Genomic DNA, 71234 nt, shown 5'->3' on the forward strand with positions numbered 1-71234 from the left:
GTGATGACCCGATAAGTCATTTTGAGCACTAGCTCCTATTTCTATGTTCCAAGACCTCTCGTAGCATTATTCGATGATTTATGACTTGCCTGCATGGTCCGTGTTATTTTCCAGAAAGTTTATACGTGAAATTTTAAAGAAAATGCTATTTTTGATTTAAAATGAGGTTTGAGTTTACCACAGTCAACGTTTTTGGTAAACAGCCTCGGATCGGTGTTTTGACGATTTCGGTAGGTTGGTATGACATTTTTTGACTTGTACGCATATTTGGTTGGGGTCCCAAGTGACCCGAGGGCGTTTCGGCGCATTATGTGAAAGATTGGAAAATGTTGTTTTAAAACTTGAAATCCTTGAGTTTTGATGATCGATTCTCGATATTTGATATATTTTTGATGATGTAAGTGAGCGAGCGAGTTTATAGGATGTGATTACACTTGTGTACATATTCGGATTGGAGCACGAGGGGGTCGGGTGAGTTTCAAATGCATTTTGGCTTATTTTGGAACTGCTGGTGTGAGTTGCAGGTCTCACATTTGCGACGAGTTGATCGCAATTGTGAGCCTCGCATTTGCTATGTCAGGCTCGCAAACGAAAAGAGAGATATAGGGGATGGTCTTCACTTTTGCAAAGAATTCATCGCATTTGCGATCTGGGAAAGTTTGGATTTGTGACCATTTTGTCGCTTTTGCGATGACTGGGATTTTTGGATAGCTTCGCAAATGCGAAGCTTGCACCATATTTGCGATGGCTGGGGACTTCGCAAATGCGAGGTATATGTCGCATTTGTAACTTCTGAGGGACTATGGCACTATTCACATTTGCGGACAGTTGTTCTCATTTGCGGACATCGTAATTGTGAACAAGAGTTTGCCATTGCGATACCTACAGCTGGGTAAAAGTTGGAAAAATCAGGACTTAGCCCATTTTATACCATTTTTCAATCTTAAATCTTTAGAGGCAATTTTTGAAAAGGATTTTCTTCCCAAATTTATTGGTAAGCAACTTTAACTAGTTTCAAATAATTTCAACTACTTTTCCATGAATTTTGACATAAAATCTATGAATTTCAAAGTAGAAATTAGTGGTTTTGGGTAAAATTTAGCAATTTTGTAAAATTGAGATTTAGACTTCGAATTGAGGTCGGATTTTAAAACAAATCACATATCGAGGCTCGAGGGTAAATGGGTAATCGGGATTTGGTCTGAATCTCGGATTTCGACTACGTGAGTCCGGGGTTGACTTTTGATGACTTTTTCAATTTGGTTAAAGATTGAACCGTTTTCATTCGTGGGTAGTTTCTAAAGCTTGTTTTTGATTATTTGAACGATGTTTGGCTAGATTCGGTTGGTTTGGAGGCTTGTTCTAAAGGAAAATCCATGGTTAATTGTTGATTTGATTCTGGAAAGAGGTAAGTGTCGTGGTTAACTTTGACTTGAGGGAACTAGAAATTGTTTAGTCTATTTGCTACGTGAATTATGTGTGGGGACGACGTATATGCAAGGTAACAGGTGCATATGCGTTGTCATGGAGCAAATCATGTGAGGTGGGCTATTTATCTTTATGTCATCATTTATTCTATGTTGTATCTCGTCACATGCTTTGATTGCTACATGTCATTACTTGTTATTTATGCTTTACTTATTATCAGTCACTCATTTGTTACCTGTTTCTGCTTAGTCATTCCTTGATCATTATCTGCTTACCTGTTACATGCTCTCACCTGTGCAGATCCCGGTGTTGGTCCTTGTAACGACCTGATCGCTCGTTTTGAGAATTAGCGTCCCGTTCGGTGGCTTAAGGTATCAAGCAGCTTCGTACTATGTATTATGACTTGCGTGTGTGGTAAAGTTCGGATTTTGGATGATTCGGGATTGATTTGGAATAAGGATTCTTGTTTTAGAAGCTTAAGCGGTAAGAGTTGACCGGAGTTTGACTTTTGTGTAGACGACTCCGAAAGGGCTTTTTAATGATTCCAATAGCTTCGTATGGTGATTTCGATCTTAGGTGTGCATCTGGATTTGGATTTGGAGGTCGTAGGATAACTTGAAGCATTTTGGCAAAAATCGGAAAGTTGAAGTTTTGAAACATTCATAAGTTTGATCAGGAGTTGACTTGGTTGATATCGGGCTCGGATTTTGATTTCAGAAATTTGAATAGCTTTGTTATGTCATTTATGACTTGTGTGCAAAATTTGAGGTTATTCCGGATTGAATTGATATGTTTCGCCACAAGTTATAGAATTTAGAAATTTCATAAACTCATAAGTTCGATTCAAGGTGCAATTCGTAATTTCGACGTTATTTGATGTGATTTGAGGCCTCGACTAAGTGTATTGATATATTTGGTTGAGGTCCCGGAGGCCTCAGGTGGATTTCGGATGGTTAACGGATCGGATTTTTGGACTTAAGAAATGCTGAGGAGTTCTGGACTGGTGCCATCGCACTTGCGATGGATTTGGTCACATGTGCGAGACCTCATAGGCGAGGCAGTGATTGCAGAAGTGAAAATGGGAAGGACTAGGCAGTGGTCGTAGGTGCGAAGTATTTTCCGCACCTGCTGATCGCGGATGCGGAGATGAAGACGCAGAAGCGGAAGCTGGCAGCTAGGCGTGAGGTCGCAGAAGCAAAATTTATTGCGCACCTGCGACATCGCAGGTGCGGTGCCTGGGATCGCAGAAACGAAGGCAGTGCAGAAGCAAAAATGGGCCTCTAGTGATCATCCACAGAAGTGGCATTCATTTTAGTCGCAAAAGCGAGCTCGCAGGCGCGCGTTATTGTCCGAAAATACGAAGAAGCCTGGACATAAAGGTTATATTCGAAGGTTTCCATTTTTACTCATTTTTGGGTTTTGAAGCTCGGGTTTTGGGCGATTCTGGAGGAGTTCTTCACGAGTTTGATTTGGTTAAGTGTTCTAATTTCGAAAGTGATCATATTTCATGATTCAATGGTTATATGCATCATTTATTTGTGAATTTAATGGAATAAATTGAGAAAAATTTCAAATATTTAAAAAAATATAAAATGAAGATTTGAAGGGCGATCTGATATCGAAAATTGATAAATTTGGTATGGTTGGACTCGTATCGGAATGAGTGTTCGGATTTCATTATGTTTTGTCGGGTTTCAAGGTGCGGGCCTGGGGTTGACTTTCGGATTGACTTATTAGTGTAAAATTAAAAGTCAAAGTTTTATTATCCATAATTGGTTCCTATGAGTTTTAATTATGTTATGAAATAAGTTTCGCTAGATTTGAGCCGTCCGGAGGTTGTTTCATGAGAGAAGGCCATTTTAGAGTATCAGTCTAGCTTCGTTGAGGTAAGTATCTTGCCTAACTTTGTGGGGGGGGGAACTACCCCTTAGAAATTGAGTCGTTTGTGCTAATTGTGCAATGTGAAAGCCCTGTACGCGAGGTGACGAGTACTTACTCGGGCTTATATGTGTAAATTCTATCGGTTTAAATTCTAAGACACTTTATGTATTAAATTGGAAGTTGTCGGCACTGGTTATATCCTTTATTCTCCATGTCCACTATTACATGCTTTGTTTGAAGTTGTAGTTACATGTCACATTCTTTACTTGCCGAGTTGCTCCTATATGCTTATTTGGAATTATTACTACTTTAACCATTTCGTGAATTCTTTAATTGTCGGGTTGCCGTTTTGTGGAGATACTTGCACTATTGAGTTCATTCTTAAACAATAAATTGAAATTTAAGTTATCAAGAGGCATTAATCTATTTTTCTTGAAGTTGTGATTAAAGAAGATGTTGTTCCTTGCTGAGTTACTTTTTCATTCATGTTGTTGTCATTGAGATACAATACACGTTATGTTAAGCTGTGGGCTATTTGTTGTGAAATTATTGATATCGTTGAATCTTTGGGAAGGTTGTGGCATACAGGCACTTGTGATAGGAATTGATCATGTTGTGTTATTGTGATGATAGTACATGTAAATTGATATGTGAATTGGGTCGTTGTTATACGAAGTATAAGGGTGGCACTTCACCGTTTTGTTGTTGTGCGGGGCATAAGGGTGGCATCTCATTGTTGTTGAATATATAGAGTGATAAGGGTGGATATTTTACGGAGCGATAAGGGTGGCTATAGGAGAGATAAGGGTGGCTATTGATATAGTCAGGGCGGAGTGATACGGGTGGCTATAGGAGAGATAAGGGTGGCAATGTCAGGGATGATGTGTGATGAACGCAATGTGTTGGTGATTTTTGTGTGATGTTGTGATTTTCCTTGTGTTCGTCATATGTTGTGCGTGACCTATCTGTTATTTCGGTGAACTATTTGATATCCTTGATATTTCTAGTTGATTTGGGCTGTAGTAGTACACTTGCACAAGCATACACCATAGTATGCTAATTATACTAGCTCATGAGTACGAAACTTGACATTTATTTGATCATATCCCTGTATTTTGGTATTATCCGTTTCATGTTGCTATTAAGCCTATGATTATGCCGAGCAGATTGAGATTTGTGAGCCTCTGACCATGCCGGGCGTATTATGATTTAGGCACATGAGTTGTCCGTGTGGGTTGTGATATGAGATGTGGGCACGAGGTGCCGTGAGCAGAAGATAATTATGTTATTGGCACTTGAGTTGTCCGTGCAACACATGATTTGTCCGTGCAGCACGTGAGTTGTCCGTGCGAATCCTTATATTGATATTGTTGGCACGTAAGTTATCCGTGCGGGTGTGATTGAGATATGGGCACGAGGTGCCGTGAGAATATGATAGTGGGTTGAGACCCGTAATTTGTGACTATGAGATGAGATACCACTGAGAGACTTTGTTGTGAAAAACTTGTGTTAGACAGCTTGATTAATTGGTTATCCTTTGTGTTCTTTATCTAGTTTAAGTGATATTTTTCCGGTATTATCATTGCTTTACTTCCTATATGCACTTGTTGGATTTGTTGCTATTTACTAATTCCTGCTTTCCATTATTAGTCATATACTGTTATATTGCACAGGTTATTTGACTAGTGAGTGTCTTGACTGTACTTCGTCACTACTCCACTGAGATTAGTCTTGATACTTACTGGCTATCGACTGTGGTGTACTCATACTACACTTCTGCATATTGTTTTGGAGAGCCAGGTATTGGAGATATCGGACTCAGGCAGAGTTAGATTTGTTGATCGCAAGGATTCGAGATAGAGCTGCCTGGTCGTCGCAGTCCCTTGGAGTCTTTTTCTTTCTTGTATTGTCATTTATATATGAACAATATCGTATTTTAATTTCTGAGATCTTTCTATATTTTCAGTTAGAATTTGTGACTCTGAATTACCCGTCTTGGGAGGTTGTTATGATTATTATCGCGTAGGCTTATTTTCGCTTTTGTCGATACTTGTATTAAACACCATTGCAAATTATCTTTGTATAAAAAAGGCTTAAGTTGTTATTGTAATCGGCTTACCTAGTCTTAGAGACTAAGTGCCATCACGACGCCTGTGGTGAAATTTTGGGTCATGACAGTCCTAGCGGCGCATAGAGGAGATTGCTCAGATCAGATCTATCCAGGAAACACGAGGTACAGATGCACGACGTTTGCAATCCCTAAAGTCCCCTTCTTATCTTGTTTTACTGTTTATCTTGTTTCAAACATATGTATTTTATTTCAGACTATTTCTGTAGTATTCTAGTCGCTCATGTACTTGTGACTCTGGATATTTGGGATTAGCATAGACAGTGTTACTTATGGATTTGTTATATGTATTCAGAGTATTTGAGTCTTTAACTCTTAATACCTTGATTTTAAATTGTCAAACTGGTTAATTCTTTGGCTAATGTTGGCTTGCCTAACAAGTGGATGTTAGGCGCCATTACAGTCCCGTGGTTGAGATTTCGGATCGTGACATTATTTTTGTTGTTGTGGCTAGAGCAAGCATTATCCATGTATCACATGTTCTTGCTTTCTTACCTTAGCTTGCAAAATAATTCAGGAGTTAGTTTTAGGAACCCAGACTAGCTTGGGTCTCTTTCTTTAGGTAAAAGGATAAATCAATTTTTTAGCCCATCCTGATATTTTTTAATTTTTCAAAGAAGAACTAGATTTTTCAACTTTCCTTTTCTCAACATGTTCATAATTCTTTTAAATTGCTTTAAATTTAGTAGTGCATGAGTCTTTGAAGTGCCCATTGTTATCACAATATGTGCACCAAATGATTTTCAATAATAAAAATATAATTGCTTTTGGGATTATACGGGGTCTTGACTTTTTATGTCCTGGTCCTTTTCTATTGCTACTGTGATTTTCATACAAAGTGGTTAACATTTCTGAGGACCTATTCCACTACAAAGTTCTTTTTAGTTCATACTTAGTCATATTTGAATTTTCTTAAATTATCCCATTTTTTCACATTCAACTGAGAGATTACATTTAACTCTTTTCAATTTGTTCTTTAGGTTTTCCTGAATTTCACTAGCATGACTCTATTTCTTAGCATGTGCATCAAGAAGCAATTTATTTTCAATCATCAAAATTGATTTTTAATTACCTAGAGTGAGAACCCGGTCCTTTATTTATTCAACAGTGCTTTTCAGGTTTTTCTTACTTATTTTTAGGTCCTTGTTGTCAAACTTAAGAGAGGCATATTATTTTTATAAATTGTTCCTTTTCAGCACAGAGACTATGATATGCATCAATCAAGACCTTAGACAACGAAAATAGTTTCTTTTAGAATAAGTATGAATATTTACTTTAATATCATGAAAATTTATCCCAGTTTGTGTATTTTTCGCATCTGAATCCGAGTTGGCCATTGAGGCAAGAGTGTATTTGTTGTCTGAGTCATATTCATCATTGGCTATCAAAGAAAGAATGTTTTCATTGAGTCAGATTCATTCTTCGCCATCAAGGACTGATCTTCATCATTACTATCATCAAAGTCATCACTGGTGATGTTTCTCGTAACAGCCATAGTCCTTTTAACAATCTTATCTGCTCTCTTCTTTGTTATCATTTTTCAGGAACCCGGTCCTTTTTTCTACTCTTTTATTTTATTAGGATTATTTTTCTTTTACTCAATTACCCACATTGGATAACTCCTACTAATGTTATCGTCACTTCCACACTTGTAGCACTCATTAATATTGCTCTTTTCCGGAGCCTTAGTTTTTGATTTGCTACCCTTCCTATTGAATCCACCTTTTCTGATCATCTTTTGGAACTTACATATCAGCAGTGTCATCTCATCATCATCGGTTTTTGGTTTTTCAGTAGCCTTGAAAATTAGGTTCTTTCCAAGTGGGCTCTGCTATCTGGCTATCTTGAAACTTAGTCAATTCATAAATTTTTAATTTCCAATAAGATCATCAATGGTCATTGTGCCAAGATGCCTAACTTCTGATATAGCATTAACCTTGTTTTCCTAAGAGGCGGTCAATCTACTTAGAATCTTTCTTATGATTTTATTTATAAGGATAATTTCTCCAAGAGAGATTAACTTATTAGTAATATGTATGAACCTGGTATGCATATCTTTGATAGTTTCCCTTCATCTTAAATAGTTCATACTGCCTTGTGAGAATATCAATCTTTGAGTGTTTGACCTAGTTCTTACCATCATGTGCAGTCTATAATGTATCCCAAATCTACTTAGTATTAGTGCATGTAGAAATTCGCTCATACTCTCAGGTCTGATGCCACAAATTAAAATGTTCTTAGCTTTGGAATTCTTCTGAATAGCCTTGATATCTTCTCATTATAATGCTCTCTGATTTTAGGGCCAGTACCTATTCCATTATCATCTTTTGCCATGGGAAATTTTGGACCTCTCTGAACTATGTCATAGAGTTCTAAATCTTCTCTTTTCAGAAAATTATGCATTCTTTCTTTTCACCATCCATAGTATTTTTCGTTGAACAATATAGACCTGTTGTGATTGATCTTTTTGAGCGCCAGGAGGTGCAACCATCTTGGATCCTTTTAGGTATTAATCTTTCTTAAAAAAACTTGCTCTGATACTAATTGTTATTTTAAGACGCACCTAGACATAAGAGGGATGGGGTGAATTATGTCTTGCCCGATTTTTACTTGGTTCTTTGACTTGACTATTCTGACAAAAAACTAAAATTGAAGTGCAAAAAAAAAAGTAAACAAGTAATTTTACGTGGAAAACCTCCTTACTCTAGGGAGTAAAAACCACGACCTACCCTCGTAGGATTTGTCTTAATACTTTGCTAATTTCAAAGAGCGGTTTAAGGTTATAACTCAATAATCAAATGGACTAATTGAACGGTTCTCTCTCTCTCTCTCTCTATCTCTCTAACAGTTAAAGCCCTAATTTAACTCCACCAGTGCCTCACCTCCATCGTCGTCGCATTCGCCGTCGCCTTCGAGTCGCCGGCGTACACAGGTAAGTCCTCTTGCTCCTTCTCTTTCTTTCCTTCTTCTTCCCTTTTCTTTATCTCTCTACCTGTCTCCTCTATCTTCCCTCCCCCCATTTTTCTGGTAGCAATTGATGTCGGTGAGCCTCCGACCAGGCGGCATCTACCCTTCTCGATCCCTTTCTTATGCTCTTCCTTCTCTCACGCTTCTCTGGCTGGATTCCGGCAAGTTTGCTTGCCGCTACCATCCAGTGCCCCCATTCTTTACTTTTTTCTTTCTTTTAGTTTCTCTTTCATTCTCCGCTTCTTTCTCTCTCTTTTTTTCTTCTTTTCTTTCTCTTTTACCTCTTCATGCGGGCGTGGGTTAAGCAGTAGCCCGACAGTCTCTCTGGTGTGTACTACCGGTGGTTTTATTAGCTTTGGCAGCATAGGTCTTCACCTCTATTCGGCAGCTTCTTGGCATCCTCGGCACTAATCCAGGCTCTGTCGTTCTTGCCTTTGGTAATTCATATTTGTTCTTGCTAGTTTTTTCCTACCACTCCATTATTTTTCCTTAGACTTTTGCTTCTAATTTAACTTGCCATTCTTTAGTTGTGTTTGTTTACATTTAGACTTTCTTTGATTTCCTTTTCTGTAACTAGGGTCTTGTATAGTAGACTTTATCTCTTACGTAGTTTATCTTGCCGCGGGTTGTAGTGGTGCTAGCATAGTATCCGTTAGATAAGAGTGACTGGTGTGAGTGATGGCAGAGTGAGGTTATGTCCTCGAGTGGGGTAGGGGCCGGGGGCAAAGGTTGTAAGAGGGGTAAGGGCTCCGCTAGACTGCGTGTTGGGTCCTGGAATATAGGGACATTGACAGGGAAGTCTATAGAACTAGGGAAGATTCTCCAAAAGAGGAGGATCAATATAGCATGTGTCCAGGAGACTAGATAGGTGGGTACTAGGACACATGAGGTTGATGGGTATAAACTGTGGTACTCAAGGGGTGCTGGGGGTACTAGGGGTAAGAACGAGGTAGGTATCATAGTAGACAGGGATCTTAGGGAGCTGGTGGTTGATGTTAAGAGGGTGAATGATAAATTGATGGATATTAAGCTAGTGGTAGGTGGTCTCACTTTAAGCATAGTTAGTGCATACGCACCGCAAGTGGGCTTGGGAGAGGAGGTCAAGAGGCAACACTGGGAGGATTTAGATGAGGTGGTGAGTGGTATTCTGCACACCGACAAGATTTTCATAGGAGGTGATTTTAATGTCCATATTGGGGAGACGTCTAGGGGCTATGATGATGTGCATGGCGGGTTCAATTTTTGGGGTTAGGAATGAAGGTGGCTCTTCGGTGCTAGATTTTGCTAGAGCCTTTGATTTGGTGCTAGCTAACTCGTGTTTTCAGAAGAGGGAGGATCACTTGGTCACATTCCGGAGCGTGGTGGCCAGGATTTAGATTGATTACTACTCTGCAGGAAGAGGGATAGAGGCCTATGCACTAATTGCAAGGTTATTCCGAGTGAGTGTCTTTCAACACAACATAAGATCTTGGTTATGGACTTGGAGATTAAGAGGGAAAAGAAGAAGAAGAAGAAGAAGAGAGCGGTATTTGGTCAACCTAAGATCAAGTGGGGTGCCTTGATTGAGGACAAAGCTCAGGCATTGGGGGAGAAGTAGTTAGATATGGGGGTTTGGAGGAGTTGCGGGGACGCGAGTAGTATGTGGACCTCGACAACGAACTGCATTAGGGAAGCTTCTAGAGCGGTGTTAAGGGTCACGAAGTGTTTTTCCAGGGGCCACAAAGGTGAATGGTGGTGGATTGGAGAGGTACAAGGTAAAGTAGAAGCCAATAAAGTGGCATATATGAAGCTAGTGGAGAATGCCGACGAAGAGGAAAAGAGGACGCTTAGGGAGTGTTATAAGAAGGCTAAGAAAGAGGCAAAGTTAGCGGTCACGGCGTCTAAGACCGCAACATTTGAACGCATGTATGCGGAACTTGGGGGTAGAGGCGATGATAAGAGACTGTTCAGTTTAGCCAAGGTTCGAGAGAGGAAGGCTCGGGACCTGGACCAAGTGAGGTGCATCAACGACGAGGATGGCAAGGTATTGGTGGAAGAGGCGTGCATTAGGCGCAGGTGGCAGTCATACTTCCACAAAATCTTGAACGAGGATGGGGACAGGAACATTGTGCTTGGCGAGTTGGAGATATCAAAGAACCAACGTTATTTTAGGTTTCGTAGGCATATTAAGATTGAGCAGGTTGAGGAGGTAATACGGAAGATAAGTAGAGGTAGGGCGACTAGACCAAACGAGATCCTGGTAGAATTATGGAAGGTTGTGGGCCGGGTAGGCTTGGAGTGGCTTACTGGACAGTTTAACGTCATTTTTATGACTAAGAAGATGCCCGAAGAATGGAGATGGACTTTGATGGTCCCGTTATACAAGAACAAGGGTAATATCCAAATTTGTAACTATAGGGGTATTAAGTTACTGAATCACACTATGAAAGTGTGGGAGAGGGTGGTTGAGAGGAGGGTGGGGAGGAGTGTGTCTATTTTAGAGAATCGGTTCGGATGTTGAGGCGTTCGACCACAGAAGCTATTCATCTTGTGAGGAGGTTGATGGAGCAGTATCGAGAGAGGAAGAGGGACCTGCATATGGTGTTCATCAATTTAGAAAAAGCTTACGATAAAGTCCCAAGGGAGGTTCTATGGAGATGCCTGGAGGTTAGTGATGTTCCGGTAGCATACATTAGGGTGATTAAGGATATGTACGATGGAGTGAAGACTCGGGTGAGGACTGTGGGAGGAGACTCAGACTACTTTCCTGTGATGATGGGATTACATCAGGGTTCTTCTCTTACCCATTTTTATTTTCCCCTGGCGATGGACATGCTGACGCTCCATATTCAGGGGGAGGTGCCATGGTGTATGTTATTAACAGATGACATAGTGGTAATCGATGAGATGCGCTGCAGGGTTAACAATCGGCTGTAGCTATGGAGGCAAACCCTGGAGTCTAAAGGTTTCAAATTTAGTAGAACAAAAACTGAATACTAGGAGTGCAAGTTCAGTATGGGGATGCAAAAAACAGAAGTGTAGGTGAAGCTTGATACACAAGTAATCCCCAAGAGAGATAGTTTCAAATATCTCGGGTATGTTATTCAGGGGAACGAGGAGATTGATGAGTATGTTACGCATCGTGTTGGAGCGAGGTGGATGAAATGGTATTTTGTGTGATAGGAATGTGCCACCAAGAATTAAGGGTAAGTTTTACAATGTGGTAGTTAGGCCGACTATATTGTATGGAGCCGAGTGTTGGCCAGTCAAGAAATCTCATGTCCAGAAGATGAAAGTAGCGGAGATGGGGATGTTAAGATAGATGTGTGGGCATACCAGGAAGGACCGAATTCGGAATGAAGTTATTAGGGACAAGGTGGGTGTGGCCCATGTGGAAGACAAGTTGCGGGAATCGAGGCTGAGATGGTTCGGGCATGTGAAGAGGAGAGACACTGATGTCCCGATGAGGAGATGCGAGAGGTTGACCATAGTGGGTCAGATGAGAGGTAAAGGGAGGCCTAAGAAGTATTGGGGAGAGGTGATTAGGCAGGACATGGCACTAATTCAGCTTACCGAGGACATGACCTTTGCTAGGGAGGTGTGGAGGTCGAGGATTAGGGTTGTAGGTTGACAGGTAGTCGGGAGTCTCTTCTAGTCGTACTAGTAGTAGTAGTACTAGTCTTTTATTCTCCTATTCCGAGTTCCTTGTTGTTAGACGATGTGGCATTATTGCCGGTAGTTTTCGCACTTCTCTTATAGCTTCGTATTCCTAGTTTCTTTGCTATTATATGCTGTTGACGACCAATTTTGACCCTCTCTTTTAAAAATAATTTATTTATACTTAATGATTTGCAATAAATGTGTTGAAAATATTTTCTAGTCAATAATGCCTATTTTTCATAAAATGAGTAATTAATAGTGTTGAAATTAATAATTTAGTATTATATAATTAAAAAATATATCATACTTACAATTTTAAGATTATTAAAATAACCTTTATATACATTACATAAGCAATCTGAGTCGTCGATCACTCACACAACAAACACAAGCAATCTGAGTCGTCGATCCAAGCCATCAACGATCCACGTTTATCCCTATTTTCTCTTTTAATTTTAATCTCCCACTGGATATTACCACCATCGTTGGATCCCAACAGTTCCTGTATTTTATCATAAAAATATTATTTAACCTTTTAATTCCTGATTTATCAGGACCGTTGATCTAATGATCCAATGGCCCAGATCCCTTCCCTCGTTCTTAATCCCATAGACCGACCCCAATTACCCTCAACCCTAAATCATATCCCCCTTTGATCACCGCCCTCATTTCCCTTTCCTCTCTCTATTCTCTCAACTCACCAGATCAAAACTAGTCACAGACCTTGCACAAATTTGTGCAAGGTCACAAATCGAGCTTGAAACCATCCTTTTACCTTCTGAAATCAGCGAATCCAAACGATTATTTTCTATCTCATAAGGTAAGGGTAAGGTTTGCGTACACATTACCCTCCCCAGATCCCACGTGTAGGATTATACTAAGTTTGTTGTTGTTATAATCAAATGGGCTAACTCTAGTAGCTTAACCCTACAATTAACTCAATGGCAGCTACCCCTTTCGAGACTATATCTAGCAAAACAAACTCTTCAAATTTATTTACCCATGATTACATTTCTCAATAATCAATATAGGTTTAAATTAAAGAACAACTTACTCAAACCTAAAATAATTAAAGAACTTGAGTAACTTTATTTTGGACATGGTTCTTCAGTTGAGCAACTTGAATCTCTAAAAGCATCTTCTTGGTATGATTGCTATTAGCCTTAAACAAATTCTGTGATTGTGAGAATTAGCAATAGCCTTCAATAGCAGTAATATGATGCTTTATATAGGAGTGAGGTAGGCCAAATTCTTTTTCAATTTTAGCTCCAAGACCTCAAATAATTCGGTCACCTCTTAAGAAAAATAAATCCTAAAAGGATTCTATTTTGTTTCCTTAAAATCTCCTTCACGCGTTTTCCTTTCCATGCAAGTATTTTCATAATTGATAACTCCTTGTTGAACACAAGTTCCTTTAGCTAGTATTTCCTTGTAGCCCACGAACAATATCTTTTCAATTATCAACAAGAATGTTTAAACCAACTTGCATTAGAAACAATCTTCAACTTTTAATCAACACACTTTAGGTAACCTGGTTCTTTATCAAATATTTGATAATTATTAAAATAAATTAAGCTCATCTCAAAATTAATTAATAGTCAATAAATTTGTAACAATAATAATTAGTTATTAAGCAATTCATAACTTTATATATATTTTTCTTTATGAGATGTAACTAAATTTTAATTACATTGTAAGGTAAACCTACATAAGGTCCCTGTACTATTGTGTTATTACAATTTTAGTTATATTATTTGATTGTGCACATTAAACTTTCAATGAATTAGAATTTGATGGCATTGTTTTTTCTGACTAGTGGAAGTTAAATATTTAATGGAATCATTACTTCTTGAACTTTTGATACACCCAAAAATTAGAATTATCTTTGCGCAAGGTCTGAAGAGATGATTAAGATTTACATTTAAATGAAAGAGAAGGCCAGAAAGTTTTTTGTAACGACTATTTTTTTCATTAAACTTCAAATGGTAACTAAATACTTAGCTCCCTTGTGGACATAGATTTTTTTTACTTTTTTTCGAAAAAATTTAAATATTCTTTGTTCATAGAATTTGATCAGTTTTAAAAAAAATAAAATAAAAATTAAAGAAATATTTTTAAGTTCCAAAAATTGGTCTGGGACGCAAAATTTTAATATTTTTTTAAGTAAAATATATATCCAATACAACTTCAACTTTTAAAATTATTTTTCAACACAACTTCAAATTCTGTTTTCAAGTTTCTAACAAAAAAATATTTATTCAAACGACAGCTAAATTAGCGGTCCCAAAACTGACCGGCCTCCACCAATTTTACGGTAAGCACTAGATCTACGTAACTCTTTAGTGGATCCAATTCCTTATCCGTATTCCACCAGACTTTATGAGCTCAACAAAATTATCTTTGTTGTAACCTTTTCATAGACAAGCACACGGATCCCCATCCCGGCGAAATGATTAGACTATCAGTGGACCCCATCTGTCCACAAGACTCCCGCGTCTCACCGAAAGTAAAACTCAATCTTTCCAGTCAAAAAGTCAAAACCAAAGTCTCCAAACATTAACACCACCTCCCAGGAGTAATAATAAACCGCCACCTCCCATCTAAACGACTACAACTAACGAGTTTAAGTGCATAATCAGACTAGTTTAGAAATAAATATAGGTCATTTTTTGTAAGTTAGTATTGATTGGTGATGTGCAGAAAATAATTTGTATTCTCTACATAACAATGTCAAGATTTTATTCCATTAAGGAAATTGACAATTATAACAACAAATATTGTTCAAATTTAATATAGAGTCTGAAAAATAAAATAAATAATGCTATATTATAATTAATCATTTCACATTACAATACAACTTTGTTCACCTTTAAAGTATGAGTTAATTCTAAAAAGCAAAAATACTAATAATCTATTGAACTTACTAAATTATACTGATACTTTTTCTCAAGTTACTTCATCATGTTCAAATATTAGTAGTTGTTTAACAACCTAAATTTGTTAAATATTTGACACCAGATATGTTTATCCGTAAAATGGTACAATTGAATTTGTAACGTGATTTATAGACACGTGAATTAATTTAATCCAAAAATATAAAATAATTAAAATAGAAATAAATTGATTAAAGAAACTTGAATAAAATACAAGTCTGACTGTCAGATGAGCTTCTCCGGAAGCAAGAATAAGAATAATATATAGTATAGAAAGAAAAAATTTTGTTAATAGAATAAGAGCAAATTTAGTCTTTTTATGTACATATATTTTTGTGTGTACAATGAGTATAAATTTTTCTATTTAGGTAGACAAGATCCCAAATCAAACTCTTCTTTAACATGAATAAAGTCACTCTTGATGGCTGCATAACCGTTGATTATAAATACAAAGATTCTTTCAAACTTTCGCGAGCATCTTCGCAACTCACTCAGCACCGGTCACATATTGGTAATCGATGCCAACTATTTGTTGACTCATATATTATTTGTCTTCACTGCCACGCGTCAACTCGACGAGCATCCACCTGACATTTATCAATTTTACCTCATACAAGAGGTGAATTCAATATTTAAATTTTATGGTTCCAAGTTCAAGATTTTTACCAACTCATTATATTTTTCAAATAATATGTTAAATTTGCTACTTAATTATTATAAATTTTAATAAATTTTCACACATAAATACATATATTAGGTTCAGTTGAAATCATAGCTCAAATTATGCATTTGTTGCTGTTTGACGTTTTAGAAAAATAAGAAGTTATCTAATACCTACTTTTTTTTTTAATGAAATTTACTCTTAAATGTTTAATTGGTGAAGTGTCAATCAAATAAGACGATTAAATGAAAGATAAACGACAATTTAGACATATCATTAAAGTAGTAAATATTTTTTGAGCATGAAAAGGAGGTAACATGGATTGGAGGGAGTATAATAGTATACTAGTAGTAGTAGTACTAGTTAAATCCACCGCAAAAAGCTCCTCCTCTTCCTACACTGTCTGAATCTCCCAAGGATATCGCATTCGGTTCGGGTCAAAATGCAAGATCCGTCAAATCCAAACTCCAAGAATCAAACGCCATCATTTTCAGCTACATTCAGGCCATCTCACCACCGGCGAGCTCATTCTGAAGTGAACTTCCGGCTGCCGGAGGATCTAGATCTAGTATCCGACCCATTCGATGCGTCGGCCGGGAGTTTCGAGGAGATCGGATCCGAGGACGATTTCTTCTCCACTTACATGGACATTGAGAAACTCGGCACCGGATCCAACCCTACCGATGGATTCAACAATGCTGCCGGAAGTAGTAGTGGACTACTGGTAGCTGACGGAGAGAAGAGTTTCAGTAGGCCACGTCATAGGCATAGTAATTCTGTGGATAGTTCGAGTTTGTTGCTAAGTGAGAGTATTGAAGCTAAGAAAGCTATGGCTCCAGATAAACTTGCTGAACTTTGGACCATTGATCCTAAACGCGCCAAAAGGTATACATTTCCTGCACAAGTTTAATTTGAACGGTCATTTGGTGCTATTTTAGGAAACTCTCGATGTAGATCTGTTTGAATATATATCATGATTTAGTCCTCCATTTATTGTTTTCCTTTTAAAATTTGATTTACTACTTTCAAAATCACCTTAACTAAACACATTTTATTTCTTTTTTGGAGATCCCGAACATTCTTTACCTTTTAAGTTGATCTGGATTTCCTTAGTGTTAATGTACTAGGTGTATACTGTATACTCATGTGAATTAAGGCCCTTCTCAGACAAGGGGCTTGTGGTTGAGATCGAGGGGCTGAGCTAATTAGGCAGTTAATAAGCTGTTAATGGTTTTGCTAAAGATTCTCTTAAGTAGTGATTAGGATGGATTGACGTGATGTCATTGAACACTTATATCTCTTTATATATATATATATATATATATATATATATATATATATATATATATATATATATATATGTATGAGAACTCTCCATGGTGCACGACATAAGATACAGATGTGAAATTGAGATGGAGTTATAGTGATCTAAAATTAAAACTGCATTTCTGTAGAAAAGCAGGAACAAGAAAACCGCTAAACTAGACTAACAGTAGGAAGGCAAAGACGTACACATGCAAGTTCTCATGTCAAGAAATGGTGTGTTGAAACTTGAAGCAGCAAAATGCCTTGTTAGTACAGATTAACTGTGGCATTTTTATTCTAAAGTTACTAGAAGTTCCCCAACCAGAATGTTGAACTGTGACCCTTTTTGCATGGACCAACTCCATGAGACTTGCAAATGCGTGTTGACATGAAAACTTTCCAGAACAGAGATCAAAACAGTTTTTTATATCAGAAACTGAGAACTGGTCATTTCTTTCCTAGAGCCAGTCTGCACCCCAGATATCTTGTTCTTATCAAGTTTTTGTTTAGCAACTTTAACAGTTAGATTGGGTTTGGTTTGATCCATCTCATTATTAAGAGATGCTTCTGCCTTGTTTTAAGGTAGTTCTTAGTTCTTACTTTATAGTGTATTTGGCTAAAGCTGAAATGAAGCTTAAGCTTTACTAAGTGAAGTTTAGTGCAAAGTACAGTCTAAGACTAACTGTAGTCATTTACTATCTTTAAGAAGATGGCAGTACATCCAAGTTAAGTCAATCAGCTTGTTCCCCTGGACTGGGAAAACGATTGGTTAAGTCTATAACTGGATCATGTCTCTTTTAACATAACCTGCTTAGGAAAATTTCTGAACTAGAGTAGCTTCCACTAATCCCGATAGGTGAGTTTCTTAGCACTACTGAAGTATCGCACGAGCTAATTATCATTGTTGTTTGGTCCATCAAAAAGGTCTCTGTTCCCGTAAAATCAACATAGTTTTAGCAAGGTCCATTTTGACGTTTACACTTGGGGGGACATTCTTTTGTGAAGTAATGCCATGTCCAAGTTTAATTGAAATAATGCCAGGTCCAAATTCATTTGATTTGCTCCCTATAAATTTTGGCTTCTAAGATGTCCATCTATTAGGACCAAGAAAGTCCAAACGGAAGATTCCTTTGGCTTAACTCATGGGCCTTTATCAGCAGGGGGTGTGCTATTCCATACCAAATTTGCTTGCGTGATCTAGTTTTGCATTCACCTTAATTTTGTTGTGCTCCAAAAGTTTGGCTCGTCCATCTAGTATCACATGATTCAGAGTCTTATAATTCTGTACCATATCTTAAAGCTTGTATAGCTTACATCTGAGGCTAAACAATGGTCCTGGACATGTGATATAATCCTCACTTTGTGACTTTGGAAACCAATAGAAATGACCACACTATGTAGCATTTTGTCTGCTTTCTTCAAAGGCTCTAAACTCGGTATATTCCAATGTTGACTTTTATGATTTGTGGTGATTTTAGGATAGCTGTTCAGAAGGAGATTATTTAACTTGATGCCATTAATGGAAAAGTAAGAACGCAGTTGACAAATTGCTTGTGTTGATTCCGATTTGCCAAGAGCTAAAATATATGTAAATTTACTTACAAATATCAAGTGTAGAAGCTGCTTGTGTGGTATTAATACTGAAGCCTTTTTACATATCACACCGGATAATGACATATTGTAAAGCGAAGCGCTCTGTTTCACATTGATGATGCCCTGATAATGTGAGACTGGTTTCATCGTAGTAAGTTATGGAAGTTATATTGGATACTTATATTCAAGAACTTGTGCTAAATACTAGAATTGAAGTAGCTTTAATTTGTCAGGCAATTTATGCACTAGTATTTCGGAGCATGTTTTGTCAGGAAACTGTGTAGCTTCTTAAAACAACTAATCTGCCTCTTGTCTAAGAAACATAGACACCTCCAAATGGAAAATATGTTTCTATTTTACAACAAGACTCTCCAACACTCTGATGCATTTACTCTATGTCCAATGCCTTCTAGGAGTTTTTTAGCCTTAATTAGAGATTCGTGTGCCAATAGGAAATATAGAGGACTTCTAGTATTTTTCATTTTTATTTTGTCCATATAATGTTGGCCTGAGATGAATTTAAATGGGGAACATGGTCCGTGAGGATTCATATAGCTGACCTCGACTTGTTTGGGATCGAGGCGTAGTAGTTGCTGTTGTAATCTCCAGCACTCTGATGCGTCTAAGTATGCTCTGCCTGTATCAATATTTAAGTCAATATACCACCATGTCTGACGCATGCAGTGCCACGTTATGTTTCTGATTTGAGAATGTTATACAGGATTTTGGCTAATCGGCAGTCTGCTTCTCGCTCGAAAGAGAGGAAGGCCCGTTACATAACTGAACTTGAGAGAAAGGTTCAGACCCTTCAAACAGAAGCAACCACTCTTTCTGCACAATTAACCCTTTTCCAGGTAATTCTTCCTTTTCGAGAACTTTGAAATCTGTTCTAAAATTCATAGGTGTGCTCACAGATTGCATTGTATTCCATTAACTATGAGAATTATTGGTCTGCACACCATTCTATAACAGCCATTTTTTTTCAGCTACGGCTGTGTCTGTTTAAATAAATAGAAACTTGATGGTTGAATTTGACCATGGAAACGTTGTGATCATTCATTTTGTCTGAAAATTAACTGTGTTTAGACAAACCTAGGGATTACTTCCTGCATTTAAATGATAATACCTTTTCTCAGCTAGATGTCTAACAAAGTAAGCGAGTCCTTTCCTCTAAGTATTCCATGCATGGCAAAATTTCTGAAGTGGATTTTGCACGTAATATGCCCTTAAATACTCTTTCTTTCGTAGGGGAGTGAGGGAAGCATATTCCCGGGGAAAAAAGTGCATGCCTCAAATTAACGGGAGATGTTTCAACATTTTGGTTACTGAATTTCATTTATCTCCCTCACAATAATCGATACTTCACATCTGATTGTTCTCTCCATCTGCAGCGGGATACAACCCAGTTTACTAATGAGAACACAGAGCTTAAGATCCGTTTGCAAGCTATGGCACAACAAGCTCAGTTACGTGATGGTATGTTTATCTTTTCTGTCTTCTCCATTGGCTTCCAGAATTTTTTTTTTATCAGTCATTTTCACATCATCTTGAAATTCTCAGCTGCTTATTTCCACCTCTTATGGACAGGATACATAGCAAAACTGAATCTACTGTTACTTTTCTAATCTACAAATAGAAAGTCATAATGTTTGTTTTGTCCCCGCTTAATTGAGAGAATAACAATTCCAGTTCACGTTTATGGCGAGAAAATTTATTAATGCTGCGTGTATTTGTTTTGTTGATCCTATATTACAGCTCTGAATGAAGCACTGAAGCAGGAAGTGGAAAGACTTAAAATGGCTACAGGGGAAATGTCCTCTTCAGATGCATACAATTTGGGGATGCAGCACATTCCATATAATCAATCAGCATTCTTTTCCCATCAGACACAGTCAGGGCCAAGCGAATCCCAGAACATACAGATGCAGCAGTTTCATTCCCTCCAGGACAGCTTGTTGACTCCTCATCGCCGTTTACTTGCAGGCCATGGGCAGGCTCTCCCAGATACAATGCAACAGGATCCCCTTGGTCGTTTTCAGGGTCTTGATATAGGTGGCAGGGGTATGCATCATGTCAAGACTGAAACACCTTCTATTTCTGCCAGTGAGAGCAGCAGTACATTGTGATTGTGTTGCCAACTTGCGCAATCGCCTTCCCAACCTTATTTATGGAATTGTTCATAGACTGACGTGTTTAACATCCAGAACATGATATCATTCAATTTTTTTGATTAATTATTTGTTCCATTTGACTTGAGTCTTAGGTTTCAGTAGCTTCCAGGGGTCTTGATGTGTTTTTTTAATTTTATTTTTTATTTTGCCTCTTTTTTCTTTCCGCAGTTTGAATCATTTCTTGTGATTTATTCATGTAACTTTAAAGGAAGGTTGTTACCACTGCTCAATGGCCGTACTCTTATGGTGTCATGGTGTCTTTAAACTTCAACAAATTCTTGTTCAACTTTGCAAAAAGTTGTTTTTGAAATTTTTGTTGCAAGCGCCACGTTATTGTTAAGGTAACGATCTTTTGCTTCCCCTCAACTTTCAGGGTACTGTTGTATAATACCTCCATAATTTATCCTGATAGTTTTTAGGTAGAAACGCCCTACCCAACCTCGGAATGATTATACCTGCCCGATGGGTCTACATCTATCCTTGAATGTCATGCGGTATGGTTAATTTTCCTCATTCTTGTAACTGTCACCTGTAACCCGTGCAGGTATGTCCGCACCCCCCACCCCCCTCCCATGGAAAAACAAACTAAGACCTGTAACCCGTGCAGGTATGTCCGCACCCCCCACCCCCCTCCCATGGAAAAACAAACTAAGAAGATAGGCAGAAAATGGACGCTCATGATTTTCTTTCTTTCCAGTTTATCATGGCCACTGAATTAACCCAAACAATTTTTAGGTCATTTATGTTGAGTGTAGAGGATTTAATATAGATAATGCACTAATGCAGGGTTCCTGCGTTCCACTGTCATAGGTAAGTAAGACTTTTGTGGAGTATCTGAATGCTTAGCTTTTGACGCAAATTCTCTTAAGAGGCAAGTTCTTGTTAACATCTTTGGTTGACAATCCTGTAAGGAAAATCATTTTGCCAAGCTTCTACTTTGACCTAGTGAAACTGCCAAATGACTACCTGATACTCATTGTACTATGTTTTAAATTCTTAATTGACGTATAGAAAGTTCGCCCTTCCTTCTTTCGAATTAGTTAGCCAAAAAAATAAATAAATTAAATAAACAAAAAAGAAAGGGGAAAAAAGATGAGTATATTATTCATCTTTACTTGTAGTCAGGGGCGGACCTAGAGCATTGAATACGGGTTTCTAGGAATCCAGTAACTCTTGCGTAGACCCTGTATTTATATTAAGAAATTTACTAAATATTTATAAATATGTAACTGTGAACCCAGTTATTATTGCATATTAATTTGAAATTACGGTAAGAACCCATAAGCCTCAAATCCTGGATCCGTCTCTGCTTGTAGTATATACATATAAATACTAGTTCAGGAGATACAGATTTCACAAAACAGATTAATTCTTTGATTTCCACAGCCTAGATATCCATTCGAAGATGCGAATCTATTGATGTTTCCCACAAGAAATATTAGGAAAATATTTTTTTTCTTGATAAATGGTGTATTTATAAGCTATCGATTAGGGTTTAAGTAGAAGGCTAACTAACTAGCGCCCCTTAAGGGCGGATCCAAACCAATACCTATTTTTCAACATCACTTTTATCTCGCCTTCACATTTGTGTATCCATCCGTTCTTCTCTTTATTATTCCTTTGATTAGGTGTTCCTAATTATTGTCAATATCCAAGTGGAGATTAAGCCATAAACTCAAATAAGAATGTGGTTATGGAATTCAACAAGCGTTTAGCACCGTTGACATCCCCATTCATCCTATCTTTTCACAATTCTTATCTCTATTTTATCTTCCTATTTTTTTATTCTTCTTATTGTGTAAATGGATGCGACATGTCCCATCAAATTTCCTTTTTTTTTTTGGAAAAAAAGAAGAAAAAGGGAAATTTCCAACTTTCTCATAATTACAATAGCTGGGAATTGAAGAAATGTTAACAAATGACAAGAGAAATCCAGCTCTTCAAAACTGCGATTTTCATTCTACACATTTACATACTACAATGAATTGCCTGCCATACTTTTGGCCGAAGTTGGCAAAATCCAACAAAAAGTCATAAGTAAATGAAGCTAAGTAGGAAAAGAAAACGACTTGCTTTCCGTGTCACGTGCATCTTTAAAGTCAGAAGACATGCACCATTGATTTAATGCATATTTCAATCTAAAATTTCATCATATATCCTCCCCATCCACCAACAAAAATGGAAAAAACAACAAGAAGAAGAAGGAATAAATAACTAACTGGTCACGTTATGGGACCATATATTAGGGCCAAATTTCGAAGCAGACAACAGAAATTCACATGGCAGACGTAGGGTATATATAAGGGCAGTGATTTGATCTGCGGCTCCTTGGAAGATCATGTGGGGTTTTCTTGTGGCTGCTCGAACCGACTATATTACTCCCTCCGTCCTAATTTGTGTATTATATTTTTTTAATCTGTTCCAAAAAAAAAATTATACTCTCTTATTTAGAAATAAGTTACATTTTAAATTTTTCATCTTTGTTAATTTAGGATACACCTAGACACAAGAAGGGGTTGAGTTGTGTCTTACCCGATTTTTGAGTTTTCAAAGAATCTAGTTCTTTGAACTATCCAAACAGACACAAACAGAAATAATTGCAGAAAATTAATCAATACAGAGATTTTTGCGTGAAAAACCTCCTTGCTCAAGGGAGTAAAAACCACGACCTACGCAGTAGGATTTTTCTCAAATCTCCACTAAACTTCAAAGAATAGTTTTTAGGCTACAACTCTATAACCAAGAGGAATAACTCTAGTACCCTAATCCCTACAATTAACCCAATTGTAACAACCTCTTTCCAAACTAACTCTACTCTAGGAAGCTTACAGAAAATCACAGTTTTAACAATAACCTATAATTACACTTCTTAAAAAGCAAATAGGTTACAATTTAGAACACTTGAGCAACTTCATCTTCAGGAACTTGTTCTTCAGTTGATTAGCTTGAATCTTCAGAAAAAACTTTTTGTTGTGATTGCTATCATTAGAATTATTCTCAGTGATTTCTCTCAATAGTCATAGTCTCGAAGTGCGGCAAAAGGCTTCCTTTTATAGTTGCAAGGTTGGCCGAAAATCTTCTTCAATTAATGCTCCGAAATCTAGAATATTTCGATTAAGGAAAACCTCTCATATTTAGATTTGGTTTCCTTATTTGTTTCCAACTCTTCAACCTTCTTTTTCCACACAAGTCTTTCCTATAAATACAAAGTCCACGAAGTCCTTCAATTTGCGTATTCTTTTTAGAGCACAGATATGATCTTCTGAGGATTCCAAATTGCATGGGAATACTGGCCTTCCGCCTCCGATCAGCATTCTGCCAATGGTTTGCTATGAACCTAGTTCATTTGGCATTCATATCTCTTATCTGCACATCCGTATGGTAGCACACCAAACTGGAACATGAAACTTGATTCTCAAATATGATTGTTAATCATCAAAACATAATTTCATGCTCAGCTCAACAAATTTTTTCTTTTTGACGATGACAAACTCATGTGCAGATTAGTCAGTAGCTTGCTTAGTTTTCATCAGTCTAGAGCATAAGAACCAGTTTCATTCATAACACTCATCTTCAAGTTGTCCATGTTTGCACAAGTATAAGGGACTCGCCTTCCAGTCATCGCAACCCTAAAGATGGCTAGGCATGATTTCATTATAAGACCTTCAAACAGACAACTCAATATTCTCCTTTATCAGTGAGTGAACTTACTTACTTCCCCTTTTGACATCATCGAAAAAATAAGAAGTCAGTGAAGTTAATGCAAGAATACAACAATATAAAACTCATGGCTACTTGGGATACACTAACATGTACATATCATCAGGAACACAAATGGGTAATCCAATTAAAATTTTCCCAGACAAAGAACACAATAATGAGCAAAAATCAAGGAAATTATATTTATTTGTCATTGTCATTGTACCACATTAAGCCCAAAGGGCCCAAACCAAAAGACAGTTGAACAAACTCGTTAAATTGTCAACAATCATAAAAATAACAAAAAGATAACAATTTAGAAACTGATCATATAGGGGGCATGACAAGGGACTGACTAAGGACATGCTAGGAACTTAAGAGGACTGAGGACCGGGTTCTTTGCTGGAAGAGGATTCTCCATGAATAAGCCCAGAAGCCTGTCAAATCTAGTTGCAGAGGCCTCATGCTCTTTCTTCATCTCCTCCTTCAACCTCCTGTTCTCTTCCTTCAAAGAGGCAATTTCTTCTCTTCAGCGTTTAAAGTGTGTTTTTGGGGCGAGCCTCACTAAAATGTCCAGAGACGATGGCGGGGGCAAAAGTTACAAGAGGCATACGTGCAGCAATTTGGGGCGTACGCTCTGGTGTTGAGGCACATTTTTGTAGTGAGGCTTAAGCCGAAGAGGTTTTTTTAAATTAAAATAAAATTTGCGAATATGTCCTTAATATAATACCCAAATTATCAAAAGTTAGCTTGTAATTACTCAAAAATTTTAAAAAGGAACCGAAACATCAAATTTAAAAGTCAAGACTTTTTTAATTGCTAGAAGCCCTAATTTATGGTATTTACTAATTTTTTATCTTGTCCGCTAGTCTACTACTATCTCCCAAAAGCAACGAACAATCAATTTTTTTTGTAAATAAAAAAAAATGCATTCTTCTCCATAGCAGCAAGTTCAAAGTTTAAATCGCAGGTTAGTCATCCTTTTTGTTCCTCCACGTAGAAAATTACTTTATTCTTTTCAACTCAAGTTACTTATGCTTGTAAGTAGTATATAATTAATTGTTTTGACCAATATTTTGTGGGGATGGAGCACGCGCGCGCACACAAATATATATACTTCACTTATTTATAGTTTTCTTCTATTTTTATGCTATTTTACCTATTTAAAATATTTACTGTAATTATATTATTTTATAATATATTAAAAATTAATTACACCTCGCTGAGGCATATGTAAAACGCCTCACCTTACGCCCACGCCTTTTAAAATACTGCTTCTCTTATCTTATCTTTTTCCTCATTGGCAGCGACCAACTCCTCCAGAAGGTTAGTGACCATGCTTTTACTCTTTGTCCCCGGTGATCTAGCAACACATTCACACTCCTTCAAGGTCTCCTCATCAAAGGAGGAGACCTTGGTCAGAGCATGAGTACACTTCATAATCAGCAAACTTTGCCATGTGCTTCAGCATCAGTGAGGGAAGGTTAATTGTCATGTTCTTATCTAGAATCTCCATCACTTCGAAGTCCAGGTAAGTGACCTCATGCCTCCTTTCAGATAGAGAAAATAGACACTTGTTCACAAACTCAAATAGCAGCTTGTGAACCGGTTTCATCTCCCCCTTTCCTACCTTCCCTGCCAACGGTTTTTCCCCTTTTTGTGTGTACTTGTTAGTCAAGTATATAGCATCATCATTCTCTCCCAACTCAGGCCACTCACGTCTCACATAAGTATCAAATCCCTCCACTGGCACATTCAAAATCTACCTAACAATTTTGCATCGAGAACCATGTCCACTCCCCTTACTTCAGAACTCACTATGCCATCCTCCAGCACTTTGAAGTTCTTGTAAAATCATTGCTTCATCGTAAATGACTGGGAGTGGGCACATAAACAAGTGCGTCCATCCCTGAACCTCCAACTTCTCTTTCATCCCAAATATTGTTACAATAACTGGGCCAATTACTCAATCCTTCAATATGATTAACCCAGCAAACCACTCCTCTCTGCCTACAATAGTAATATTTCTCTGAGTATTTTTCCTGCGTTTGAAACTGGTTCTTTTTATTTATGGCTCAAAAACTGTAGCCTTTCTCTTCTTGGAGGAGCTCTCCTTGGGAGTGGCTGAAGGTGATTCAGATTTCTTATTCTCTTTTCTTTGAAGATGGATTTCTTCCTCCTCCTCCTCCTCTTCTTCTTCTTCTTCTTCTTCTTCTTCTTCTTCTTCACTTACCAGATCAACCTCCTCTACATTAGCCTCATCAATCAGTCTGAACCCCTCTCTATATTTCTTCTTTTTGTTACTCTGCTCTAAGGCCTTCTCAAGAGCTTCCTTGCTTTTCTCTTTGGTTACAAGTGTTCTTCCTCCTAGAGTGACAGACCTAGGGGGTAAAACAGCCTTCTTTGACACAGCTTTTACCCTCATAGAGAGGATTTTCTCCTTATCCTGTTTTCTCTCCCTCATTCTTGCAATCAGGTTTATCAGTTCTTTTTTATCACTGCCAACACTACTTCCCTCCCCAACTTATGTCTCTCCTTCCTTCTCAGTGTTATTCCAATCAAAGGATTTTGGGTTTTCAGGATCAACATTCAAAGAACCAGGTTCTTGAACTTGATCAAATTCTTGCACATCCACTATTTCAACAGAAAGTTCTTCTATATCAACCAATTCTCCCATACCGACAGAGAAGGGCCTAGTTGTTGTCTAGGGTCATCTAGTGTTTTTACTCCCACATTAATACTCTCTCTTAGATCTTCTCCATATGCCCCCTCACTGTTTCTTCAGTTGTCTCCTTACTCACATCATCAATAATTTTTTCGACCTCTTTTTCTTTCACCGACTCATTGAATCCATCTACTTCTGCATGAGTCTCAACTTCTACTCCCTCACTCAACTTCTCTCCGGCCACCTCTTCTGACTTTTCAGTAACATCCTCTTTCTCCTATTAAATATCAACTTCCCTCTTAATTTATGGCTCCTCCATAATTGAGTTTTCACTTTCAGACCCTTCACTTTCTTCTTCTTCATCAGAGTAGTCAACCAGTACAGTGAGGGCTTTTGGGGCTTTTAGTGGGGAAGATGGTTCTTGGACAAACTCGATTGGGGTAGTTATGGAGGAAGGTGTAGTAGGGTTAGGAGTAGGAATTTTTTCATAAATTTCAAAGGGAATTTGACTGGGTGAGTTCGATATTGCTTTGAATTTTGAAGGAAAGAAAGAGTTAGGTTTTTTAGTTCAGGCTTGGGTAATTCTTGAATAATCTTGATCGAATTAGAGGGAATGGGAAGAAGAGAGGATTTTATAGAGGGTGATTGGATAATTTTCTGCTTTGATTTTTTCCTTTAATTGATCCTAATCCGGTTCTAAGAGGGAAAAAGGTAACTGTCAATTTTTGAAATTTAAAAATGGCAGTTAGAGACTTTAATTGGGCAGCAAAGACGCATGGGGGAAAGTTTAGGAAACCGGTCCTGATTTCACACGAACTAGAGCTAGTCATGATTGCCCTACGACTAACGGTTATTATTTCAGAACCTGATCCACTTTTAGTTTCTTGGTTTAGAGAGAATGAGCTATAGAATACAAGCAAGATAAGTGGGAGCCTGATTTTAAGACATGGCAGCTTAATAGTTAAGTACCACTATCAATAAAAAAGGGGGTACATACTTGAGTGTTACACAACTAGGTTCCTTGACTAATTTTCTCAGTCTTGGTTGAAAAAACGTTTTTGATCTAGACTTTTTTTATTAGATTAAGCATTCATGCCCTATAATCAATATCATGTATGCATACTTGTTACAGTATAAGGTTGAGTTAAATTTTATTCTTCACATTTACTCACTAGACAAATTATTAAGACATAGCCAATTATTGAGAGAAGTCAAGAATGTCCTAAACCATTTTGATCAAACCAAGCTCCAAGTGATTTTTTTCAAAGTGATCCCTGCTCAAAGTTTGGTGAATATATCTGCAATCCGCTCCTCTGTCTTGCAGAACTCTATCGAGATGTGACCTTTCTCAACATTATCTCTTAAAAAGTGGTTCCTCACATCTATATGTTTGGTTCTCTTGTGGTGAATTGGGTTTTTGGCCATATTCATAGCACTTGTGTTGTCACCAAATATGGGAACCCGCTTAATCATCACTCCATAGTCTTCCAGTTATTTCTTGATCCATAATAACTGAGCACATCATAATGCAGCTGCTACATACTTAGCTTCAACTGTTGATAGAGCTATTGAATTTTGTTTCTTTGATGCCTATAAGATTAAACATGATCCAAGAAAATAAGCCATCCATGATGTGCTCTTCTTGTCCACCAAGTATTTAGCATAATCAGCATCTGCATATCCAATCAATTCGAAAGTGTCTCCAGTTGGGTACGGAAGAACCATGTCTTGAGTATCCTTAAGATATCTCAAGATTCTTTTAACAGCCTTTAAGTGCGATTATTTTGGACTTGACTGGAATCTTGCACCCAACCCCACACTATATAAAATATCAGGCCTACTTACAGTTAAGTAGAGCAAGGATCCAATAAACTTTGTACTTCTTTTCATCAATGGAGGTACCAAGTTTATCTATATTCAACCTAGTTGCAGTGGCAATGTGAGTATTAATTGGATTTGCATTTTCTATTTAAAACCTTTTGAGTAACTTCTTGATGTATTTTTGTTGGTGTATCATGGTTCATTTTGCAGTATGCTTAACTAGAATCCCAAGGAAGAAATTTAATTCTCCCACAATACTCATTTCAATTCACTATCCATTAATTTGTCAAATTCATTGTACAAGGCTTCGTTTTTGGCTCCAAAACTTATATCATCCACATATATTTGAACTATCAGCAGGTTCTTCCTACTCCTCAATAGGAACAATATGTTATCAATTTTTCCACGTGAGTACCCATTCTCCAGGAGAAATTTTGATAGTCTTTCATACCAAGTCCTTGGAGCCTATTTTAAGCCATACAATGCCTTGTCCAATTTATACATATGATCTGAGAATTCATGACTCTCAAATCCTGGGGTATGTCGCATAAACACTTCCTATTTCAAATACCTATTTAGGAAGGCACTCTTCACATCCATTTGATACACTTTGAAACCTATGCATGATACAAATAAATGAGCATGCATATAGCCTCCATTCTTGCAATAGGAACAAACGTTTCATCATAGTCAATGCGTTCTTCTTGATTGTAGACTTGTACAACCAATATTGCCTTATTTTTGGAAATATTGCTTTGATCATCGAGCTTGTTTCTAAACACCCACCTAGTTCCAATGTCTTTTGGGCTAGGAACCAGGTGCCACACTTTATTTCTTTCAAAGAAATTGAGTTCCTCCTGTATAACCACTATCTAATCTGCATCTTCAAGAGACTTTTTAATGTTCTTAGGATCCACCATAGTATATAGGTTGTGAAAGCAATCATGTTTTGAATTTTGATTTGGTCACCTTCCTAGAGTCAACTGGTGTAAGCACATTGTTAAGTGTGTGGAAACTCTGATGTTTCTAGGCCCTTGTGTGTAGACCCTGAGTGTCATTATTTCCATCATGCTCAGCAGTGGAACCCGATGCAATACCTTCTGTTTGATTCTCTTAATTTGTTCCCCATGTCTGTGGTACATCCTGCTCAGCTTCTACAGTAACTTGTTCTTGCTCCGATTCAATAGCAGCCTCTGGGAGTCCTTGGTTTGTTTGTTCCTCATTGTTTTTCGCAGGACCAAACTCACCATCATCAGTAACCTATGTACCTTTCTTAGTCAGATGTTAGATTCATTGAAAATTATGTGTATACTTTCTTAAACACACTTAGTTTTTTTTTATTGTAAACTTTATAAGCTTTACTATGTGGTGAGTAACCCAAAAAGACACCTTCATCACTTTTAGCATCAAACTTCTCTAGAGCCTCTTTACCATTATTGTGCACAAAATACTTGCTGCCAAAGGCTCTTAGGTGGGTTACATTGGATTTTCTGCTTTTAAGTAATTCATAGGGTATCTTGTCAATTACTGGCCTAATCATGCACCTATTTATGATATAGGATGCAGTGTTCACAACTTCATCCCAAAAGGTTTTAGGAAGTCCACTACTAATTAGCATAGTTTTGGCCATATCCTCTAGAGTTCTATTTTTTCTTTCTACAATACCATTTTGCCGTGGTGTCCTAGGTGCAGAGAAATTATGGTCTGTACCATTTCCAACACAGAACTCTAGAAAACATTTTCAAATTCAGTTCCATGGTCAGATCTAATGCTAGCTACACGACCGTTCATCTTTCTTTGTAGTTTCTTCACAAAAGTCACAAACATATCTGTTTCATCCTTAGTTGCCATAAAAATAGTCCAGATAAATCTAGAATAATCATCAATAATTACAAATACATACCTCTTTCTACCTCTACTCTAAATCCTCATTGGTCCATATAAGTTCATGTGAAGTAGTTCCAGAGGTCGAGAGGTATTTACCACTTTCTTGGATTTGAATGATGATCTGACCTGCTTACCTTTAGTACAAGCATCACATATTTTATCTTCCCTAAATTTTTACTTGGGCAAACCAAGGACTAGGTCCTTGGAAATTAAATTGTTCAACATAGAAAAATTGACATGCCCTAGTCTTTTGTGCCACATAAAAGAGTTAATATTAAGTTCACTAAGACATGAAAGTTCATTTTTAGGTGAAGACATAATATCATATTTGAAAATATTTTGATGCCTCTTTCCTTGGAGCACCATGCGCTCCTCATCTGACACCCCCAGCCTTATCATTATCACATTGAGGGAACTATAAAGATACCTGTTAAAATTTTCGTCCCTCTCATTCCTTGCAGCCTAGCTTAGCTTTGATGTGGACTCCAATAAAGATGTGATATCTAGCAATGCCTTGGGTACCTCCACTACCTCATCATAGTCAGGGTACTCTGGTACCCCACGGAATAGCATGTACTGCGCCAGGAGGTTTCCAAAGAAGAACCTTTTGATCCTTCCCCCAAATCGGGTGCGGGCCATATCCCCAAGCATGAACTCACCCACATTTATGGGTCACTCGGTCATCAGAAAGTAGATCACACACACTCGAGCTCGAGTGCATTCACTATTATGCTCGACGAGCATCAATCTAGCATGCACGAAGTTTTGTCATACCTTAGCTGTCTTGTTGAAGTCAAAACGGAGCATCTCAAGGTAAGCATTTCCCTTAGTCCGCGTCCACTTTACATTAGAATCAACTCCCCAAAGTGTGTGACGTATTACCCGGTAGCGTGGACTTTTGACGAACTTTTGTAGCCTCCATGGATTAGGGATATCAACTCCCAAAAATGCACACAAGGATCTCCTGTCCAGTGGTATATCCTTCCCTCGGACACATGATCAGAACATATCCGCATTCCAATTGGTGTAGAGCTCGCGCACCATGCTCAGATTCGTAGGGCCCGGGCATTCTATGAGTTTCTCCATCTTCATTTCTACCAACCGGGCAAGCACCTTCGGAAAGTTCTTTTCTAGGGCCTTCACATTAATTTCCATTTCGGAGACATATTTCCCATATGGAATAAAGTTATCTTGCCATTTGATGGCGTCTTCTCGAACTAGATCCACCGGAGGCCGTGGTGGCCTCGTCGACCCGCTAGCAACCTGCTTTCCCTTAGCTTGTCGGGAAGAACCTTCACCTTGCTTGCATTTTTGGGAGGAGGAGTAGTGACGGAGGACTTTTCCACCCCTTTTCCTTTGGCGGCACTATCACGAGCCATAGCAACCTACACACGACAAACACAAAGGTGAGGATGAATCAATAAATTTGCCCAAGGTCATTATGAAAAGCTAAGATGACCTCACACTTAAAACCGAAGGCTATGTATAGTCTACTCACAAGAGTTGTTAAAAGTGCACCAATGTTTCATCACAAGGTGATAGGTACTCAAGACTTTCCCATGCCACAATTCAAGTAGTCGAACATGGCCATAACTTAACCGTAGTGCAAGCAAGCAATGCTAAAGTCCAATTTACTACACTAATATAGTACATTAAATACTACTTACAAGAGTTTACAACAAGATACAATACCCCCAAACACCTCACACTTCTCCCAACATCATATACAATTACACTCGGCTACTCAGAATTCACCGGTGTTCAATTCACTCTTTTAGGCATTTTAGCAAATACCTTGTGGGCATCAATTTTGCTTCTCTTATTTCAACAATGGTGGAGAAAGGCGGCCCTCCCAGATTTAAATGAAGTAGAGGAAATTGTAGTTTACTACTTCAAATACAACTTCACAACCAATTTTTGCACCCAAATTCATGCACACTAGGGCCACCCACCATAACAACAAAACATGTTAAAGAGACCTTGCGGATTGGGGGTTGTTGGAGAAGGATGGCTAGAATTACACTAAGAAATTTCAAAATACAAGAAAAGAGATAACATGAAGAACATACATTTGAGTCTTGAGATGAAAGTGAACAACAAAAATTGGAGAATTTGAGAGAGAAGGAGAGAGAGTAGTGGGGAGAGAGACAGAGTGGGGGTGGGGGGGGGGGTCGTGTGTGAGAGTTACGATGATAAAGAAGGTTGGGTTTTGGGTTAGAAGTATTTTAATTAAATTAAGGGAAGGGTTTGGGTAATTGGGTATGGGTTAGTATGTGTGTGTTTATGGATAGTTGTGTCGGGTTGTATGGGTTAGGGGAGTTTTTAACAAAAACAAAAATAAATTATTTTTTTAAAAAAATATACTTACTTGTTGACCCCCCTGCCCAACGTCCCACGCTGGGGTTGGCGCTGGGGGTCTGCATGATTCTGTAAACTGCACCCCAGGCGGTATGGGGAGCTGGCCTGGACGCTCATTTGCTATTTGTTTTTTTAATAAATATCCCTCAACCCGAGCATTCAATATATACACTATACATACCCCATACCATTCCCGCCTATGATCTCTATAACTACAAAGAAAATAAAAATAGCTAGTCTAATATGACTAAAAGAAAATAAAAAACTAAGCTACGAAAGCATTAAAAAAAAATTTGGGTTGCCTCCCAACAAGCGCCTAATTTAACGTCGCGGCACGACTCAACACGTTTTTCAAGCATCGGCCAAGTGCACCGAGGTCTTGTGATGTGCAATGTCACCACCCCAATAATATTTTACTCACTGCCCATTTACCAAGAAGGTACTACTTGAGCTCTTATCACACTATTTCACCGCTCCATGAAGCCTCACACTTACCACAACGAAAGGACCTGCCCATCGAGACTTAAGCTTTTCGGGAAAAAGCTTCAACCTCGAATTAAACAAGAGAACTTCTTGACATGGCTCAAACTCGTGATGATAGATGTGCTTGTCATGCCAGCTCTTGGTCTTCTCTTTATACAATTTGGCATTTTCATACGCGTGCAACTGAAACTCATCAAGCTCGTTGAGTTGTAACAACCTCTTCTCGCCGGCTAAGTCCATATCAATATTTAGCTTTTTAATCGCCCAATAGGCTTGTGTTCAACTCGACGAGCAAGTGGCACGCCTTACCATAAACCAACTTATACGGAGAAGTACCTATGGGGGTCTTGTATGCAGTTCGATAGGCCCATAATGTGTCGTTAAGCTTTCCGACCCAGTCTTTCCTATTTTCACTTACCGTTTTCTCCAGAATCTGCTTCACCTCTTAGTTTGACACTTCCACTTGACAACTCGTTTGGGGGTGATAAGCAGGGGCAATCTTATGCTTAACTCCATACTTTGCTAGAACATTATTCAACAATTTGTTACAGAAGTGAGTTCCTCCGTCACTTATCAGCACCCTTGGAGTCCCAAAGTGTGTGAAGATGTGCTTCTTTACAAAGTTTACCACTACCTTTGCGTCATTAGTAGGAAGAGCAATGGCCTCCACCCACTTAGACACATAGTCAACCGCCACTAAGATGTAACTGTGACCATTAAAGTATGGGAACGGTCCCATGAAATCAATCCCCCAAACATCAAAGAGCTCTACTGCTAGAATATTTTGCAAGGGCATCTCGTGCTTCTTCGTGATTGTTCCGGTTCTTTGGTACCTGTCACACTTTTTAACAAAGGCGTGTGCATCCTTAAACAATTTTGGCTAATAGAAACCCGATTGTAGCACTTTTTGGGCAGTTCTGTCCCCACCATGGTGACCTCCATATGGAGAAGCATGACAATCATATATGTAATATTGCATTCATCTCCTCCTCAGGGACACACCTTCGTACCAACTGATCTGCGCACTGCTTATATAGGAATGGCTCATCCCAAATATAGAGCCTCATATCATGTAGAAACTTTCTTCTATTATCGAGTGTCAATTCTAGTTGTGTCACCCCACTTGCAATAAAATTCACATAATCTGCATACCACGGGGCTTCACTCGAGGTGATTGCCAATAACTGCTCCTCCGGAAATGTTTTTTTGATTGACCTCCCCCCTCCCCCCCCAGCTACATGGTTCCGATTTTCTAATCTGGACAAGCGATCAGCCACTTGATTCTCTATTCCTTTTTGATCTTGGATCTCCAAGTCAAATTCTTGCAAGAGGAGGAATTATCGAATTAGCCTTGGCTTGGCGTCTCTCCTTTCAAACAAATACCTTATAGCTGAGTGATCAGTGTAGATGATGATTTTGGTTCCCACTAGATAGGATTTGAACTTGTCAAACGCCTACACAACTACAAGCAACTATTTTTCAGTAACAATGTAGTTCATCTGGGCTGGATTCAGAATTTTGCTCGCGTAATAAATGGAGTGAAAAATTTTCTCCCTCCTTTGCCCTAGAACAGTTCTGATTGCTATGTTACTCACATCGCACATCAACTCAAATGGCTGCGCCTAATCCGGGGCAATGATAATTGGTGCAGTCACCAATCTTCCCTTTAGCTCCTCAAATGCTTTCAGACATGCATCATCAAACTTGAAGGGGATATCTTTCTCAAGAAGCTTGCACATAAGAGAATAAATGTTTGAAAAATCTTTAATGGAACGACGATAAAAACCTGCATGGCCCAAGAAACTGCGAATACTCTTGACGGATGTCAGTGGGGGAAATTTTTTAATCACCTTTACCTTTGCTTTATCCACCTGCAAACCATTTTTTGACACTTGTGCCCCAAGACTATACCTTCACATACCATGAAATGACACTTTTCCCAGTTTAGCACCAAGTTTGTCTCTTCATACCTAGCAAGCACTTTATTAAGGTTCATTAAACAATTATCAAAAGAATACCCAAACATAGAAAAATTATCCATGAACACTTCCACAAATCTTTCAACCATGTCAGTAAAAATAGCTATCATACACCTTTGAAAAGTCGCAGGTGCATTACAGAGACCAAAGGGTATTTTCTTAAATGCATACGTGCCATAGGGACATGTAAATGTAGTTTTCTCTTGGTCCTCTAGGGCTATAGCAATCTGATTATACCCTGAATAGCCATCTAGGAAATAGTAGTATTCCTATCCAGCTAATCTATCAAGCATTTGATCAATAAAGGGGAGGGGAAAGTTGTCCTTTCGGGTGGCATTGTTTAATTTTCTATAATCTATGCAAATTCTCCACCTAGTGACAGTTCTTATGGGAATTAGGTCATTATTTTCATTATCCACTACAGTCATCCCCCCTTTCTTAGGCACATATTGGACGGGGCTTACCCATTTGCTATCAGAGATTGGAAATACAATACCTGTGTCAAGCCACTTAATCACTTCTTTTCTTACCACCTCTTTCATTATTGGATTTAGGCGGTGTTGTTGCTCTATACTTGACTTGTTCCCTTCCTTCATGAGGATTTTATGCATGCAGAGAGCTGGACTAATGCCTTTAATGTCAGACATCATCCACCCAATTGCTCGTTTGTGCTCATGTAGCACTCTCAATAACTTTTCTTCCTGCAATTTAGATAAGTTAGAAGAAATAATAACAGGTAAAGTGTCAGAACCACCCAAATAAGCATATTGAAGGTAAGGGGGCAAGGGTTTAAGTTCCAAGTTTGGAGCTTCTTAAATCGACAGCTTTGGAGGAGGCCCACTTGGCCTATTTAGGGGCTTAAAGAGGTTTAATCCCTGCATGTAAGCACATGATGCATCTAGGATATGCATCATCTCCTCAACCTCATCATCAATCTCCAAGCTATCGAACAACACGAGTGCTTTCTCTAGAGAATCATCTAGATATACACTCGTGTCCATAAGTTGCTCATCCACCTCCACAACAGATATCATAGAGAGCTCCTCATAATGGCGGGGAAGCTGGATCGCCTTGTAGACATTAAAAACTGCTTCCTCGTTGTCCACCATCATAATCATTTTTCCCTCTCTCACTTTAATAATTGCATCACCTGTAGCCAAGAGAGGTCATCCCAGTATGAGTGGAACTTTTTCATCAGCCTCATAATCTAGGATAATGAAGTCCGCGGGGAAGATGAATTTCCCAATTTGCAGCAACATATCTTCAATCACTCCTTCAGGGTATGCTATGGACCTATCAGCTAGTTGCAACATCACAGTGGTTGGTCTTGGAGCTCCCAGACCCAATTATTTGAAAAAGGACAAGGGCAACAGATTTATGCTCGCCCCCAAATCACAAAGAGCATGACCCACATCGATATTATTAATCCGCACAGGGATGGTGAAACTGCCAGGATCCTTAAGCTTTTGAGGAAGCTTGTTTTGTACTCTTGAAGTGCACTCCTCAGTAAGTGTGTCTGTCTCGAATTCAATCAATCTCCTCTTGTGAGCTACTATATCTCTGATGTAGTTAGCATACTTTGGAATTTCGCGAAGTACATCCACCAATGGAATATTCAATTGAACCCGGCTCAACATAGAGAGAAATTTGTTGAACATGCGATCATCATTCTTCTTCTGCAATCTTTGGGGGAAGGTTGGTAGTGGCCTTGCAGTATTCACTGGCTCTAAACTTGCGTCATATTTCTTTGACTCATGTGTTGCCTTAGGAATCAACTCCCCCTCAGGTATAGGCTTGTCCTTTCTCTTCTTTGGCACTTCTTCTAATTCCCTCCCGTTTCTGAGTGTAACTGCATTAACTTGAGGGTTCTTCTCTGTATCATTGGGAAGAGCGCCTGCAAGCCTAGTATTTTGAATTGACGCTAGCTACCCCATTTGTCTCTCAAGATTTCTGAAATCGATTTTGAGTTGTTGATTGTCAAGCAACAACTTCTTCAACAAGTCATTCGTACTCTCTTCTATTTGCTGGGTTGGATTCTGAGGTTGATTAAAATTTCCTTGGGGCCTATAATAATTCTGAGTCGGCTGATTTCCACCCCAGGAGAAGTTAGGATGATTCTTCCAATTTAGATTGTAGGTGTTCCTATATTGTACATGCTGATTTATCAGACCTCTGCTCTGTTGCCCCACATAGTAGATAGATTCAGGATTCGTGGGGCACATGTCACTCGTGTGACTGTCACCACATAATTCGCATCAAGTCGATATCTGTTGTACATGTTGCATTTGTTGTGTTTGGTGCATTGTCATTATATTCATATGATTTGCCAATTTTGCTATATCTGCTCTCATGGCTGAGAAGTCATCAAGCTCAATTACACCGGCTGCTTTCTATTTAATTGCTCTTCGTGATTCCCCATCTCATTGCCAATTATGATCATTAGCAGTGTAGTTGTTTAGCAGGAGCTGGATTTCACTATACGGCCTCGCCATGCAACTACCCCCACAAGGCGAGTCAAAATTCATCTTTGATGTCTCGTCTAAGCCCATCAACGAAAGTGTGACCCAACACCTCATCAGTCTGACAATGATGCGGGCAGTCTCTGAGTAGCTTCTTGTATCTTTCCCAAGCTTGACAAAGAGTCTCGCCATCCCGTTGTTGGAACCCAAGAATCTGGCTCCTCAGCAACTTTGTCTTCTTAGTGGGGAAAATTTTGATTAAGAATTTCCTTGCTAGATCATCCCAAGTGTGGATTGAGTTCGCAGGCTCCTTTTGCAACTATTCCTTAGCTTCCCCCAGCAGTGAAAAGGGAAACAATCTCAGCCTGACATAGTCCTTGGAAACGTTCAGATAATTGTAAGTGTCCGTAATTTTCAGGAAGTTCTGAATGTGCCTCGGCGGGTCTTCATGAGATAGACCCACATATTGCCCTGTGGACTGAATCAGCTGTACCATGTACTATTTGAGTTCAAAGTGACCCGCGATATCAGGCTTCACAATAGCCTGAGTCATATTAGCAAGATTGGGCCTTGCAGCTTCTATCACCGGACGCTCTTCATTACCTGCCATCTCTATTGGTTGTGGTTGAACTATATGTCCAACTCTCTTTCTATTCAAATTCTAGCTTCGACTTCCCTCCTCACTCTATGAAGTGTTCGTTCAATTTCAGGATCAAGAGGAAGAAGGTTGTTTGTACTTCTATCCTCCGCATTCCAGAGAAGAGCATGCGTTAACACAAACAAGATAAACTGAAAATTAAAACATGAGCAAATAACTAATAAAAGCTTAACTCAGACAAGTAGCTAATTTCTAAGTCCCAGGCAACGGCGCCAAAAACTTATTGCGACCAAACACTCTCACGCAAGTATACGTGATCGTCAAGTAATAAAGTAGTGAGTAGAGTATCGTTCCCATGAAGACTTATGATTAACTTTTGACTGATTCAAACTCAAACAACTTATCGATTCAAGAGATTTTTCACAAAGTGTGTAAGTGTCTAATTTACTACCTAAGAAACTATCAAGCAATGAAATAACTAGAAATCAACCACTAACACTTAAGCAATTTCGGTTAACAATTAGTAGGAGAGAATATTCCAGGGTCATAGGCTAGCTAACAATCATGTTGCGTTCTTGGGTTAAACTGACTAATTGATTTATCTGGATTATTGATTGACAGGGTTGATATTACTCATAAGAATCTGTCGAGTTCTTACTCGTCTATTCAAGATAACTTAATGCATATATGTCTATGGAATTAAGATTAACAGGAATGCATTTATACTTTCTGTATTTCAACCAAGCAAAGCAATTAGGTATATTTCTATCCTGATTGCGAATCCGTTCCCCGATGCCCGGGTTCAAGAACTTACTCTATTTAATTTTATATGCAATCTAGAATTCCCACTTTCGAGTTCAACTCTAGATTCGTATATGGTATTTCACTGTTAGCTACTCAGCAAAATAATTAAGAACAGAATTAAATAAACAACCCAATATGATAAAATAAACTCGTCAATTTAAACTTCAAATGTCAACATTCATGTAGCACCCATGACCCCAAAACAATATGGTTCTTAGCCACTCATATTCATACAATTATCAAAAATAATATTTTTAAATATAAAATCAATGAATACTAGAAGAAGAATGGAAGAATTGATCAAATCCGTGCTCCCTAGTGTTTCGTACTTTTGTTCTTCTCTCAAAATCACGTCCTCCTCCTCAAAATAGGTTTAGGTTAGCTTTTATATGAGTTGGAGGCGTTTTGGAGTTCGAAATAACCGAGTCCTAGTCGAAATAGGACATGTTCACGTTTTGAGCGTCCAGGGCAACGTGGGGCGCTCGCCCTAGCGCTCAACTTTTCAACAGTCTGTTTTGTGCGCCACAGGTAGCGCCCCACGCTGCCTGTTTCGCCTTTTCTTCCCATTTTCGCTCCAATTCGCGCACTTTCGTCCCAAATCGCATCCGAATGATTCCTGCACATAGAAATACCACAAATTAGCACAAATCATTATATTATACATCCGAAATTACGGCACATGAGCATAATGTGAGGCAATATACATCAAAATATGCATACATTAAGCCGAATATCAATCTTGAAGCAACTATATATGTTATTTTTCACCCCTAACCGACTAGCTCAATTTTAGGAGAATCAGAGAATATAAATAAAATTTGTCATGATGTAGAAAATGGCAATATTGCAGAAAATGAAGCGAAAGAAATTAAAGAGAGGATTGGGAAATGCATGTGCTGCGGGTCTATAATTTTGATAGTTCATGTGGGGAGCCTTGGCCCCGTCACCGGTTCTGGTAGAAAGGTAAGATAATACTGTCTATATAAGATCCAATGTAACCAATTTGTAATACGTATATAATTACATAAGTAGTATACACAGAAAACTAGTTGAAGGAGAAAACGTTATTTTCACCAGCTTTCAGGACCTGAGCACGGCTAGCTTGTCACTATCTACGTATATACTTACATTTGCCTACCCGATCTTAAGCCCGAATTTCTGCCTCCAGTTTACTACATAAATAAAAAAATAGCGTCTCCATACCCCTTCAACTGGTAGTAAGTCACTTAGTACTCTCTCCCCCTCTCCTAATCCTTAATTGACTTACCAACTTCTTCATCAATGGCTGTTCCTGCAACATTCTCCACACATTATTCTCTCTTTTTCTTTTGTTTAAGCTTTTGCTTCCATGGAACTTTTGCTGATTATGGAGGCTGGAAAAATGCTCATGCCACCTTCTATGGAGGGGGTGATGCATCAGGCACAATGGGTACGTGCGTTTAGAGGCGGATTCAAAATTTAATCTTTATGGTTCAAGATTTTGAGCTGTTTTAAAATATGAGTTCAAATCAATTTATACCGTAACTGAAAAAGGAACTTATAAATACACCGACAGTGTCAGTATATATCAACCTATTATAGCAAGTAATCTGTCATATTTATCTTTTAAGTGGCATGATAATATAAAATTCTGAAGAAACATGCCGTATTTGGAACATGCAGGTGGTGCTTGTGGTTATGGGAATTTGTACAGCCAAGGATATGGAACCAACACTGCAGCACTAAGCACAGCACTATTCAACAACGGATTGAGCTGTGGGGCTTGCTACGAGCTCACTTGCAGCAATGACGCTCAATGGTGCCTACAAGGGACTATTACTGTCACTGCCACAAATTTCTGTCCTCCGAATCCATCCCTACCTAATGACAATGGCGGCTGGTGCAATCCTCCTCTCCAGCACTTCGATTTGGCTGAGCCTGCCTTCTTGCAATTAGCTCAATACAGAGCAGGAATTGTCCCTGTATCTTTCCGAAGGTAAAGTTTGATCTTTAAGTCACATTATAACAAAATTCTTACAAAATCGGTGTAGTAACATGTGATACTTTATAAAAAAAAATACATTTTTATTTTTACTTGTCCATTTTAGCAAATCAAGGGAAAGACAAATATTTTTTCCTGCTTTACCCTTACCATTAACTACTCATTCCCCAAATTATTCTTGGAATCATTGTTAGGGGTATTATAGTAAAATATGTACTTCATTTATTATTTCTTAAAGGGAGTGCAAAATCTATTAATGTGGACAAGTAAAAGTGAACGGATGTAGTATTATTTTTATCATGTTACTAATTACTAATGTTTATTAAGGAGATTTAATTTTAATTACTCATATCTTTTAATTAACCTAAATATGTAGTGCACATAACTTAAACTCCTTTGATTTTCTTGGAATGTTAAGTTTAATTTTTTTAACACTGGACAATGTGCACGTTTGTTAACACTAAGGTAACTACCCATAATAAGAGGAATATACTAAAAAAGCAAGACTTTTTGTTGTAAGTTAAATTGCATTGACAATGTAATACTTGCATTGTGTTGTCTGAATATAAGTTAAATCTGAATAAATTTTGTTTAGGCAAGAATTTAGTATCTTATAGGTAGTGTCGCCGGCTGACATGGAGTTTGTACTGGTCAATGACAGGGTGCCTTGCAAGAAGAAAGGAGGAATAAGGTTTACAATAAATGGACACTCTTACTTCAACTTGGTTTTGGTGACAAACGTTGGGGGTGCTGGGGATGTTAATTCAGTCTCCATTAAGGGATCTGGTTCTGGATGGCAAACAATGTCCAGAAATTGGGGCCAAAACTGGCAGAGCAATTCCTATCTCAATAGTCAGAGTCTTTCATTTCAAGTTACTACAAGTGATGGAAGGACTATCACAAGCTATAACGTTGCACCACATAACTGGCAATTTGGACAAACTTTTGAAGGGGTTCAATTTTAATTCTAGCAACAAACTTAGTAGATAAAAAAAAAATAAACAAAGGGGCTTTCAACAGTCAAATTCCAATTTCTGTATGGCTCTATTGTTGTGGTGTTAGCACCCGCTTAGGCCTAAAGTAGATATTTGGTAAACTAGTTAATACTGCATTTCGAGTCTTTCCCAGTGCATATTTATATCCTTTCCAATGATATACAATTGGTCACATTTATCAAATAGCGGGTCACTTTTTTTTGTTACCCCTCCTCGGGAGCTCCCTATCCGAATTTACAATCTTAAGGTTGGAGGTGGAGAATACTTATTATAACTTGAGCAATCATCACTTATCAATAGTCAATTGAATATCATATCGATTTATTTGTTTAAACCCTAATTCTGACAAAAGCTGAGTTGGGGCAACTTATTGTCACATACATTATTATTTTCTGTATTCACTTTATACGTTGATTCCTTGAATATTTTTATTCTAAAGGAACTTCTTGGAAAAAACAGGAATACACATAAAATTAGTTAATCGAAAGAATGGTAATATTAGAAAAGGCAAATAGGTTAGATTGTTGTAATTATTTTGCATCAATAATAAAAATAGTATTAAACAATTGTTACAGTGAAATTAAAACAAGTGTAATACTGCAAATCATAAAAAATGTTAATGTTACGAACTCAAATCGAGAGGGAGTTATCTGAAAATCATCCCCAATTAAAATAGGTACTGGATCACATTTCAGTCCATACATATGGAAAATCTAACACTTCCTACCATCAAAATATTGCTTCAATACTTGTAAATACTGATCTGGATTTGATCCAAAAGTTTATTAACCAGTAGGGACATATCTTGATCTTGATCGATTTAATGTCTACGAGAAACTATTGGTATAATTTTTTATGATCTGATCAACGAGAATCCGATAACCTTTCTCAGTAAGATGATAACTATCCCAAAACAAATATTTTGTGTCATCTTCACATGTTCCACTGAATTTGTTGCATAGTATGGACACCTCTATGTTTCCTGAGCCACAACACCCTTTCTGTACTTCTTCAAGTCCTATAATCAATCAAATTTAACTAAATTGATCAAAGAAAAAAAAAAAAACAAAAAGCTCTAGCTGTCTAGAAATATGAATTTAGATGAGGTTAATGTTAACTGTACCATATTTTTGAGGGTTGACTATGCAATCAAGTAGAGAATTATAGGCATCGATGAAAACAAGCTTGTACTGAGGAAACTTTTTGTGTAACGAATCAATGGCAAGTGAGAATTTGGTGTTGGCTAATTCCGCCGCTTGATTGTATTCCTCGGCACACATTCTAGCTGGGCCTCCAGCTAATGTTCTCTGCGCTGGCACACATCCTAATGGTGGAACTCCCAAAAATGCAATATTTCTTGCACCCAACTTGTACAATTCCTTACCCAAAAGTAAAAAGGAAATAAAATCTTGAATCAAATATAGATAAAAGAGAACAACATATTCGTCTTTATGTCTTTCTTTTTTAAGTTTTCCATTGCATTGAGAAGGGAACGGAGAAGTGTGAATCAAATTCACACCTATTGCGCAGACGACTTCTTTAATTTGATGGTAGTCTAACCGTATATTAGCATACTTGATGGGGAAAAGTGCAAATAGACAATTTGAGGACCCCTAGATATTTAAAGTAGCAAACATTTACAAAGTATTTAAAGTTTAGACACCACAAAATCAAACTTCAGACCTTGAGTACGAAAGTTTCAATCGGAGCCCTGAAGTTTCATATTTAAAATCGTTTGAATTGCCAAAGCCAAACTTTAGACACGAAGCTCCAAAGTTTAATTTTATCAATTCAAACTTCAGACCTTCAGAAATGAAATTAGGTTCTGCCAATTCAACACTTCAAACATGAAGAAGAATAAGAAGAAGAAGATTTAAAACTTGGTTTGAGTTGGGGTTGGGTTATGATCCATTATTTAGCTCATCTTCACCCAATTCATCTCAATCCAAGTAATTTTTGGTGTGAATTAATGATAGATCAATTTACTTTACTGGTTCAACCTATTTTGATCCAAATTTAGCCCAACTCACCCATTTAACACCCCAAATTCTTAAATTCAAAATTGAAAAATAATATATTGAAAATATAGGCACAAAGGTATACGCACTTGGACAAAGTCGAAAGCATAGGCCGCTAGAAGATTGGTATATGAGTCCATATCGTACAGCTTTTGGCGAATTACGTCCTCGTAGTAGCTACCAGTAAGCCCGGCAATGTCAACAGACCCAGCAACCACTATGAATAAGCTATTGTTTAAAATGTAATTGCCTTCTTCTTCCCCAACCAATTCCTTCAGCTTCCCAATGTATTCTAGGAAATGATTTAATTGTGCTGATAGTGGTATGGCTGACTGATTAACATAAATCAGGAATATGAAACAAAGGATTAGTGTTGATTTACTGTTTGTACATATTGTTCGGACTTTCCAAAAATATCACACCCGCGTTAGATTCTTCAAAAATTAATGCACTACTTTTGGAGGATCTGACACGCGTCCGGTGATATTTTTGAAGTGTTCGAACAATATAGGTTTGTACAATTTTTGACATGAAGGATTTTATATTGCTGATTTTGCTAACAATTAACTTAAATATTGATAACCGTTACTTTAACTGTGAAGGAAAATGAAATAAATAAAAAAGCTACATTGATAGTAGATGTTCGAGGGTCATATCCACTGCCTCCCGATGCAAAGCTTACTCCAGTTTTTAGATCTTCGACTTTCAGTTCTGGATCTAGATAAGCTGGTATCAGCTCATTAAGACCTAGTTCTTTGGCTGAAACAGACAACATGGAGCCTAGTCAAACTCCTCAAATATAATATCACATCTTTTTTTTAATTATCACTTTAAGGATTAAAATTTCGAAATACTCTTATAACAATTTTACATTAACCTTTTCTCAGTTTGGTTGATTTTCACAAAAGTTAATAAAGAAAATTACCAGCTGCGCATGGGTATAGATATTACCTACCTATCATGTCCGGTGGAGTCTTGGCATTGCTGAACCGTCCGGTTGGCATCCCGCCCATGAAGTCCTTTCCATAAGGTGGAAAATTACACTTGACTGGCGTCGTCACAATATTGTTATTATTTCCCTGATCCACAATTGAATCTCCGAATGCATAAACCGCCTTTACAACTAAGTTGGGCGGTAGCTTCACTTTCGCTTCACAGGTACTACTACTTATTAACATTACAAAAACGATATACAAAGATAACAACATCCCATTCACTAAACGAGAATACAACATTGCATACAAGTTTGGAAGGTGCTGAAGTTCAGACACTTCCTCAACAAAAATAAGCAGAAGCTAGTAGCTAGTCGGGTTTTCGTTGTTTACAGAGAGAGGCTAGAAGATTATAGATAGTTTGGCAGGGCGGAATTAATTATTGTTAGACTTATTGCCGCGCATAATTTTAGAGTAAGCTAAATAATATATAGGACTCTTAAATAATGCCTGTGTTAGTCGGGTACATTTATGACAATGTACTTGCATGCCTAGTGCTTTCTAAAGGTCGAGAGGAACTTTACGGAGAATAAGGTACTAAGAAAAGCTCACACTGTGGTTAAAGGCTAGTTAGAATAGCAATAATAAGAGCGTTAGGTGCACAGCGCACTTTACGGACAATAGGGTACTAAAGGGAAGATCAAATAGTGCGTGAGAGTTCTCTTTACCCTAATATAATTTAAATCCAAATTATAACGGACCAACCCAAAAAAGAAAAAAAAAAAGGAAATCCCCCAAAATAACGGATGCAAGGAGAGTTTAAAAAGAGCTATTGTGTACCGGTAAAATCGGGGGTAAATTTTTTTCCGATTCCCTGATGAGAAAACGAAAGGGAAGCGCGGCTCGACGTGATTCTAAGCGCGGCTCGACGTGATTCTAAGCGCGGCTCGACGTGATTCTAATGTATCGGAGATCGAATACGGTAAAGCAACGTACCACGGACCAATTATAGCTTCTGGACCTCGGGAGACGTGGTGAACGGTTATGCATGGCGGATAGGGGGCCGTAATATTCGCCCTCAACCGGATATTACAGCGCGAATCCCATTCAGTATCAATCATAGATCAATAATTACCGAGAAAAGAAGATTTTTACCCTCTTTAGACTAGTACTAGGACTGAAATGCTCCACCCATTACATTTCATGAGATTTCAACATCAAATTTAGGATTTTCATGGTAGAAATTAAGGATTTGGGTAGAATTGGAAATTTTTGTAAAAATTGTGATTTGGACCTCGAATTGGGTTGGATTTCGAAACAAATCACATACCCGGGCTCGGGGGGTATATGGATAATCGAGTTTTGGTCCAAACTCGGATTTTGACCAAGCGAGCATGGGGTTGACTTTTATTGACATTTTAAAAAAGATCAAAATTGAACCTCTTTCATTTGTGGGTAGTTTCTAAAGCTTATTTTGAATCATTTAGACAATAATTTTCTAGATTTGGGTTGTTTGGAGGATTGTTTAGAAGGCAAGGCCGTGGTTGTTTGATTTCTTGAGTTACGGAGTGAGGTAAGTGTTGGGCCTAACTTTGATTTGAAGGAATTAGGAAACCCTGAACTACATGTTATGTGAATTATGTGGGAAACGTCGTATATGCGAGGTGACGAGTGTATATACACCGTTATGATAGTTTCATGCTTTAATTGCTATATGCTTTATTGACTTCTATGCCATAATTGTTGCTTGTCATTTAGTTATTCTTGTATGAAAATGTCCATCCCTTCCGTGACTCCATGCTTTCTTGCTACTTGTTTTACTTGCATATCTAAATTGTCATATGTCTTACTTGCCTTATACTTTTGTAGTATTTGTTGTCATCTATACGTGGCTTCACTTGTATGAATTGTCTAATTGTTAGATACCGATGACTTGGTAAGGTCCAGCTATTCGAATTGTTAGAGATTCTCTGTTTACTATGTAATTCTTCATCGCTACGTACATTTATTCTCTTGATGTAGAAATTCTTGTAAATTTTGGTTGTTGAGTTGCTATTGTTGATTGAAATTGCTTGGGGAGCGGGTTGCATGCCGCAACAGAAATTGAAAGGCAATGAATTGGAATTGCAGAATATGGACGAATTATGATATTGACATATGATGATATGGTGGGATCGGGTTGCGCGCCGCAATGGATTGTATATGTTGTATTTGTTTGTAACCGTTGGAATTGCCTAGGTATTTTGAGATGAGTTTGTAAGACTTGTTATTCTGGGCTCTCTGGTAGTTGGATTTCGAGTTCGTTGTTATGAGTTAACTGCTTTATTTCCATTCCTGTCTTTTCTGTTATTATTATTATTATTGCGTACAAGTTATTGTAAGTGACCCGCCTTAGCCTCGTCACTACTTCGTCGAGGTTAGGCTCGGCACTTACAGAATACATGGGGTCGGTTGTACTCATACTACACTCTGCACTTCTTGTGCAGATACTGGAATTGGTCCTAGCAGCGCTAAGTGAGATTGCTCGGATCTAGCTATTAGTGGAGACTTGAGGTACAGCTTCACAACGTCTGTAGCCCCGAAGTCCCCTTCTATATCATCTTAGCTGTTTATTTTTATTCAGACAGTTATGTTTTATTCAGACTATTATCTGTAGTACTCTAGACGCTCATGTATTCGTGATACTAATTTCTGGGTTTGTATTTGGATTTCGTCATTTATTAGTTTATCACATTATTTCAGACTATTCAGTTTTATTATTGTCATTTAATTTGGAATTATTAAAAATAGTTAATAAATATAAGTAACGTTGGCTTGCCTAGCAAGTGAAATGTTAGGCGCCATCACGATTCCGATGGTGGAAATTCTAGGTCGTGACAAGAAAATTCAGATTGTATATCTATGTTCTATTTTTCCCCTTCATCTAGGTGAACAGTTACCATTCAAAGGATTAAATGAGAGGAATTCTCTCTTAGAGTATATGATGTGAATAAAAAAATGGATTCCATGGGAGGAATTTTCTCTTATAGTATGTGATGTGAATGAAAAAATAAAATTGAAAAGAGAAAAATATGGAGAAAGAAATCTGCACTAGAGGGTGCACGATATTTCCCATTTTCGAGGGATTTGATCTTCTTGTTTGATTGTTAACGCAGAATGGCCAAGAGGTGTAGATTTATTTGTTCTTTATTTTAATTTTCTTTTTTGTTGCATATATTTTCTTTTGTAACGACCCGGCCGGTCGTAGGAGTATTTTAGCCATGTTCCCCTATTTATTGCCTTCTCTATGTTATATTGTGATTATGTGACTTGCCGGGGTGGTTGGTTTGGTTTTGGGTGAGATTCGGAGTGGATTGGAACACTTAGTTCCAAAGTTGGAAGCCTAAGTTGAAAGAGTTGACCGGAGTTTGACTTTTGTGTAGACGACTCTGAAATGAAGTTTAGATGATTCTGACTGCTCCGTATGGTAATTTTGGACTTAGGAGTGTGTCCGGATATTGATTTGGATGTCCGTAGATCGTTTTTGCTTGAATTGGCGAAAGTTAAAAAATTGAAGGTTTGGAAGGTTGAGAAGTTTGACTGAAAGTTGACTCTATTGATATCGGGTTCGGATTTCGGTTCCGGAAGTTGGAATAGATCCGTTGTGTCATTTATGACTTGCGTGCGAATTTTAGGTCAATCGGGGTTGGTTTGATGCGTTTCGACATTTGTTTTAGAATTTGAATGTTCATTGATTCCATAGGCTTGAAGTGGGGTACGATTCATAGATTCAATATTGTTTGATGTGATTTTAGACCTCGAAGAGGTTCGTTATTGGAGATTGATGGTTGTTCGGATGGGGTCCCGGAGGCCCCTGGTGTGATTCGGATTGAAATCGGGTTCATTTGGATTTGATTGCTGAAGAACTGTTGAGTTTGGTGTAATCGCACATGTGCACTTTGGGCATAGGTGCAGCACCGCAGAAGCAGCCTTTGAGCCGTAGGTGCGAAGAGGAGCTGGGTTGAGCTGGTATCGCAGGTGCAGACACTTGGGCATAGGTGTGGACACGTGGGCGTAGGTGCGGACACCTGGGTGCAGGTGCGCACACGCAGAAGCGATTATCTTTTCGCATAAGCGGATCTTGGTCAGCTGCATAAGGACCGCAAGTGCGGTCGAGCATCCGCAGAAGTGGGACTGCAAAAGCAGTTATCGTCCGCAAAAGCGGATTTGCCTAAGCTTGTTGCTAGTAGGGGAACTACTTGAAGCCACGCAGTGTGATACGGTGGGCTAAAACGCGGGTAGCTATTTCGGAAAAAATAATTTTCAAAACTAAATGCAAGGCTCCTGCGGTGATATAAGGAATGATTGTGATTGTGATTGTGAAATGAGATTGCGAGGCGTTACCTCGGTTGTGATTCTTGTTGTTATCTCTCATGTACCTCACTTGTATTTGTCCGCATTATTTTCTTGATGTTCTTATTATGTGTTTCTTCCTTGTTGCCTTTATTGCTTTAAATTCAGTTGTAGCTTATCTTGTTGTATTGCTTTATTTCCTCATTTTCCCCGTTTCCATTATTAGAATGTATTTTACTTGCTCAGCTTCTTTCCTTATCCTAGTAGGTGTCTTGACCTGGCCTCATTACTACTCTACTGAGGTTAGGCTTGATACTTACTGGATACTATTGTGGTGTACTTATTCTACTCTTCTACATATTTTTGTGCAGTTCCAAGTACCTTGACCTAGGCTAGGCACTAGTGAGTAGAGCATTCAGTTCAGAGACTTTAAGGTAAACCTGTCTGGCGTTCGCAGGCCTCAGAATTACCCTATGTCCTTGTTTTTCTACTGCTTACTCTTTTTTTAGACAGTGGTTTATTAGGGATTTTACAGTATACTTGTTTAGAGCTTATGACTCAGTCTCACCAGATTTTGCGAGTCAGCGGTATTGTTGAGTTCTATCATGTTAGCTAGGTGGTTTAAATTTGAAGTTCTATTATTATTTCTGCTATTTCTCCATGCATGTTAGGCTTACCTAGTCTTAGAAACTAGATGCCATCACGACATCCTCCGGCGGGGAATTGGGGTCGTGGCATCTTTGTAGTTTTAAATATGAGAAATCAATTGGTAACAGAGACCATATATATTGGCTTATATCTTAAGAAGACATTTTTCATGGGTGATTATTCAGCTTTGGTTCATTATCCAAAAGTTACATTTTTTTGTTAAGTAAAAATTATTTAACTTTGTATTTATTACCCAAAAGTTACTTTTCTTTCTTTTATTACACAAAAATTATTTACCATATTTTGCACTATCACAATAGACACTTTGACTATATTTTATAAAACTTTCACTTGAAAAGTCCATTATGCCCTTAACATTATAAATCCTCTCATTTATGTAATACCTTTGGTGACTATAGGTATTTTACTTATAGTTAAAATAATTTAATATTATTTTATTTATTATTTTATAATATATTCGTACATTTTGTTTTCCCTTAACGTTAATTTTCGAGATATGTAGGCAACATTATTAAATTTGTCAGTAATATTACTATGAACAAATATTAAGTCAACGTTCTTAATCATGCCTAATGAAATATTTTTAATAAAAATTATAAAATCAAATCTCAAAGATTTATCATCCAAGACATATTCGTTAATCTAATAAATAAAATACCTACATTTAGCATACTGACACATCAAATCAATACTTTCAAATAAATAATATTAATAGATAAAGCTTTAGGAAACTTCATATTAAATACAAATCACTTTGAATTTTTTAAAAAAGTTTTACTAACTGTAAAAAAGTATCATTTGTTACACAAATCTATTTTTAGTATTTTAAATAAATATTAAAAAATAAATATTTTTGTCATTTTTATGTTTAAAGATATGTTCATGTTGGAATATGATTAAACAAATTGAGGCCATGATAAAATTAAATGTACAGATATATTATAAAAATAAAAAATAAAATAATATAAAGGCACAATCAAATATGAAGCAAAATAGGATGACACATAGGAATAAGTAGAGCCCGGATCAAATAGAAGTGAAGCATCTCTATGGCAAACCGGAACAATACCTGTGATGACGGCGTCAGATGACTCTGTCTCAGGTCTACCTGGGAATGCATATAAATGGGTCTAGGCCCCACCACTCTGACCTCTGCCCCTCGGGCGAATCCTAGCTGGCAGACCTCCACCTCTAATGGCCTAACCTCCACCTCTAATAACCTGACCCCTGCCTCTAGCCGACTATGTGGGCGGTGGAGCAACTGGTGCAGGCATGATGGCACGAGAATCCTACCGAGGTCTGTTGCTCGATAGTCTAGGGCAATACCTCTTGATGTGATCTATGCCCCATACTCAAAGCACTTTCTCGGCTACTGAGGCTGCTGAAGCTGAGACTGACCCTGACGGCCCAGATAGCCGCTTTAGTAACTCTGAAGCGGTGGTGCACTGATAGGAGCTGAAGGTGCATTGAATGCTGGCTACTCAGGACGAGACCCATAAGAACCACGACCGCCCGAAGCACCGCGGGCTACCTGAAGAGTTGACTGAATCGGCCTAGGAGGATGGCCTCTACCAAAAGAACCTCTACCTCCAGATGAGGCACCACTGAAGACACCAAAATAACGGGGACTATTCTCAGTTTTCGACCCTCTATCCTGACCACGAACCATCTCAATCCGTCTATCAATCTCTACGATCCTCTGGAATGACCTAGATGGAAACGACAATACTAAAGTATTCATAAGAGCTATAGGTTATGAGACTGACAAGAGCATCAGTCAACATTCAAGGACGAATGTTCCAAAGGAGGGAATGATGTTACACCCCCACATTTTCGTACGTGAAAGTACGTCGTAAGCCAATGGATGTATGCTCATAAATGAGATCATCTTTGAAAGTATATAAAGTAGGTTAATCATATTACTGTGGAGGTTACCAATACCTAAGATCATGAACTGTAAGTACCAAGAGGGTTGGAAGGCTTAGAAGCTAAACGAATTGAAGAAAATAAGTTTCGTTAAAAGTCGACAAGTTAGAAATATTATAACATTTACTTTTGGTGTGAGACTAGGGTTATTAAAATGATAAGGAGGTTATGTTATGAGTAACAATAGTTGTATGATAGTCGGGTGTTATATTTTTAATTCAAGCGAGCTGTGGAATAAAAGTTGGCAATGGTCATCACAAGTTAGATTTATAAGTATGCTGAAAATTAAGCCAAATATAGCTAAGCATTTCTCCCAATATACTTGGAAAAGGTCATCACTAGTCTATTTTCTAATGGATTAAAACGTTCGTCAATACGACATCGGAGTAGAGAGATATTTGCGTTTTCGCGAGACTGCACAAGCAGCTCCCTTGGGACCCACAAAGTCGATGTAAAACTCCAGCTCATATTTAAGTCAATTCTAAGTTGTTTTAACTCATTTTTCTCAACAAAACAGTTCCTAAACCCTCCTAGATGCTCTCCAAGGGTTCCCCCATGATCCTAGAGTGAATCCAACGATAAACCACGCAAATGCGACGTGAAGAATATCGTGGTTACCATTAACTCCCTTTCCTTCTCGTTGTGACGATTTAGGAAGTGACTTGGTGTTGAAGTAAGTTAAAGAAAAGAGGGTTCTTGGTATTTGATGTAAGTTTCATCTTCCATAACCTAATCTTAAGTTTGTACAAGTGTTGGGTTGAATTTTGTTGGAGGATTCTTGAAGAAACTAGTAACTATGAAACTTGAAGTTGAGCTATGTTGTGTGAGCTATTTTTACATGTTTTAAGATACCAAATGGAATTGTAAAGGCATGGATATCATGGTGAGAATGAGGGGAAGTGAAGATGAAGATCATTGTGCTAAAAAGTGTTGAATTCGAACTATAAAAGATCTTATGAAGTTATGCACATAAGTTGTTCGATAAAATGACTAAATGAACTTCCCTATAGAATATGAAGTCGATATTGATACCAATCCTTTGTATGATATAGATTACCATACGTATGAAGTGCTAGGACTTGTGCAATAGTTGTAACTTTGTGGATAAGGTATGTTATGACTAAACCTTTCCTTCATTTTGGCATGGTCCCGTAACTACATGCGTTTGATAACGAGACATAATGAGAAGTTCATATTCGTGAATTTATATACATTATACTAGTCTCATAAGTTATCATATTATCCCTTATCGGGAATTTATATTCAGTTAAGTATTGTCTTCTTCTAGTTGTTCAAAAATACCAGGCCTGAAGATTTTGAAATTTGCTTTGACCAAACAAAACGATGCATAGCTGAGTCACCCACCGATTCCCTTCCTAGTCAGTTAGGCACCAGTGATGTAATCTTTGAAACCCGAGTTTTCGCACACATTATGGAAACAACCCTTCTTTCCCGTACAAGATCATTGTCTACCTTCTCCTAATGGGATACCTTTCTTGTTTATTGTCTCATGACTAAGCATAAAGTTAAGTTGTCCTCCTAGGTTATCAACTTCATGATTGAGAGTGCTGATGATCCCACAAGCCTTACCTATGGTATGGGTATCACCCACCTTCTCGAAGTACACAACATCTCCCTTTCCAACTATCCCTCTGTCATAGTCACCGGATCTTACAACTCCAGAGACTTTGCTAGCATAGGATATGTTGTTGTGAAGTGCACTTCGATAAAGAAGCAAGAAGGAGAAGCTAAGGTTTCTCAGACTGACTACAAAGCCAAAGCGCCTATTTCTCATCCCAGTGCTTGTGAACCTGATCTTGTGGAAAAGTTAACTGCCATTGACAACAAGCTGACCATCATCAAGTATCTACTGGTCTCCACTCAAACAACAATTGGAGATATTCCTGACATGTCAAAGGAGACATGTTTTGATGTATCCAAGATAAGAGTCAAGATTCTCAGGATAGCAAAGAATGCAGTCAAAGCCTTTAAGGAAGTGCATGACAAGATCGATGGGATATCAGTCACAGTGAATGTTAGTTTTGATCGTCTCAAGGAGGCTATATGCAATACCCTCACTTATTTTCCGCGTTGCTAAATTTATTGGTGGATGGATGTTTAAGACAATATTTTAAATTATGTTTTGTTTTTGGACTGGATTTCCAGTCATGGGTTGTACTGTTAAGACAATTATCTCTGCCCTAGCATGCTTAACTAGTTAACTATTACTTGTTTTGACATATTGTTGCTAGTATAATGCTTTTTGTTGATGCCAAAGAGGGTGAATAAGATACATGTACAATTTAATAAGATACATGTACAATTCTGAATTTTCTTGCTGGCCAGTTGTGGGGGAGTCGACTTATAAGAATACACAGCCACATTAGAGACGATTCCAGTTGAGGGAGAGTCAACCACAACAGAAGAAGAGTCATCTAATATGGACAGGGAAGTAAACTGATTTTATTTTGTTATTTAGTCATCATAAAAAATGAGGAGATTGTTAGATCTGAGTTTCAATGATAAAAATAACATATCTATATTTACAGGTACATTCTAGGAGCAAAGAGAAGGACAAGTAAGATTGTCAAAAATATGCGAAGGAAGACAAGAAAGGGGGAGTAAAGGGAAAGAAGAAAAAGATCTCCAAAGATCTGACAGCCCATCCGAAGGGAGATAATAAAGGAAGGTAAAAAATCAGAGGAGTTCAATATTGCTAAGAATCCACCTGTCATATCTATAAAAGAACTGAAGATTTGCTCACTGAAGAAAGGCTATTGAATTTCGAAATAAAAGGATAAATCAAAGGATGTTCGTTCAAATAAGATTCACTCACAAATGCAAGATTCTATCAAGCCCGCCAGTTAAGACTCAAATCAAGGAGGCTCCACACTTATTATTATTATAAAGAATCATCTTTTGATTCATTCCAACGATCAATTCCCTTGGGACTGCAATCTCTCAAAATCTGCAAAATCAAATCAAAGCAGATTTCTCAAGGTGTATATGCTCTAAAACGGCCAAGAGGAGTGGCATACTTTGATCAAACCAACTTCGTGCTCTTTGTTCTACTCTAAGTAAGCATTATAATCTGAGTGTAATTTATTGTGTAACTATTAGAGAGAAGAAAGAAAGAAAAATATTGGTGAGGCATTGTATCGAAAATATAAAGAGTGTACATAGAACTAAAAGGCAGTTGGTGTTCGTGATAACATCAACACACTTGTACGTAGTCTTCAAGGAGCTTTGAAGAGAGAACCCTCCTGCAACCCAAGGTGACTGGAGTAAGATTTGCATTGAATCAGAACCAGTGTAAAAGCACTTAGTGTCATTTAATTTCTACACCTTACATTCTGTCTTTATCTTTTACCTCGCATCCATTTCTAGTCGATTAATTAGTAAACTAATCTACTACTTATTCACCCTCCCCTTGTAGTTTCAACCTGTACCATTCTTTCATAGCTTGTGTGCTATTATTTTTTTCCATAAACCTCCCTCCTCAGTCTTCAGCCAAATTAAAAGTTCCCCAACAAACTTTTCGGAAATCCCTAACAACCTAACTGAGAAAGCCTCTAAGTTATTTGGAAATTGATCAATTCACATATTTCATATATACATGTATGTAAGCAAAATTGAAGATGAATGACCAACAGACAGAGCGAAAGAAAAGCTATTGAAGTTTTTATTACAGAGAAAGAGCGAAAGAAATACTAAACTTATGTTTTTATTGAAGTACTTAGATATAGGCTTTACTTAAATAGAAGTACTAAAGATCTCTATCACATTGGTTTTCCAAAGTGCTACTGCAAGTATAAGATTAAATCGTGGGGAAAGAACAACAATAGTGTACCCGTCAATAACACAACGGAAGAATTGTTGAACAGACCACCAAAAGAATTAACCTAAGTCGAACTCCGATTCACTAGGAAATAAAGTTTAATTACCACAAACTAAATGTCTTCTCTTATGTGAGTGTTTTGTTTTCAGAGAACAAGAGAAGAACACAGCTCTAGTGATGGAGAGAAAGGGACATTTTGTTTCTTTTCTTGCAAAAAGAGAAGTGAGTCCATCCATAATGAAATATATTTTTCACCGCTAAAGAAAAATAATTGTGTTATTTTGTAACTTCTTCTTAAGAAAGTTACCTCTTAACTTCTCTAAACCTTACATCCTTATCATTTCTATATGGGTCGGGTCGATCCATATAAGCGACCCACCCGATATCTAACATCTCCCACTTCGTTCATGATGGGCTAGACCCCGTCGAGTATCACACCGATAAAACACATTATTCATGCAGACAAATAGTTCGTGCGACCTGCGAGCATATAGAGCTATAATATTTCATACCTATTAAGGTTTTACAAAAGCTCTATGTAGAAATCCAATCACATACGGAAAGGATTCTCTACTAATATGAGGATCTTATTACTCGCAATACCCCAGACATCATCTGGTACTTATGATATCCTTCATTTGCTAAAGAGGTGAACTCGAGTTCTTATAACACATTGTATCCACAATTACACCCTATACCCTAATGGTAAGTGTAATGGTCGACCTGTGAATACAAGTTAAATTACTAATTATTGTTGTCTTCCCTTTTACTCAAATCTATCCATTCCAAATTAACTGCTTTCCTAGACATGCACTGCATTGCCGAATCACTCATGTCTATTAGTGACATGCTAAAGTAGCAATACCGATTGGTACTTTAAGAAACAGTAAAAGGTCAAAGGGTATTCTAATACAAGTTAATACAACTTTTGGGGATCTCACACAATGAAGAAGCAGGGATCAATTATTCCATTATCCTATTGGTCGTTAGCACACGTGGTATGAAACACTTGCTACAGTGTTCTCACCATATATTGGCATGCGTCTTATTCTTTTGCTTATTCAACATCGTACAAATCTTGGTCTAGAAACCTACAAATGTCTAAACCGAATTTCTCACTTCAATAATGTCATGACCCCAAAATTCCACCTTTAAGATCGTGATGTCACCTAGTCTCTAAGACTACGTAAGACTAACACATAATACGATTTAACAGAAATAAATAACTTAACTATTAAATTAAACTGATAATGACATAATAAAGCTGAAACTGATCAATCACCATACATTCCCAAAATCGGTAGTACGAAGTCATAACCTATATTGAATACACTAAAAATCTCTAAATACGACACTGTTCTGGAATCAAATAAACAATAGTAAAGGTAATGTTAGAAAGGGACTCCGAGGCTTGCGAACGGGATGACAGGTATACCTTGAAGTCTCATCAGCAACTAGCTAACGTTCGACATGCTCCGAGGTATCTGGATCTGCATAAAACATGTAGAAGCGTAGTATGAGTACACCACAACGGTACCCAATAAGTATCAAGACTAACCTCAGTGGAGTAGTGACGAGGTACAAGTCAAAACACTTACAAGACATGAAACTTGTACACAAAATTAATATAAAGCTAAGAACGGAAAGTAAAAGCAATAAATGGCAACAAGAGTAAACATGTAATAAACAACAAAATATTCAAAGTACAGTTAAAATACAAGTGAAATAAATAAGGAAAACAATAACAGTTCAATTCATCAAGTCGTTCCAACACAGAATTTACAACAAGAATCACCCCGAGGTACCACACTTCATAATCACAATTTACAAGTCACAAATCACAAATCCTCCTTATGGCGTCGCGTGAGCCTTACATTTATTTTAATTTTTTTTTCCGAAATAGCTTCATGTGCTTTAGCCCCCTTATCTCACCGCGTGTGCTTCAAATAAAGTAATTCCTCTTACTAGCAACACGCGTATAAAATTCCCTTATCTCGCTACATGCACATCAATAACACCACCCTTATGTCATCGCATGCGTATCTCATCACAACACATTAATAAACTCGTAAAACATGCCCATATGCCACAACATTACCCAATACCAATGCCACAACACTACATAGCACACGACTCAAGGACAACACTGTTTATAAGAATTTCAACAACATAATCAACGGTAAAATAACTCAGCAATGAAAGATATTCCATTGTAACAATAACATCAATTAAAGACATAATAATAACCTTAGAGTCTAAACCAATCAATTACCATATATAAGCCTGTGCACACACTCATCACCTCATGTACACGTCTTTTACATAATTAAAATAATGCAATTAGACCAAATTCTACGGGGTAGTTTCCCCCACACATAGTTAGGCAAAATACTTACCTCAAACAAGCTAAATTATTCCATTAGTAAGCCCTTCCCACACAACTCCTCCTCCGAATGACTCGAATCTAGCCAGAATAACTTAATATTATAAATAAAAGCCATAGGAAAAGATTTCGAATAATAAAGCTTCCATTTTTAATGAAAAACAAAAGGTGAACTCAAAAAGTCAACCCCAGGTTTGAACCTCAGAACCCGATAAAGCCCACAAATTTTGAACACCCATTCCGATACGAGTCCAACCATACCCATATAATCTAATTCTGACCTTAAATCGGCCTTCAAATTATATATTTATGTTTTAGGAAAGTTTTTACTAAAATCTTCAATTTTTCCAATTCAAATCATCAATCAAACATTAAAATCGAGATTGGAATCATGAAATATGAACAAATCTTAGTCAAACTACTTACTCCAATCCAAATCATGAAAATCCCCTCCAAAATCAACCAAAACCGAGCTCTATAACTCTAAATGTGATAAATGGAATGAAGCCCTCATCCAAGTTATATTCTGCTCAGCCTTTTCTCTTTTGTGGTCCAAGAGTGGCATCTGCGGAAATATCATCGCAGATGCGGGATTCAGCTAAGTCCCACAATTTTGCTTCTACGGACCACTAGCCGAACCTGCGGCGCCGCTCCTACAGACCAAGGAGTGCTTCTGCGATCGCGCTTCTGCGCACATATGACCGCATCTGCAGAACTCCCAGAGCTCGACCAAATGCTGCCTCTGCGGTCCACTGTCTACTTCTGCAGACTCGTACCTGTAGACCAAATGTCGCAGGTACGAAAACATAAGATATGATCACCCCAAACAACATCGAATAATTCGAAACTCATCTGAAACTCACCCGAGGCCCTCAGAACCCTGTCCAATCACATAAATCAATCCCAAAACATGACACGAACCTACTCCAGGCCTCAAATCACACCAAACAACATCAAAACTACGAATCGCACCTTATTCAAGCCTAAGTAAACTATTGAACTTTCAACTTCTAAAACTCATGCCAAATCATGTCAAATCAACTCGGCATGACCTCAAATTTTGCATGCAAGTCCCAAATGATACAACGGACCTATGCCAAATCTCGAAAACACAATCTGAATCTGATATCTACAAAGTCAACCATCAGTCAAACATATTAATCCTCCAAACCTTCAACTTTCGCCAAAAAGCATCAAATCAACCTACGGACTTTCGAATGTACATCCAGACATACCCCCAAGTCCAAAATCACCATACAAAACTATTGGAATCATCAAAATACTATTTCGGAGTCGTCTACACAAAATTTAAATTCCGGTCAACTCTTACAACTTAAGCTTCCAACCAAGGGAGTAAGTGTCCCAAATCAATTCAAGACTCTCCCGAAACCACACTAATCGACCCTGCAAGTTACGCAACCATAAATACACATATGTAAAGCATCAAACGGGGGAAACGGGGATATAATACACAAAACGATCGACCGGGTCATTTCATTCTCCCCCTCATAAACAAATATTCTTCCTCGAACGAGTATAGAGACATGTCTAAAGCTCCAAAAAGATGAGGATATTGGCTCCGCATATCATCCTCGGTCTCTAAAGTTGCCTCATTGACTAGATGAACTCTCCATTGAACTTTCACTAAAGCAATGTTCTTTGACCTCAACATCCAGACCTTTCTATCCAAGATAACCACCAGCTCCTCAAAATAAGTCAAATCTTTGTCCAATTGCACTGGGATAAAGTCTAACACATGTGAAGGATAACCATAATACTTCCAGAACATGGAAACATGGAACACCGGGTGAACTCTCGATAAGTTGGGTGGAAATGCAAGTCTGTAGGCCACGTCACCCACTCTCTCAAGAATCTCAAAAGGACCTATATACTAATGGCTCAACTTGCCATTCTTCCCGAACCTCATCACACCCTTCATGAGCGAAACTCTAAGTAGAACCCTCTCACCGACAATGAATTCCACATCACGAGCCTTCTAATGAGGATAACTCTTTTGCCTAGACTACGTTGTATGAAGCCGCTCCTGAATCAGCTTCACCTTCTCCAAAGCATCACAGACCAAATCAGTGTCCAATAACCTAGCCTCCCTAGGCTTAAACCAACCAACCAGAGAATGACATTGCCTCCCATATAAGGCTTCATAAAGAGATATCTGGATGCTCGACCGATAGCTTTTGTTATAGGAGAACTCTACGAGCGGTAGAAACGGATCCTATGAACTCCCAAAATCAATAATACATGCACGTAACATGTCCTACAAAATTTGAATAGTGCGCTCTGACTGCCCGTCCGTCCGTCCATCTGGGGATGAAATATTGTACTTAGCTAGACTTGTGTGCCCAACTCTCACTGCATTCCTATCCAGAAATGCGATGTGAACTAAGTGCCTCAATTCGAGATAATAAACACCGGCATACTATGAAGGCAAACAATCTCACGAAGATAAATCTAAGCTAGCTTCCCTGAGGAATAGGTAGTCATGACTGGAATGAAGTGTGCAGACTTGGTCAGCCTGTCCACAATAACTCACACTGTGTCAAATCCCTTCAAGGTTCGTGGAAGTCTAACTACAAAATCCATGGTGACCCGCTCCCACTTCCACTCTGGAATATCAAGCCTCTAAAGCAAACCACCTGCCCTCTGATTCTCGTACTTCACCTGCTAATAGCTCAAACACCGAGCCACATACTCCATAATATATTTCTTCATTCTCCTCCACCAGTAGTGCTGCCTCAAGTCTTGGTACATCTTCGCGGCACCCAAATGATTTGAATACCACGAACCATGGGACTTCTCAAGAATCAACTCACGCAACCCATCCACATTGGTACAGTAATCCGACCCTGCATCCACAACACCTCATCACCATCAATAGTGACCTCTTTGGCATAACCGTGTTACACCGTGTCCTTAAGGATAATCAAGTGGGAATCGTCATACTAACACGCCTTGATGCACTCAAATAAAGAAGATCATGAAACCACACAAGCAAGAACCTGACTAGGCTCCAAAATATCCAACCTCACGAACCTATTGACCAAAGCCTGAACATCCAAAGCTAACGGTCTCTCTCCAACTGGAATAAAAGAAAGACTACCCATGCTCTCGGCCTTCCTACTCAAAGCATCTTCCACCACATTGGCCTTCTCGGGATGAAAAAGAATGGTGATATCATAGTCTTTTAGAAGCTCCAACCACCTCCATTGCCTCAAGTTAAGATCCTTTTGGTTGAACAAGTGTTGTAGACTCATGTGATCCGTGAGTACCTCACAAGACACACCATAGAGATAGTGCCTCCAAATTTGCAACGCGTGAACAATGGCTGTCAACTCTAAATCATTGGGTAGCCCTAATTCATCACTAGAAACTCTTAGTCCAAGTGATGATTATGAATCAAGGCTTTATCTTGATTCCTTCATTAGAGGAATCAAGGCTGTTGGGGCATTGGTCAGCCTAAAAGACATCACTAGAAACTCTTAGTGACCATAGCGGGTTCTGAAAGCCATCTTCGGAATATCTAAAGTCTGAATCTTCAGTTGATGATACCCCCATCTCAAATCAATCTTCGAGAATATCGTAGCACCCTGAAGCTGATCAAACAAATCATCAATACGCAGTAGTTAGTACTTGTTCTTGACTGTAACTTTATTAAGAAGTCTGTAGTCAAAACACATCCTCATAAAGCCATTTTTCTTCTTCACAAATAGAACTGGAGCACCCAAGGTGACACACTCGGTTAGATGAAACCCTTATCAAGAAACTCCCGAAGATGTTCCTTTAATTCCTTCAACTCTATTGGTGCCATGCGATATGGTGGAATAAAGATGGGTTGAGTGCCCGGCACCAAGTCAATACCAAAATCAACATCGCTATCAGGCAGCATACTCGATAGGTCTACTGGAAACACATCTGGGAAATCTCTCTGTCACGCCCCAACTCCGGGGAGTGCGATCGGCGCTCATTTGAGATAACCCGGTTAAGCAAGCCTGCTAGATGCTTTCTACCCAAACTTACCCATGGATAAACTGAAGGTGCATTCCCATTAATTATACAATAAAATGATCACACGAACAACAGAGTCTCATTACCATTAGTTACTTCACTTATAATTTCAAAAAACATACATTACACATTCATAGTTTGAAGTGGAACATGTGATACAATTACAATAATTCTAGTTTGACATTCCCAACACCAATGTACAAACCACACTATGTCTATGGGGCCTCTAACGGATACAAAAGAGCACTATGATAGTGCCGGCAACAAGGCCCCTGGCTATACCTCAAAACATAATACACATGGAACAAAAGATACACGACCCCGAAATGAAGTGGGGCTCACCAAGTCAGCTGGGAAGAGGGTGTACCGCTATCACTGATCAGTGTCGCATGCTGTGGAACCGCCTGCATCCATTAAAGATGCAGCGCCCCCGAAAAAAGGGACGTTAGTACATATGGAATAGTACTAGTATGTAAGACTAGACACCTCCTCAATAGAACGAGAAACAATATAAGGATAAACAATCATACGATCAAAATGAAAACTTCAAATAACACCAAAGCATCAAGTTAGGAGCAAGATAAGTTTTCAAGTAAATTTCAATATTTTAGGTTGGGAGATATTTAATACCGATATACCACCGTGATTTTAGTATGGAGTTTGATCACGGCCTGATCATCTACACCGTCTCACCCAAAGACATCCAATCACAATCACAATCACCACCATATGCGCGGCATGGCTTCCGATCTCGACCCGATTGACTAGGCCGTGTCACCACTATGCCGTGTGGATCGACATCACTTTCCACTAGCAATCCTCCCATACCAATTAAGGGGAAACATTATCAACACATCAATCTCTTCCCATTTAAGGGGAATATTCTCAACACGCCAGTTCGGGGATTTACCCCTCAATCACTCCTACACCGGCACGTGTAGTTTCGGGGTTAGGTTATTTCAACCTACCCTTCCTCAGTGACTAACTATACTCCCAAAAATGTTTATTATATAAAGGATTTTCAACTCATTTCATAATATTTTACACATTTTTTCATTTCATTGGCACAAGTGGCCACAAATGTAATATCATTCTTGGCACGTCGGCCGTATTTCATATTTCATACTCACCCCTTTTACTTTCAAGCATCATCATGGATTATCAACAACAAGGCATTTCTAATCAAGACTTTAAGTACACATATGAGCAATTAAGAGTCTTAAGAACATTAAGTCTTCTTCCACAATTTGGCATAATAACTTTCATTTGAAACACAACTTGAAGTCATAACATTTTAATACGCAACCCATACTTTGAACACATTCTCGAAGGATAACATAATATGATAAGAGCATTCGAAACACATTTTGAACATATGTCTTTCAACACAAAGTTTATTCAGAATAGTCAAATTTATAATGAATATCTCAGAACACGAGGAATAATAACTTAGCCCATCATACTTGAGACTTACGAGAACATCGTGGGATTCAATTCTAAAAGAGAAGTTTAGCCAACATACCTCGCTTTGAGATTTTCTTAAATTACTACAATGTTCCAAAAATCCTAGCAATTTCGATCTATTTAAAGACATAATAAAATTGAACCATAATTAGGATGATGTTCGTGGTTTCAGCTCATTTAAGCATTTTTTCAAGCACTAGGTGTGCATTATGATTTCAAGATTCACCTATGGCGGATTCCTTCGTCCCACAACCCAATGATTATCCATTTGAGCTCAACATGTAACACTCTGTAAATTCATACTAGGTGTGGACATGTTAAATGAGTATTAATATTATATTTCAGACATATGAATTTCTATCAGGATGAGTATGGGTGTAAATAGTCATTTGGAATCAAGACGGAGAGTGAGGTGCATAAGATTCGATAAAATAAACTAAGTTTATGGAAGGTCTGTATTCTATAGGTATTTAGTAAATATCCGTTGGTAATTTGGAAAACCGTAAAACATGAAAGTTGTAGCCCTTTGAAGTAACTTTCAAACGATATATTGTGGAGCCTAAACAGATCTTGGAGAAAAACGTTATGTGCATTTTACTGGACAATGCACAGTATGTGCTCCCAGGTGCGCGCCCGGATGGTCCCGTGCGCGGCCGCGCACTTGTGGAAGTGCTACTGACCTGCTACGCATTCAGGTGCACGTTTGGGAAGGGAAGATCTCAAGAACCTAACTCCTCAAAGGTCTCTCCACCATCCAAGGTGAGTTCTAATGGTGATTCTAAATTAATTTCAATTCTCCAAAACCTTATTAACAACACCCGATCACCACCAATAGTGACCTCCTTGGCATTACAATTCTTTCTTTCATTTGCTTTACATACTGGTGCAATTTAAATATACTTATGTCCCTTTTGCCCGGGGCCTGTATCTCACAATGCAGGCAATGATTTACAGGTTGACGATTTAGAGTGCTAGGATTCTCGTACGAGCTATTTGGTGATCCCTAGTTCTTTCGGGGCATTATCATTACCTTATAATCTTCAGTATTTTTAGACAATCAGTATTTTTAGTACTTCATTAGAGGCTTCATAGACTAGAGTAATAGTTAGACAGAGTCACACGCTTTTCATGTTTAGCAATATTGGCTACAGATATACTTCAGACTTATGTTAGTGTTTTCGCACATTGATTTATATCATTCAGACTTTCAGTATATCAACATGTGTTAGTTTATCTTCCACATTCAATATGTTATGATATCACATGTTGATTCAGCCAGCCAGTTGGTTCGCTCGGTCGCATGTAGTCAGGTACCGGGTGCCGTGTTACGTCTAGGTCGAGGTTTGGGGCATGACAAGGCTTGGTATCAGAGTACTAGGTTCAAGTGTCCTAGGGAGTCTATGATCGTGTCTAGTGGAGTTTCCTTTATATTTGTGTGCCGGCCATGTATATAAATGGTTAACTACCAAGACATTCAGGATTGTCTCATTTCTTTCTATTCTAGATCGTGCCATGAAGCTTAGAGCAATAAGTAACCTTCTCTTCCTATCGAATTCCAAACGTATCGAATGCCTAAGCATCGGGCAGGAAAAACTCAAGGTACTAGAGAGGATAATTTCCCATTGGGGTATAATTATAGAGTATATATTGGTAACGAATGAGACTTGAAAGGATGTAACGGATAGTAGTACAGATTGGATCATAACCTTATCAGAAAGTACAAAAGCAGTTATCATATTTTATGGTTATCGGTTTACCTCAGTTAGAGGTTATACAGTCTTTCAGTTAGTAGGTTTATTGTTATTCAGTATGCTAGTATTCAGTTATATGTTTACCAGATATCCAATTTTCAGTTTATCAAAATTTTGGTGACTTATGAGTATACAGTGATGCCTATAGGTGCTAAAAGAAAATGCATGTAACAGTGATTATAGCAAAATATTTGCATGTTTTAGGTCCGGATTAAGACCCAAGACTAACCGGATGGTGCATGAAGTGATTTGTCATATAATGGTACACTCTGAAGGAGAAGTTTGTGTATGACAGTGTATCTGTATGTGTTTTACCTCACAGAACAATTTCATTTAATTATTGAAAATGGATCCACAAGTTGGATGATGATAGTTTAGATGTTAGAACCCATAATATAACAGGTTAAAAATTTAACCATAACGGGCATAGAAATTGATCACTATAGTTTTGGATAGAAAAGATCCTAAGGGAAAAATACTTAGAAGTCAGAAAAGTTTGTTATTACCAAAGATATGTTTTTTCTGTATGACTCATGCATATGACTAAGAAGATATGATGTAGGAAATGAGAACAACAGCTAATACTAAATTTCAGGGAATAATTTTAAGTTGTCCAGATTTATTCAAATCAGAAGTAGAAAGCACCACGTTAGTAAGTTATTATAAGAAGCAACTATTAATATGAGATAAAAGATATGACAGTTCCCCCTTAGGTTTTGTGAGTAAGTGTTTAACTCAGAGGTTTATAGTATGGTATGATTTTGAAGTGTATAGAAAGTTTGGGGTTAGATATTCCAATTTTGTTTAAGACAAATGAGATTTCCCTGAGTGTGATCCATGTACATAGTTTAAAATAAAGGATAGTATGCGATCGTAGAATAGGGTCGGATGGTAAGGAAAGTTAGGAATAACCTTATACTTCACTTTAGTTATTCAAAGAAGAACAAGAAAATATGATGCTAGTATGCGATTAGTAAAAGAATAGTATGTTTTGAATAGATACATTGAATTAGCAATTTCAGCTGAGCTAGTAGAGGTAAGATTTGATTTATTTAGCCAGGTCAACACTAGTGAATGGGTAATTGTTTGAAACACTGAACGCGTGTTAGAACCCAAAGAGTTTAAGTTAAATCTAAAGAACAATGACAATGGAAGAAAAAACAATCATTTAGGCAGTAGGAGAGTAAATTACTGAAGAACAACCTTTAAGAGTTATCGAAAAGGGGTGATTGACAGTGTGAGCTGAGTTAAATCATTAAGATTGTGTATGATAATTTTGAATACATTAGCTTTCCATTTATATAAATAATTTAGTTTTTTTCTAGTAAGAAATATTGCTCAGAAGTAAGTTGGAAGATGAGTCGTCACTGATGTAAAGTGCAAAGAATTACAGAAGATAAGGAAAGTTGTTCGGATCCCAATATAAGAGAAGGATCCGCAAGTATAAGACCTTAACCTTTGGTCTAAGGGGATATGTGAAAAATCGTCATTAGGTCTGGTTGGAGATTTGAAACCCGCATAGTTAGCATGATATATAAATTGAAAACAAAAATGCCTATTTATGTATCACAATGGTAGTGCCATTGCATAAGACTCTATTCTTCGGAGTACTGGTCAAAGACTTAGCTCGCAACAATACTATAAGTATTTTAGGAAGTACCTTGAAACGATAATCAAGTATGGGAAGTATAGGTCATGATTGAGGCAGAGAAGAGAACCATGGTGAAAGAAGTTCACCGCTTAGCCAAGCTAGGAGTTCGACTTTCGGACTCTGAAGATGGTGGTATTGTTGTCCAGAACAAGACTTGTTCCTCCTTAGTAGCCGAAGTGAAGGAGAAATAGTTTGATGATCCCTACTTGTTTCAGGTGAAAGAGATGATTCACAAGCATAAGATAATGGCTTTTGTCAAGGGGGAAATGATGGTACTTTGACGTACCGAGATAGACTGTGTATTCCAGACATAGATGGGCTCAGAGAGCGGATTATGTCTGAAGCCCAGAATTTCAGTATTCTATTTACTCAGGTTCCATAAAGATGTATCATGTCTTAAGCAGATTTATTAGTGGAACGACATGAAAAAGAATGTCGCAGGCTTTGTGGCCAAGTGTTCGAATTATCAGCAAATGAAAGTTGAGACGCAGAAAGCCCAGTGTTTCACCACAATTTACACATATTCATGAGTAGAGATGGTAAATATAAACTTTATAACAAGGTTATATTGCTCATTTTGAAAGCATGATCCAATTGGGATGATCATATACCACTCATTAAGCTTGCTTATAATAACAGCTACGTTCTAGTATCAAGATGGCACCGTGTGAGACTCTGTATGGGCAATGGTGTAGGTCAGCAATTGGTTGGTTCCAAGTTGGCGAAGCAGAGTTGTCGGGACCAAATTTAGTCTATCATTCCGTGGAGAAAGTCAAGTTTATTCAAGAGCATTTGAAGACGGCTTAGAGTCGCTAAAAGTCCTATTCGGACGTGCGGCATAGAAACTTAGAGTTCCAAGTTGATGATTGGGTGTTTCTGAAAGTTTCACCTATAAAAGTTGTTATGAGATTTGGGAAGAAGGGAAAGCTCATTATATTAGGCCAAATAGAATCCTGCGAAAGATCGGACAAATAGCTTATGAGTTAGATTTGCCACTAGAATTAGCGGTTGTACACCCAGTACTTCATGTGTCATGTTATGACATTTAAGTTTCCAGTACTTAGATACTCATGTCACTTCAATACTCAAATACTCATGTCAGTCCAGTACTCAAATATTTATGCCAGCTTAGTACTCGGATATTGATGTCCGTTCAATACTCAAATATTCGTGCCAATTCAATATTCATACATCCATGTTAGCTCAATATTCACTTATCCATGGCAGACTAGTATTCACGTATATATTTCATGTTATGCGCATTATGATGCCTTGTGAGGCTTGTGTTACTCTATGATAGCTGGCAGGTGTTTTGAAAAAATGTTGGAGGTAACTAACATTTTCATTCAGACCTTATATTATAATCTCCACGTCCTTCAGTATTCAGTCAGCTCGGCATTCAGTCAATGCAGTAGTCATTCAGTTCAGTATCTCAGCAGTTCAATAATCATATATTCATTCAGTTTAGTATGCAAGTGTTCATGAAAGTTCAATGTTCACATGTTTCCATCAGACCCATTTAAGGTCTAGTGCTACCCATAGTTACAGTCAGGACAATCATCCGAGGACGAATGATCCCAAGGGGGAGATAATGTAACACTCCATAAATTCAGACTAGGTGTAGACATGTTAAATGAGTATTAATATTATATTTTGGACATATGAAGTCTTACCGGGATGATTATGGGTGGAAATAGTCGTTTGGAATCAAGATGGAGAGTGAGGTGCATAAGATTCAATAAAATCAACTAAGTTTATGGAAGGTCTGTATTATATAAGTATTTCGTAAATATTCATTAGGAAGTTGGGAAACCGTAAAACATGAAAGTTATATCCCTTTAAAATATCTTTCCAAGGATATATTGTGGAGCCTAAACAGATCTCTGAGAAAAACGTTATGTGCATTTTACTGGAAAATGCGCAGTATGTGCGCCCAGGTGCGCGCGCGGATGATCCCGTGCATGGCCGCGCACTTGTGGCAGTGCTACTTCCCTGCTGCGCATTTAGGTGCGCGTTTGGGTCTTCAGGTGCACAAGAGCACACCCGAGGGGTCATTTTATAAGCCCTACCTCGTCCCCCACACCCCAAAACACAAAAACTTGCTCTAGAACGGGAAGCTCTCAAGAACCTAACTCCTCAAAGGTCCCTCCACCATCCAAGTTGAGTTCTAATGGTGATTCTTAGTTAATTTCAATTCTCCAACACCTTATTAACATGGGTAAACCCTTTAAATCATTAGATATTCGATTGGGGCATCATTGTTGAGAGAAAAAACCCTAGAACTCGAATTCACAAGATTGAACTTAAAAAAGGTAATATCTTCACCCTCTAATTGATTATACCATTAGATTAATGATTATAGACTCTATGTTCATGAGATATGAGTTGATGGGTTTGATAGAAAAGCATAAACAACTATATGTTTGGGTAATTGATTGTTGATTATTGGTTAATGGTGTTGTTTATCTTATGGGTGAAGAAGAATGATATTGATTATAAAAAATTTGAGATTTTAGAATTTATCTAGGAGCAAGAGAATGGCTTGTTGGGTGTAGAAGCACCATTAATGAGGGCTATGAGGCTTTACGCCCATAAGGTATTTGCTAAAATGTATAAGTAACCAAAACATGATTATATTTGCTAATATAGAATCCCTTTGACTTGTATTGATATAGATTAAAGTTGAAAGGGTTGGCAAATGTTGTATTATGCTCAACAATAGGAAGTTAAGGTATGTGAGTTTAACTCTCTATATTTGGGAATGTTAATGATTCTCCCTACACTGTGTTTCTTTTATAACGTTACTAATTGCTTCAGAAATATAGTTAAGCCTAGTTCCTTGAATAGTTGCAGAACTTCTATTCTCTAGCTTCATAACTTGTTCATGACTTTCTTTCTGAACGTTGTGAGCTTAGTGCGTAATCAATATAGACTTGGGTTTGATGCCCATGAGTCTCAGTCTAGATTACTCTGTATGTCATAAACAATTGAATTTTCAGTTTTCATAATCAGTTCAAGAATACATGTCTCAGTCTAGTCCTATTCAGTATTCCAGTATCATGTAACTCAATATGATTCAGTATTTCAGCATCACATATTGCAGTATGATTCTCAGTTCCTGAATTTAAATCCCTAAATGTTGAACACCTGTATTTGGGCCTGAGGTCGTAGTTTATATGCTTTGTTCATACTTGGGCCTAAGGCCGTAGTTTATGCTTTATGCATTTTTGGGCCTGAGGTCGTAGTTACGTATATGTGTACTTGGGCCTAAGGCCGTAGCGTGTGTACATATATATTGGGCCCGAGGCCGTAGTTTATTCAGATAAATAAGTGGTTCATCATTCAGAAGAGGGAGTATTCATATCCTTACTTACTTTGTTCAGTTTTCAGTTATCATTTCAGTTTCAGTTTCAACAGTTTTCATTTCAGTTATCAGTTATCAGTTCTCAGTTATCGGCTCAGTTTTAGTTTCAGCATTTACAGCTCATTCTTTTAGTTGCTTTATATACCAGTGCAATTCAAATGTACTGACGTCCCTTTTGCCCGGGGCCTGCATCTCACGATGCAAGTAATGATTTACAGATTGACAATTCAGAGCTCTAGGATTCCCGTACCAGGTATTTGGAGATCCCTAGTACTTTCGGGGCATTATCATTACCTTACAGTCTTCAGTATTTTCAGACAGTAAGTGTTTTTAGTACTTCATTAGAGGCTTCATAGACTAGATTAACAGTTAGACAGAATCACAAGCTTTTCATGTTAAGCAATGTTGGCTACAAATATACTTCAAACTTATGTTAGTGTTTCCACAC

The 71234-nt window shown here is 38.0% G+C and overlaps 6 protein-coding genes across 6 annotated transcripts; 3 read left to right on the forward strand and 3 right to left on the reverse strand.

Annotated features, from left to right (window-relative positions):
- The first annotated feature begins 9422 nt into the window (after positions 1 to 9422).
- Positions 9423 to 11320, forward strand: LOC138892641 (uncharacterized). Its single transcript, XM_070176376.1, has 4 exons — positions 9423 to 9637; positions 9800 to 9997; positions 10118 to 10592; positions 10955 to 11320. Exons 1-4 carry the CDS (start codon positions 9423 to 9425, stop codon positions 11318 to 11320), a joined length of 1254 nt encoding a protein of 417 aa, XP_070032477.1.
- A 4589-nt stretch (positions 11321 to 15909) lies between these two features.
- LOC104114244 (transcription factor RF2b) lies at positions 15910 to 20936 on the forward strand. The gene is made up of 4 exons (XM_009624636.4): positions 15910 to 16522; positions 19257 to 19389; positions 19927 to 20011; positions 20291 to 20936. Exons 1-4 carry the CDS (start codon positions 16080 to 16082, stop codon positions 20659 to 20661), a joined length of 1032 nt encoding a protein of 343 aa, XP_009622931.1. The 5' UTR covers positions 15910 to 16079; the 3' UTR covers positions 20662 to 20936.
- A 3824-nt stretch (positions 20937 to 24760) lies between these two features.
- Positions 24761 to 26869, reverse strand: LOC138892642 (uncharacterized). The gene is made up of 3 exons (XM_070176377.1): positions 26489 to 26869; positions 25678 to 25818; positions 24761 to 24910 (listed from the first exon to the last, which is right to left on the reverse strand). Exons 1-3 carry the CDS (start codon positions 26867 to 26869, stop codon positions 24761 to 24763), a joined length of 672 nt encoding a protein of 223 aa, XP_070032478.1.
- A 7195-nt stretch (positions 26870 to 34064) lies between these two features.
- On the reverse strand, positions 34065 to 38147 carry LOC138892643 (uncharacterized). Its single transcript, XM_070176378.1, has 7 exons — positions 38026 to 38147; positions 36995 to 37500; positions 36522 to 36748; positions 36063 to 36299; positions 35275 to 35490; positions 35003 to 35073; positions 34065 to 34452 (listed from the first exon to the last, which is right to left on the reverse strand). Exons 1-7 carry the CDS (start codon positions 38145 to 38147, stop codon positions 34065 to 34067), a joined length of 1767 nt encoding a protein of 588 aa, XP_070032479.1.
- A 2367-nt stretch (positions 38148 to 40514) lies between these two features.
- On the forward strand, positions 40515 to 42618 carry LOC104114245 (expansin-A8-like). The gene is made up of 3 exons (XM_009624637.3): positions 40515 to 40888; positions 41122 to 41434; positions 42102 to 42618. Exons 1-3 carry the CDS (start codon positions 40741 to 40743, stop codon positions 42403 to 42405), a joined length of 765 nt encoding a protein of 254 aa, XP_009622932.1. The 5' UTR covers positions 40515 to 40740; the 3' UTR covers positions 42406 to 42618.
- A 463-nt stretch (positions 42619 to 43081) lies between these two features.
- On the reverse strand, positions 43082 to 45890 carry LOC104114246 (GDSL esterase/lipase EXL3-like). Its single transcript, XM_009624638.4, has 5 exons — positions 45409 to 45890; positions 45082 to 45212; positions 44543 to 44785; positions 43559 to 43814; positions 43082 to 43453 (listed from the first exon to the last, which is right to left on the reverse strand). The coding sequence occupies exons 1-5, from the start codon at positions 45686 to 45688 to the stop codon at positions 43263 to 43265; spliced, it is 1101 nt and encodes a 366-aa protein (XP_009622933.1). The 5' UTR covers positions 45689 to 45890; the 3' UTR covers positions 43082 to 43262.
- Positions 45891 to 71234: the final 25344 nt, after the last annotated feature.

The sequence above is a fragment of the Nicotiana tomentosiformis genome, chromosome 5, assembly GCF_000390325.3.
Source record: "Nicotiana tomentosiformis chromosome 5, ASM39032v3, whole genome shotgun sequence".
NCBI classification, from domain to species: domain Eukaryota; kingdom Viridiplantae; phylum Streptophyta; class Magnoliopsida; order Solanales; family Solanaceae; genus Nicotiana; species Nicotiana tomentosiformis.

What these genes read in the sequence shown, in the direction of transcription:
- LOC138892641 (XM_070176376.1), top strand. Translation starts at nt 9,423, where the DNA reads ATGGATATTAAGCTAGTGGTAGGTGGTCTCACTTTAAGCATAGTTAGT. An exon ending in TATGATGATGTGCATGGCGG is followed by an intron (nt 9,638 to 9,799) that starts GTTCAATTTTTG and finishes ACTACTCTGCAG; the next exon opens with GAAGAGGGATAGAGGCCTAT. An exon ending in GCTCAGGCATTGGGGGAGAA is followed by an intron (nt 9,998 to 10,117) that starts GTAGTTAGATAT and finishes GTGTTTTTCCAG; the next exon opens with GGGCCACAAAGGTGAATGGT.
- LOC104114244 (XM_009624636.4), top strand. Translation starts at nt 16,080, where the DNA reads ATGCAAGATCCGTCAAATCCAAACTCCAAGAATCAAACGCCATCATTT. An exon ending in GATCCTAAACGCGCCAAAAG is followed by an intron (nt 16,523 to 19,256) that starts GTATACATTTCC and finishes AATGTTATACAG; the next exon opens with GATTTTGGCTAATCGGCAGT. An exon ending in ACAAGCTCAGTTACGTGATG is followed by an intron (nt 20,012 to 20,290) that starts GTATGTTTATCT and finishes CCTATATTACAG; the next exon opens with CTCTGAATGAAGCACTGAAG.
- LOC138892642 (XM_070176377.1), bottom strand. Translation starts at nt 26,869, where the DNA reads ATGAGGGAGAGAAAACAGGATAAGGAGAAAATCCTCTCTATGAGGGTA. An exon ending in CCAAGAAGAGAAAGGCTACA is followed by an intron (nt 25,819 to 26,488) that starts GTTTTTGAGCCA and finishes GCTCTGACCAAG; the next exon opens with GTCTCCTCCTTTGATGAGGA. An exon ending in AAGATAAGATAAGAGAAGCA is followed by an intron (nt 24,911 to 25,677) that starts GTATTTTAAAAG and finishes GCCTCTTTGAAG; the next exon opens with GAAGAGAACAGGAGGTTGAA.
- LOC138892643 (XM_070176378.1), bottom strand. Translation starts at nt 38,147, where the DNA reads ATGGGCTTAGACGAGACATCAAAGATGAATTTTGACTCGCCTTGTGGG. An exon ending in CGATGTGGGTCATGCTCTTT is followed by an intron (nt 36,749 to 36,994) that starts GTGATTTGGGGG and finishes TCTTGGCTACAG; the next exon opens with GTGATGCAATTATTAAAGTG. An exon ending in GCTTGGAGATTGATGATGAG is followed by an intron (nt 36,300 to 36,521) that starts GTTGAGGAGATG and finishes TCTAAATTGCAG; the next exon opens with GAAGAAAAGTTATTGAGAGT.
- LOC104114245 (XM_009624637.3), top strand. Translation starts at nt 40,741, where the DNA reads ATGGCTGTTCCTGCAACATTCTCCACACATTATTCTCTCTTTTTCTTT. An exon ending in TGATGCATCAGGCACAATGG is followed by an intron (nt 40,889 to 41,121) that starts GTACGTGCGTTT and finishes TGGAACATGCAG; the next exon opens with GTGGTGCTTGTGGTTATGGG. An exon ending in GTCCCTGTATCTTTCCGAAG is followed by an intron (nt 41,435 to 42,101) that starts GTAAAGTTTGAT and finishes GGTCAATGACAG; the next exon opens with GGTGCCTTGCAAGAAGAAAG.
- LOC104114246 (XM_009624638.4), bottom strand. Translation starts at nt 45,688, where the DNA reads ATGTTGTATTCTCGTTTAGTGAATGGGATGTTGTTATCTTTGTATATC. An exon ending in GACTCCACCGGACATGATAG is followed by an intron (nt 45,213 to 45,408) that starts GTAGGTAATATC and finishes TGTCTGTTTCAG; the next exon opens with CCAAAGAACTAGGTCTTAAT. An exon ending in AGTCAACCCTCAAAAATATG is followed by an intron (nt 43,454 to 43,558) that starts GTACAGTTAACA and finishes GATTGATTATAG; the next exon opens with GACTTGAAGAAGTACAGAAA.